Source organism: Triticum urartu, chromosome 4A (genome assembly GCF_056163025.1).
Source record: "Triticum urartu cultivar PI428250 chromosome 4A, HENAU_Tu73, whole genome shotgun sequence".
Classification (NCBI taxonomy): Eukaryota; Viridiplantae; Streptophyta; class Magnoliopsida; order Poales; family Poaceae; genus Triticum; species Triticum urartu.
The window spans coordinates 402,001,112-402,072,987 of NC_141876.1; the positions used below are offsets into that span (position 1 = coordinate 402,001,112).

Here is a 71,876-nt window from a genome sequence, read left to right on the forward strand (position 1 = left end):
CTCCTACTGGATTGATACCTTGGTTCTCAAAAACTGAGGGAAATACTTACGCTACTCTGCTGCATCATCCCTTCCTCTTCGGGGAAAACCAACGCAAGCTCAAGACGTAGCAGCCTTCCCCCTCACGTGGGTGTCCACTACGTGACCCGTGGTGAACTGCTTGCCCTTGTCGTCGTCGGCCGCTGGGAGCGCCATTGGAACCGCTGGATGTCCTCTCTCTATGTGTCCTCGTAGGTGTGCTTATTGTGTCGTGTGAGACAAGAGATGAAGTTAAATGGCCACATGAATAAAAGGGGGCCCGGCGGTGTGGATTCTTGGCGCGTCCGCATGGCAGTTTTTGCAGCGGGTAACTGCATCGTCGCGCCGCGCCCAGCGCAACCGCTTGCACACGAACGTGCGTGATCGTGCGTGATGTCTACTACACAACCTTATTCTTGTAGATGTTGTTGGGCCTCCAAGTGCAGAGGTTTGTAGGACAGTAGCAAATTTCCCTCAAGTGGATGACCTAAGGTTTATCAATCCGTAGGAGGTGTAGGATGAAGATGGTCTCTCTCAAGGAACCCTGCAACCAAATAACAAAGAGTCTCTTGTGCCCCCAACACACCCAACACAATGGTAAATTGTATAGGTGCACTAGTTCGGTGAAGAGATGGTGATACAAGTGCAATATGGATGGTAGATAATAGTTTTTGTAATCTGAAAATATAAAAACAGCAAGGTAACTAATGATAAAAGTGAGCGTAAACGGTATTGCAATGCTAGGAAATAAGGCCTAGGGTTCATACTTTCACTCGTGCAAGTTCTCTCAACAATAATAACATAATTGGATCACATAACTATCCCTCAACATGCAACAAAGAGTCACTCCAAAGTCACTAATAGCGGAGAACAAACGAAGAGATTGTGGTAGGGTACGAAACCACCTCAAAGTTATTCTTTCCAATCAATCCGTTGGGCTATTCCTATAAGTGTCACAAACAGCCCTAGAGTTCGTACTAGAATAACACCTTAAGACACAAATCAACCAAAACCCTAATGTCGCCTAGATACTCCAATGTCACCTCAAGTATCCGTGGGTATGATTATACGATATGCATCACACAATCTCAGATTCATCTATTCAACCAACACATAGAACCTCAAAGAGTGCCCCAAAGTTTCTACCGGAGAATCACGACGAAAACGTGTGCCAACCCCTATGCATAGGTTCATGGGCGGAACCCGCAAGTTGATCACCAAAACATACATCAAGTGAATCACGTGATATCCCATTGTCACCACAGATACGCACGGCAAGACATACATCAAGTGTTCTCAAATCTTTAAAGACTCAATCCAATAAGATAACTTCAAAGGGGAAACTCAATCCATTACAAGAGAGTAGAGGGGGGAGAAAACATCATAGGATCCAAATATAATAGCAAAGCTCACGATACATCAAGATCGTATCACCTCAAGAACACGAGAGAGAGAGAGAGAGAGAGAGAGAGAGAGAGATCAAACACATAGCTACTGGTACATACCCTCAGCCCTGAGGGAGAACTACTCCCTCCTCGTCATGGAGAGCACCGGGATGATGAACATAGCCACCAGAGAAGGATTCCCCCTCTGGGAGGGTGCCAGAACGGGTCTAGATTGGTTTTCGGTGGCTACGGAGGCTTCTGGCGGCGGAACTCCCGATCTATTCTGCTCCTCGATCGTTTTAGGGTATATGGAGATATATAGGAGGAAGAAGTACATCAGGGGAGCCACGAGGGGCCCACGAGGGTGGAGGGCGCGCCCAGGGGGGTGGGCGCACCCCCCTGCCTTGTGGCTTCCTCGTTGCTTTCTTGATGTGGACTCCAAGTCTCCCGGGTTGCTTTCCTTCCAAAAATAAGTTCCGTGAAGTTTCAGGTCAATTGGACTCCGTTTGATTTTCCTTTTCTGCGATACTCTAAAACAAGGTAAAAGCAGAAACTGGCTCTGGGCTCTGGGTTAATAGATTAGTCCCAAAATCATATAAAATAGCATATAAATGCATATAAAACATCCAAGGTTGATAATATAATAGCATGGAACAATCAAAAATTATAGATACGTTGGAGGCGTATCAGCATCCCCAAGCTTAATTCCTGCTCTTCCTCGAGTAGGTAAATGATAAAAACGGAATTTTTGATGTGGAATGCTACCTAACATATTCATCATGTATTTATCTTTATTGTAGCAAGAATATTCAGATCCATATGATTCAAGACAAAAGTTTAATATTGACATGAAAATAATAATACTTCAAGCATACTAAACTAAGCAATCATGTCTTCTCAAAATAACATGGGCAAAGAAAGTTCATCCCTACAAAATCATATAGTTTAGTCATGCTCCATTTTCGTCACACAAGAATGCTCTCATCATGCACAACCCCGATGACAAGCCAAGCAATTGTTTCATACTTTAGTAATCTCAAACCTATAAACTTTCACGCAATATATGAGCGCGAGCCATGGACATAGCACTATGGGTGGAATAGAATATAATGAGGGGGTTATGTGGAGAAGACAAAAAGGAGAAAGTCTCACATCGACGCGGCTAATCAATGGGCTAGGGAGATGCCCATCAATTGATGTCAATGCAAGGAGTAGGGATTGCCATGCAACGGATGCACTAGAGCTATAAATGTATGAAAGCTCAACAAAAGAACTAAGTGGGTGTGCATCCAACTTGCTTGCTCACGAAGACCTAGGGCACTTGAGGAGGCCCATTGTTGGAATATACAAGCCAAGTTCTATAATGAAAATTTCCCACTAGTATATGAAAGTGACAACACAAGAGACTGTCTATCATAAAGATCATGGTGCTACTTTGAAGCACAAGTGTGGAAAAAGGATAGTAGCATTGTCCCTTTTTTTGGCCTTTCCTTTTTTATTTGGCCTTTCTTTTTTATTTTTTTGGGCCTTCCCCTTTTTTATTTTTTTTGGGGACAATGATCTATGAATGATGATCATCACACTTCTATTTACTTACAACTCAAGAATTACAACTCGATACTTAGAACAAGATATGACTCTATATGAATGCCTCCGACGGTGTACCGGGATATGCAATGAACCAAGAGTGACATGTATGAAATAATTATGAATGGTGGGTTTGCCACAAATACTATGTCAACTACATGATCATGCTAAGCAATATGACAATGATGATGTGTGTCATAATAAACGGAATGGTGGAAAGTTGCATGGCAATATATCTTGGAATGGCTATGGAAATGCCATAATAGGTAGGTATGGTGGCTGTTTTGTGGAAGATATAAGGAGGTTTATGTGTGACAGAGTGTATCATATCACGGGGTTTGGATGCACCGGCGAAGTTTGCACCAACTCTCAATGTGAGAAAGGGCAATGCACGGTACCGAAGAGGCTAGCAATGATGGAAGGGTAAGAGTGCGTATAATCCATGGACTCAACATTAGTCATAAAGAACTCATATACTTATTGAAAAAATCTACAAGTCATCAAAAACCAAGCACTACGTGCATGCTCCTAGGGTGATAGATTGGTAGGAAAAGACCATCGCTCGTCCCCGACCGCCACTCATAAGGAAGACAATCAAATAACACCTCATGTTTCAAATTTGTTACACAACGTTTACCATACGTGAATGTACGGGACTTGCAAACTTCAACATAAGTTTTTCTCAAATTCACAACTACCCAACTAGCACAACTTTGATATCACTATCTCCATATCTCAAAACAATCATCAAGTATCAAACTTCTCTTAGTATTCGATGCACTTATATGAAAGTTTTTATTATATCCTTCTTGGATGCCCATCATATTAGGACTAGTTTCATAACCAAAGCAAATTACCATGCTGTTTAGGACTCACAAAATAATATAAGTGAAGCATGAGAGTTCATCTATTTCTATAAAATAAAACCACCACCGTGCTCTAAAAAGATATAAGTGAAGCACTAGAGCAAATGACAAACTACTCCAAAAGATATAAGTGAAGATCAATGAGTAGTCAAACAATTATGCAACTATATGAAGACTCTCTAACATTTAATAATTTCAGATCTTGGTATTTTATTCAAACAGCAAGCAAAAAATGAAATAAAATGACGCTCCAAGCAAAAAACATATCATGTGGCGAATAAAAATATAGCTCCAAGTAAAGTTACCGATGAACGAAGACGAAAGAGGGGATGCCTTCCGGGCAATCCCCAAGCTTAGGCTCTTGGTTGTCCTTGAATATTGCCTTGGGGTGCCTTGGGCATCCCCAAGCTTACGCTCATGCCACTCCTTATTCCATAGTCCATCGAATCTTTACCCAAAACTTGAAAACTTCACAACACAAAACTTAACAGAAAACTCGTAAGCTCCGTTAGCGAAAGAAAACAAAACACCACTTCAAAGTACTATAATGAACTCATTATTTATTTATATTGGTGTTAAACCTACTGTATTCCAACCTATCTATGGTTTATAAACTCTTTTACTAGCCATAGATTCATCAAAATAAGCAAACAACACACGAAAAACAGAACAGTCTGTAGTAATCTGTAACTAACGCAAACTTCTGGAACCCCAAAAATTCTAAAATAAATTGCTGAACGTGAGGAATTTATCTATTAATCATCTACAAAAGGAATTAACTAAATATCACTCTCCAAATAAAAATGGAAGCAATTCTCGTGAGTGCTAAAGTTTCTGTTTTTTACAGCATGATCAACAAGACTTTCCCCAAGTCTTCCCAAAGGTTCTACTTGACACAAACACTAATTAAAAGCATAAAACCACATCTAAACAGAGGCTATATGAATTATTTATTACTAAACAGGAGCAAAAAGCAAGGAACAAAAATAAAATTGGGTTGCCTCCCAACAAGTGCTATCATTTAACGCCCCTAGCTAGGCACGATGATTTCAATGATGCTCACATAAAGGATAAGAATTAGAACATAAAGAGAGCATCATGAAGAATAACACATTTAAGTCTAACCCACTTCCTATGCATAGGGATTTTGTGAGCAAACAACTTATGGGAACAATAATCAACTATCATAGGAAGGCAAAACAAACATAACTTTAAAACTTTAAGCACATAGAGAGGAAACTTGATATTATTGCAATTCATACAAGCATATATTCCTCCCTCATAATAATTTTCAGTAGCGTCATGAATGAATTCAACAATATAACCAGCACTTAAAGCATTCTTTTCATGATCTACAAGCATAGAATTTTTATTACTCTCCACATAAGCAAGATTCTTCTCATTCGGAATAGTGGGAGTATCATAAGAGACTCGAATACTATAAATTGTTTCCACATTAAAAGAGTAATGTTCAGAAAAAGGGTAATCATAATCATGACAAGTTTTATAAATATAATCACTACTTTTTATAGCATAAGTATCATCACAATAATCATCATAGGTAGGAGGCATGCTATCATCATTATAAATTTGCATATCAAAACTTGGGGGACTAAAAATATCGTCATTAAACATAGCTTCCCCAAGCTTGGGACAAAAATTAATTGCAGCAAATATATTCTCAAAAACATCATCTTCATCAAACATAGCATCCCCAAGCTTGGGCCTTTTCATATCATAAGCATAATCACTCTCATCATTAATAGTATGGATAGCACCAATAGTATAGCAATTATCATATTCTTCCAAGCAAGTGCCAACAAGATTTTCAAGATCATAAGAAGTAACATTATCTTCCACAATTATATTTTCATGAGGCATAATAGTAATATGAGCAGCATTATTTGGGAGAGATATCTTTTTACCTCTCTTCCTTTTTCTTTTCTTCTTCTTCACCACATCATGTGTGGGTTCAATCCTCTTTTTGGAGCTCCTTATTAATGAGATTGGTTGAATAGGAGGCTCCTCCTCGTTACCTGATTCATCATAAGAAATAATAGAAGGGTATTGGGAAGTCTCTTCCCTTTTGTTAGTATTCTATTCATCCTCTATTTATTTTATTTTCTTTATGTAATTGGCAATATAAGGATTTTCAATGCAATTCACCGCACAATACATATAAATTTCCTCTAGATCAAAGCCAAGCAGTTTATAACGGGCAAATTCTGGAAGATCCCCAGTTATATGTTTCATTTCTTCGCAACCCATAAGCAAGCTAAGTTCATTATAATGTGCAAGGGAAATCAACTCATCACAATTTTTGGACACGATTAGATCATGAAACAATTTGCATCGGATGGTTAAATGACCACGTTCATTGCAAAGCTCACAAGTATGGCCAAGAAAATTTAAATTTTCAGCACAATCATCTAGCCTTTCTTGCAAAAATTTAGTTTCTAAGTACTTATGCCTCTTGCAATATCTATCTTCCCTATTTGGTGTGTACTTACAAACCCAATGCACTCCACAAAAATTGACATGTTTATAGGAGACATTTTCATCATAACTAGTGCAATCATCATTAGTACCATGGATATTGAAGGAGTTCATACTAACAACATTGCAATCATGCTCGTCATTCAAAGATTTAGTGCCAAACATTTTAATGCATTCTTCTTCTAACACTTTGGCACAATTTTCCTTTCCGTCATACTCATGAAAGATATTAAAAAGATGAAGCGTATGAGGTAGACTCAATTCCATATTTTTTAATTTTCTTTTATAAACTAAACTAGTGCTAAAACAAGAAATTAAAAGGCTCGATTGCAAGATCTAAAGATATACCTTCAAGCACTCACCTCCCCGGCAACGACACCAGAAAAGATCCTGATGTCTACTACACAACCTTCTTCTTGTCGACGTTGTTGGGCCTCCAAGTGCAGAGGTTTGTAGGACAGTAGCAAATTTCCCTCAAGTGGATGACCTAAGGTTTATCAATCCGTAGGAGGCATAGGATGAAGATGGTCTCTCTCAAGCAACTCTGCAACCAAATAACAAAGAGTCTCTTGTGTCCCCAACACACCCAATACAATGATAAATTGTATAGGTGCACTAGTTCGGTGAAGAGATGGTGATACAAGTGCAATATGGATGGTAGATAATAGTTTTTGTAATCTGAAAATATAAAAACAGCAAGGTAACTAATGATAAAAGTGAGCGTAAACGGTATTGCAATGCTAGGAAATAAGGCCTAGGGTTCATACTTTCACTAGTGCAAGTTCTCTCAACAATAATAACATAATTGGATCACATAACTATCCCTCAACATGCAACAAAGAGTCACTCCAAAGTCACTAATAGTGGAGAACAAACGAAGAGATTATGGTAGGGTACGAAACCACCTCAAAGTTATTATTTCCAATCAATCCGTTGGGCTATTCCTATAAGTGTCACAAACAGCCCTAGAGTTCGTACTAGAATAACACCTTAAGACACAAATCAACCAAAACCCTAATGTCACCTAGATACTCCAATGTCACCTCAAGTATCCGTGGGTATGATTATACGATATGCATCACACAATCTCAGATTCATCTATTCAACCAACACATATAACCTCAAAGAGTGCCCCAAAGTTTCTACCGGAGAATCACGACGAAAACGTGTGCCAACCCCTATGCATAGGTTCATGGGCGGAACCCGCAAGTTGATCACCAAAACATACATCAAGTGAATCACGTGATATCCCATTGTCACCACAGATACGCAAGGCAAGACATACATGAAGTGTTCTCAAATCTTTAAAGACTCAATCCGATAAGATAACTTCAAAGGGGAAACTCAATCCATTACAAGAGAGTAGAGGAGGGAGAAAACATCATAGGATCCAAATATAATAGCAAAGCTCGCGATACATCAAGATCGTATCACCTCAAGAACACAAGAGAGAGAGAGAGATCAAACACATAGCTACTGGTACATACACTCAGCCCCGAGGGAGAACTACTCCATCCTCGTCATGGAGAGCACCGGGATGATGAAGATAGCCACTGGAGAAGGACTCCCCCTCCGTCAGGGTGCCAGAATGGGTCTAGATTGGTTTTCGGTGGCTACGGAGGCTTCTGGCGGCGGAACTCCCGATCTATTCTGCTCCTCGATCGTTTTAGGGTATATGGAGATATATATAGGAGGAAGAAGTACGTTAGGGGAGCCACGAGGGGCCCAAGAGGGTGGAGGGCGCGCCCAGGGGGTGGGCGCGCCCCCTGCCTCGTGGCTTCCTTGTTGCTTTCTTGACGTGGACTCCAAGTCTCCCGGGTTGCTTTTCTTCCAAAAATAAGTTCCATGAAGTTTCAGGTCAATTGGACTCTGTTTGATTTTCCTTTTCTGCGATGCTCTAAAACAAGGTAAAAACAGAAACTGGTACTGGGCTCTGGGTTAATAGGTTAGTCCCAAAAATCATATAAAATAGCATATAAATGCATATAAAACATCCAAGGTTGATAATATAATAGCATGGAACAATCAAAAATTCTAGATACGTTGGAGACGTATCAGTGCGCCGGCCCCAAACACTGGCAACGCGCGTGGAGGGACGAGGGAAGAGCACCCGGAGGGACGCGAGAGTAGAGCGTGCGCGGCAGGACGCGAGCAGAGCGCGCCGCGGCCGCCTGAACCGCAAGCAACCACACGCATAGAGCAGTTGAACAGGCAGGAAATGGTCGCCTACAAGCCGGCCGACAGTTGCGTCGCTACGTAGAGAGCGACCATGTGCTACCACCTCTGTCTAGTATATAGTCTCCTTTATATTCTGTGCCATATTTTGCACTCAAATTTAACCAACAAAATGTTAATGCATGTTTTAAAAATTATATAATTGGAAACTATGTTCAAATACAAATCCAACTATATAATCTTTGGCGACATGCATTCGTATTTTGTTAGTTAAATCATACTTATAAACCAGGACGGTGGTATAGTAGGTAATTAGATCGCAAACATTTTTTATTAACTGTATGTGTACGTGGCCTTTCGTCCTTCTCTCGCATGTATTGTCACCCCGCTGTCGCAGACGGCTTATAGCGCAAGCTTGCGCAGCGCGCGGGGGCGTTCTTTTGGCCAAACGATGGCGCCAATGAATCGTCGGTGAGCCCGTTCCCGCGCAACCTCGCAGGTTCCCGTGCAAGCTTCCCGCCCCGCTCGGTGAAATCCCCCAAAATCCAAATGCTTATCGGCCTGCTATAAAAACCCTCACGGCCGGCGAGTCCTGCGTCGCATTTTCCCCTCCCTCCTTGTAGCTTATCTTGTCTGCTTCTCCCACAATCGCCAATGGCACCGGTCCGTCATCGTCGCCCAGCCACTTCGCCGTCATCAGAGGACAGCTCCAGCTGGGAGGTTACACCGCAGCAACGGTGCAATCCCCGGCGTAGTGTAGTGCGCGTGGCGTCCCTGTTGGGTGTGCGCGGAACACCCACCACAGGCTCCGCCGCCGATGCCCGTCGGCAGCTGTTGCCGGCCGCCATTGCAGCCACACCACCGTCGAAAGCCAGAGCAATCGCACGCTCCGTCGCCGCGGCCCGAAGGCCGCGGTGGCCGTCGTGGCCGCCACCCCACTGCCGGCCACTGTGGCCATCACCTGCTCCGCCACCGCGGCCCGAAAGCGGGAGGCGGTGGTTGTCGGTGTCAAAACCGGCAGATCTCGAGTAGGGGGTCCCGAACTGTGCGTCTAAGGCGGATGGTAACAGGAGGCATGGGACACGATGTTTACCCAGGTTCAGGCCCTCTTGATGGAGGTAATACCCTACGTCCTGCTTGATTGATATTGATGATATGAGTATTACAAGAGTTGATCTACCACGAGATCGTAGAGGCTAAACCCTAGAAGCTAGCCTATGGTATGATTGTATGTTGTCCTACGGACTAAACCCTCTGGTTTATATAGACACCGGAGGGGGCTAGGGTTACACAGAGTCAGTTACAAGGGAGGAGATCTACATACCCATATTGCCAAGCTTACCTTCCACGCCAAGGAAAGTCCCATCCGGACACGGGACGAAGTCTTCAATCTTGTATCTTCATAGTCCAACAGTCCGGCCAAAGGATATAGTCTGGCTGTCCGGAGACCCCCTAATCCAGGACTCCCTCAGTAGCCCCTGAACCAGGCTTCAATGATGATGAGTCTGGCGCGCAGTTTTGTCTTCGGCATTGCAAGGCGGGTTCCTCCTCCGAATACTCCATGGAAGATTTTGAACACAAGGATAGTGTCCGGCTCTGCAAAACAAGTTCCACATACCACCGTAGAGAGAATAATATTTCCACAAATCTAATCTGCTGACATGTTTTGACAGCATGACATCACGTCATGGCCCGGCCATTATTCGAACCATTTTTCTCAACCAGCACTGCACATATCGCGAGGCGGTTTTCTTGACACGTCTTGTCAAAGGAGAGATCGTGCCCCCCTTATTACGGGATTCTCATCAATACGGACGTGGGTAACCCAACCGTGCATGTTGGTATGACTCCTCAATTTTAGGCAAGTCCCAAACGGCCACGAGGGGGACGCTTGATATTCACCCTCTTTATAAAGAGGCCAAGGCCTGTCCTTTTTTTTCCCTCTCATGCTCAATCGAATCCTTCCCCCGCCTCGAGTCCCAACACCCAAGGCTCAGGTCAGGCGCTTCGGGCCTTCAACCATGTTCGGATCGAACCTCCAAGGTCAGTGGATGCCTTTCTCTGTCACAGAGGAGGACATCAAGAAGCTGAGAGAGGCCAGGTATCTAACCGCCGAAATCTCGCACAGGCTGCCCGCCCGAGGGCAGGTCATCCCCACTCCCGAACCCAACGAGAGTGTGGTGTTCATCTCTCACTTCCTCTGAGGGCTAGGCCTCGCTCTGGATCCCTTTGTTAGGGGGCTCATGTTCTATTATGGGCTGGATTTCCATGATCTTGCCCCGGATTCCCTCCTTCACATCTTGTCGTTCATCATCGTGTGTGAGGCCTTCCTCCGCATTACCCCACACTTCGGCTTGTGGCTCAAGACCTTTAATATGAAGCCAAAGATGATCGAGGGGCGGCACGCAGAGTGCGGAGGTGCCGTAATAAGCGAAAGCGCTGGGGCTCCATGGCCAGAGGGTTCCTTCCCGGAGGTATCCAGCTTGTGGCAGCGGGAGTGGTTCTATATCACAGCTCCCTGGAGTTCCAAGTGGGTAGCCACCCCTGCCTTTCGCTCAGGCCCCCCACCGCAACTGACGTCATGGATCAACAAGGGGCTGAACTGGGGGCTAGTGAATGATGTGCCGATATTGCAGAGTTGCATCCGAGATCTCCTTGAGAGAGATGTCAGCCTGGTCAAGGTAATGCAAGTCATGCTAGTTCGTCGAGTCCAGCCTTGCAAACGTCGACCCCTCCATATGTGGGAATTCAACCCAGAAGGACCGCAAACTATTCAGCACTTCCTCGGCATGACGCTCGAAGAGATGTACAAATTGTTCTTCGGACCCCAAATAGAGTGTCTGGACACCACCGAGGATGCGGGTCTGAGTTGTAATCGCCCTGATACCCAAGTAAGTAATCCCATGGCCGAACACGCTGTCTTTCTATTTATCATAACATCATTATGAAAAGTCGCTCTTTGACCAGGAATGGATAACAAAGGCAAAGATGATCAGGTGTTCGGCCCCCCTTCCCAAAGGCTTGGCCAATCCAGTACTAGACAGAATGCTCGAGCTAGCGCCGTATCAGGCGCCCTCAAAGGAAGATAAAGGGGGGAACAAAGAGGCTGAAAGCGAGCCTCACTCACTATTTGTCCAAACTGGGGGAGTTAGCGCCTCCGCGAAGGAGGATAACCAGGGAGAAGAATCTGACATTCCCTCTCCCCAAGGAAGGAAGAGGGACACCTCTGAAGACCCAAAAACAAAGGTTTTCAAACGGGGGAAGAAATCTTCGCCAGAGGGTCCCGTCTTGGAGGGTACTCTTGCCGCACAGTGCCCGCAAGGGGATCAGCCCTCGACCGAGCTGTAAGTAAACAAAAAGTACTTATTAGTGAAAATATCCTACCTTACTTCTAAAGACAGTAACCGAAGCTTATATCTTGTAGTTCGGATCGTAGCCCTTCTCGATAGAGTTCGTCTTCAGGGAATCTTATTCCGGAGATGATGGAGAGCGAAACACCTCCCCCTGCCACCCCGCCTCATGAGGCGGGCGACCCTGAAGTGTCGTCGCGGAGGGTTTCTCCTGATCCGCCAAGGCCAGAGGGTAATCCTTTGGCCACCCGGAATCCTCGGTATTCGGCTCCTAAAGAGAGCAATAGAAAGAGTCTGGAACCGTACAGTGTGCGGTTGGACGCACTGAAGGATCTTCTGGACCAAGCGGCCATCTCAAAAGCGCATCATACGCTAATGGGTACGGTAATTGAAAGGATTTCATCCGCCGAAAGCGGGTTGCATGAAGCTTTTATGAGTCTGCTGAAAGGCTTTGAGGTACGTGAAATAGTGTATGTTTTTTACAGTACCGCGCACGTTGCCGTCAAAAACGGCAGCAAACGGAGGATCATATTCCCAGGTAATAACCAGACCGCCTTTATGTGCAGGTGGCTGAAGGTCCGGTGGCTAGCCGGACTGATGAGTTTGCCGAGCTAAAGCAGCTGCTTGATGCGGCAGATGCCGACATCGTGCTTGTCAACAAGCGGCTTGACGAGGCACGGGGTAAGTGATTTCTCCGGTGATAAACACATAGTAAGAGGAGCATGATGCCAGTATCTTTAATATGTTGTGACCGCAAATGGAGCTACCACCGTGGAGACCCTTCGAGCGGAACTTGCCCGAGCCAAGGAACAAGCAAGGAATAGCGATGCGGCCACTCTAAAGGCGGTTGAAGAGCTAAGGGCCGAACAGGCCGCGCATTGTCAGAGCAAGGAAAGAATAGCCAAGATGGCCGTTGAGTTGAAATATGCCGCTGACCGTTACTAGCTTCTTGAAAAAGAAAGCCGAGCGAAGGCGACGGACCTGGAGAAGGCCATGGTAGCAGCCAAGGAAGCCCGCTCCAAAATCAGAGCGACGAAGGAGGAACTGCATCAAGTTGCAGATATTGCGGCTGGGAAGCCTTTTTTGTTGCAGACTAAGTTCGGAGATCCGAAGTATGCTCCTCTTGATCAACTATGGAGTTCTGCAGACGCATACGTGGATTTGGCAGCAAGTGCTACTGATGCGGCCGAGTTCTTCAAGGATCAAAAAGATCGTGAAGTGGAGAAGCTGTTCTGGTCACAGTTCCATGCTCCAGTGCGTCAGCTGTTGTTGAATGAGCGAATGTCCGAGTGGGCCGAGCTCCATAGGTTGTCCGGACTTGCCATGAGGTCTGTTGTGGATCATCTGTGGCCAGAAGGGCCAAGGCCAAATAGTTACTTTAGTTTAGTGCAACAATTCCTTGGTGTTGTGCCACACATCGACGCTATAAAGAGGTCGGCGTGCATAGAGGGTGCGCGGATGGCACTTGCCCGTGTCAAGACATACTGGGAAGATATGGAGGCCACCTCTATTGCAACACAGGGTTCGGCCGTGGGCCGAGTAGCTGTCGAGCACTACTTTGAAGAGGTCCTTAAAGGCGCTCGTTCGATAGAGGCGCAATGCTCGAAGAATATTATGTTCTAGTGACATGTATTCCCATTGTAAAAACAATGTTTTATTGAATTATAAAGGTTGTGTTTATACTTTTGCCTGAAAGTATTATGATGCCTCCTGTGCGGCCGTTTATGTATATATGTATATAACCTGAAAGATTGCAGTCGTCGGCTTCAGCCCCCACGAACATAATGTGGGGGTGTTCGCAAAAAAACGTGTATTCACACTTGATCCAACGTCTTGGTCCATGAAGGAGGTGGTAGCATAGCGAACGAGGCAATCGGACTATATTGCTTTAACACTTTCACTTAGCCATAGGAGTTTGACGGTGGGACTACTATATAGCCCCTGGTACTTCTGCGCTCGTCCGAATACGGGGCGCGTACGTACATGACCGGGAAACGGCCCTTCGTTAATGTGGAGGAATCCCGAAGATTCCACTAAGTCATCGAGTGGTTGACCAGTCTCGCGCTTTATCATGACAGTCAGTTTTCGGCTTTCTCTACTGAGGTGCTCATCCGGATAAACCAAGGCACAATCGCAGTAGTTCTCCCAGTGCTACCTTAGCCGATATAGCGGAACGTAAGGTACCAAAACATGGGAGCCGGGCAAACCCAACATTTGACCAAATACATGATTCGGAGCTGATGCATATAAGGCCAAACTCACGACGCTGAACACTCCCTGAGGTATTCAGTCTTTATAACATATGTCGGGCTGAACAATGCCCTTAATAATAAACCCCAAGTGTCCAGGTACGTGCAATATCCTGACGTGGCCACATGCCAAGAACGTCAGTATCCTTCTCGGTTGTATTGAGTATCCGGAGGATGTGAACAACAAGAGACAGTAAAAAAGGTTTACGCAGGGTCTTAATCTGAAAAGAAACCTTTGAGCGAGTCCTACTACACGTCAACACCCGTGTCTACGTTGTGCCGTGTCCTGGACGGGTGTAGCACGATTGTCATCTGTAAAAGAGAAGAACTTAGGTGAAAGTTGTCGTGCCAGAAAATTGGTTATTATCAGTAAACCATTAAAATTCAAGATAAGTCAAGTTGAACCGAACTAGCCCTGATTACACGCGGGAAGCCCCTGGTACCATCTATGAGGGTTTAACCATCAAACCAATCACATGTGTATGTAGTGATGCGCTGGAATTGTCTAACCGTGTCCGTGGTCTTGACGACCTGTCATTTATTCTGGTTGGTGAGGCCGTCTAGTGCTCGGCTGTTAAAGCCGCCGCACATTCTTCTGCGTGTAGAGAACACTCAATATTTCCACTAACTGTGATGGTGCCACGTGGACCGGGCATCTTAAGCTTGAGAGAAGCGTATGCGGTATTGCATTAAAATGAGCGAAAGCCGCTCTTCCGAGTAGTGCTTGATAGCCACTTCAGAATGGAGCGATGTAGAAAGTTAACTTTTTGCTTCGGAAGTTGTTGGGAGAACCGAATACAACCTCTAGTAATAGAGAGCCCGTACAGCGGGCCTATGGGCCTGGTATTACTCCCTTGAAGGTAGTATTACTGTGGCTTATTTTTGTTGGGTCTATCCCCATTTTGTGGACTTTGTCCTGATATATCAGATTTAGACCACTGCCGCCGTCCATAAGGACTCGTGTGAGATGGTATCCATTTATTATTGGGTCTAACACCAAGGCAGCCAATCCTTCATGCCGGATGCTTGTCGCGTGATCCCCGCGATCAAAAGTGGTCGGGTGGGCCAACCAAGGGTTGAACCTAGGGGTGACGGGCTCTATGGCGCGTATGTCTTGGAGTGCATGTTTGCTTCTCCTCTTCGTCACGTGGATCATGTTTACTGTTTTAACCTCTGGTGGGAATTTTTCTGTCCTCCAGTGCTTTGCTGGCGAGGTTCATCCTCGTCTTCGCTTGGTGTCTTCCCCCCCCCCTTGTGTTCGCCGTTTAGCTTACCGGCCTGCTTGAAGACCCAGTATTCTCTGTGGGTCTGATTTGCAGGTTTATCGGGGGTGCCATGAATCTGACATAGTTTGTCAAGAATCATGTTTAGGCCAGACGGTCCATCTCTGCTGCCTTTGAAAGGCTTTTTCCGCTGACCTGGCCGAGAGCCCCTAAATCTGGCGTTGACCGTCGTATTATCTGGGCTGACTTCTTTATTTCGACGCTTGTTTTTACTGCGTCGTGGTTTTCCATTGCCACCCCTGACTTCAGATGTGCTTGGTTCGCTGGTGCTACTGCGGGCTAACCAGCTATCTTCGCCCGCGCAAAAGCGGGTCATGAGGCTTGTCAGGGCTGCCATTGTTCTCGGTTTTTCTTGGCCGAGGTGTCTGGCGAGCCATTCGTCTCGGACGTTGTGCTTGAAAGCTGCTAAGGCTTCGGCATCCGGACAGTCGACGATTTGGTTCTTCTTGGTGAGAAACTTGTTCCAAAGCTTTTGGACTGACTCTCCGGGCTGTTAAATTATATGACTTAAATCGTCTGCATCCGGAGGTCGGACATAGGTCCCTTGAAAATTAGCCTGAAAAGCGTCCTCGAGCTCATCCCAACTTCCAATTGAATTTTTGGGGAGGCTTTTCAGCCAGTGCCGAACTGGTCCTTTAAGCTTGAGGGGAAAGTACTTGATGGCATGGAGATCATCTCCACGAGCCATGTGGATATGGAGTATAAAGTCCTCAATCCAGACCCCCAGGGTCTGTGGTCCCATCGTACGCCTCTATGTTCACTGGTTTGAATCCTTCTGGGAATTCGTGATCCAGCACCTCATCAGTGAAACATAGGGGGTGTGCGGCAATCCTGTATTTGGATGTATCATGGCGTTCGGACGGTTGTAGTATTCAATTTTGATTTTGTGCCAGAGCACGCTTCCTAGATCCATAGATGGATCTGGTCATACTGGATTTTTGGCGCAAGTCCTCACGTAGATCGTGTGTTGACTTATGTGCGACCTTGTTAGCCGCTCTATCGCGGTCACAAGGTGGTTGATCCCGCCAGTTGGCCATTTTATTTTTCAGCTGTATGGGCTCTAAGGCCTCATCGTTGAATTCGGGTAACAGCTTACGCTTTGGATAGCTCTTTGTGTGGTAACCTACACCATACTTTTCTTCGTTGTCGAGCACTTTGTTCCACCTGCTGTTGAGCGTATTCTATTCGGCCTTAAGCCTTTGCTTCTGCTTCTTCAGACTCCTCGCTGTGGCAATAAGCCTTCTACGGAGGTTCTCGTGCTCCAAGTTCGTTTCTGGGATGATGTGTGCATCTTCATCCGGACTGTTTTCCTCCCCAGAGGGGTTTTGATGAGGTTTATTCTCGGCATCATCGTGTTCGGACGTCGGATCCGTACTGTGTTCGCCATTTGCAGCTTCATCGTGCTCTGCCGCCAGGGCAATGTGGTCGTCGTTTCCTCTAGAGTCGATTGGAGTGTTATTTTCTCTTGCGCTGTTATCGCTGTTTTTGCCGAGGCGCGATTTGGAGCGGCGCCTACGCTGACGCTTTGTTTGCTTCTTGGAGGGGTCATCCTCCGCTGTCTCCTCTCGTTCCTCATCATTGTTTTCTTTGGGTGTATCCACCATGTATATGTCATGTGATGAAGTGGCAGTCCAGCGCCCTGTGGGCGGTGGTTCCTGTTCGTCTCCCGCATCATCGTCCATACCATCGATGTCTTCGGAGTCGAAATCTAGCATGTCGGTTAAATCATTGACAGTGGCTACTCAGTGGGTCGTGGGTGGGCAGCGAATTTCTTCGTCGTCTGCATCCCATTCTAGCCGGACATAGTTCGGCCAAGGTTCTCCTGACAAGGAGAGAGACTTTAATGAATTTAGCACATCGCCGAATGGCGAGTGCTGAAAGATATCTGCGGAGGTGAACTCAATGATCGGCGCCCAATCGGATTCGATAGGCATGGATGCACGCGGCTCGGAGTCCATGGTCGGAGACGAATCCAGCGGTTCGGCAACACAACTCTCGTAAGGGGTGAAGTCAGTATCCGGCTCCATCGCCACTGAGAGTGCGGCCTCCATGGCGGGGTCCATCCCTCCGTCGTCGGATGGCGCAATTTGCTCCGGATTGAAGGCCGGAGTAGTTGCAGATGCGATCTCCTGAACACAGTCCGACGACAGAGTTACGTCATGCTCGTCGTGATTGTGCAGCGCACCTGACATGGGCTCGAATCCGTCGAAGATCAAGTCTCCGCGGATGTCGGCAGTGTAGTTTAAGTTTTCGAACCTGACCTAAGGGCCAGGGGCGTAGCTCTCGATCTGCTCCAGATGGCCAAGCGAATTAGCCCGCAGTGCGAAGCCGCCGAATACGAAGATCTGTCCGGGGAGGAAAACCTCACCCTGGACCACATCGTTACCGATGATCGAAGGGGGCATCGAGCCTTATGGTAACGGCACAGTGGAACTGTCAATGAAAGCACCAATGTCGGTGTCAAAACCGGCAGATCTCGGGTAGGGGGTCCCGAACTGTGCGTCTAAGGCGGATGGTAACAGGAGGCAGGGGACACGATGTTTACCCAGGTTCGGGCCCTCTTGATGGAGGTAATACCCTACATCCTGCTTGATTGATATTGATGATATGAGTATTACAAGAGTTGATATACCACGAGATCGTAGAGGCTAAACCCTAGAAGCTAGCCTATGATATGATTGTATGTTGTCCTACGGACTAAAGCCTCCGGTTTATATAGACATCGGAGGGGGCTAGGGTTACACAGAGTCGGTTACAGGGAGGAGATCTACATATCCGTATTGCCAAGCTTGCCTTCCACGCCAAGGAAAGTCCCATTCGGACACGGGACAAAGTCTTCAATCTTGTATCTTCATAGTCCAACAGTCCGGCCAAAGGATATAGTCCGGCTGTCCGGGGACCCCCTAATCCAGGACTCCCTCAATGGTCGTGGCCGCCACCCCGTCGTCGGCCGCCGTGGCCGCCAGCCCACCGTCGACCACTGGGGTCATCACCCGCTCTGCCACCACCGCTCGAAGGCGGGAGGCAGAGGTGGATGCTCGCACGTGCTTCAGCGACCTTGCGCGCTACACCGAGTTCCTGCAGGAGGAGGGGGAGCGCCTCTTCGAGCACGCAAAGAGCCTTACTGCTGTCGTGGCCATAGCACACGCCGCCTTAGAGGCGAGGAATTAGGAGATCTATGAGGAGAACCACCGCTTTAAGAGGGGTCGTCTGGAGCGGCAGATGGCGTTCGAGGTGAGCATCGCCGAAGCCGCAACAGCGGCAGACACCATATTGCGGTTGCCCAGCTCGTCGGTAGGCTCCTCCTCCTCCGCCTCTTACTGAGCGTGCTCGACAGAGGAGAAGCAGCCGAAAGTAGTACAAAGCCCCTCCGAAGTAGTAGTATTAGTATTTAGGGGTTATTTTGTTTAGTTCATCTGACTATAGAGGTGGTGGAACTGTACAACGTACTTAAAATTAGCTAGTATATACAGTTAAACTAGCTATTTCAGTACATGGTTGGCAACAATTGGGGAAAAGTTTGGTTGGTTCAGCTGTCGAGTTGAACTGTTTGTATAAATTAAGAAACAACTGATTAATCTATGAATGAAATCTATACTTAATTAATAAATCTTAGTTACAAAAATTAGATACTGCTAGTGATTTTTAGCTCCATATTTTGACAAATCGCAGTGTTACAAGTATTGACAAATCTTACCAAATTGTTTGTACGTGGTTGCACACAGGTCATTCAAAACAACCGTTTGCGTTGAAGGGATGCACAAATCCCGCGTTGCTCTCACTTTGCATACGGGCGTTCTATCTAAAACGTTTGCGATCAAGAGCAGCAGAAATCCTGCTCGGCACATTTTCACTTGGCTTCCTGAGGAAGCTGTCGATTTGCATACGGGTGTTCTAACTAAAATATTTGCGATGATTGTTTTATATTAAAAAAAGCAAATTCAACTGCGGTTTGGGCACCATTAATGGAGAGGATGCAAGCAAGGCGGGCGGCCATGGAAGTCAAAGGGCTCGCTTCCTGTGCAGCGTACAGCTCGCACGCTTCCCGGTGAGCCTGCGCATTCGAGGACAACTTGCACGCCTCTCGGTCAGCCTGCGCACCGGACAACGCTCGCACGCCTCCCGTTCAGTCAAGGTCAATCAGCTGTCTGCACGTCACCTTCTACATCCATTAAAACCAAGACACGTGGCGCCACATTAATGGTTAACAGAACGCACACGGTTTGAATTATACAAACGTTTGAGATATTAAAGTGGCAGCTATTTTTCAAAATGCCTTTGTTGGCTATCATTATTCGAGTGTGCCTTCTCTCAAAATGGACACAAAAAATACCATAGCATGTCAGGTGCTATTCCATGATAGCATGCCAAGTTTCATGAATTTCAGACGAGTTTTGGATTTACTAGAATTTAAAAACTAGGCATCATAATGTTTTGCTGGCAATCAACGGTGCCCTGGTGTTTGAAATTCATTCCCATTTCTTGCATGGGACCTAAGCATGCACCGAAGGACACGGATTTGATTTTTCAACCAATTTATATGCACCGGGGCATGTGCATGTAGTTAAAATTTTAATTATGCACATAAATGCATTGAAAACTCAGTTAATGCATAAAAATGTCCAAACGAACCCCAAAAAATCATTAAAATTCACATAACACTCCTGTTGTTCTATGTTGACACGAGAAAAAAATTGAAAGCAATAAGAGAGAATGGATATCGTTTCGTCCCCAAAGGTGGGACGTTCCCTATCGAAATCCATCATGCTTGTTGTGAGAAGCTCCGGTTTGTGAGAAGCATATACCCAAACCTACCCCAAATGGGACAATTTTTTACCATGGCATGTTGATGCCACTCCATGGTAGCATGCAAAGTTTCACGAATTTCAGACGGGTTTTGGATTTACTAGAATTTAAAAACCAGGCATCTCAATGTTTTGCCGGCAATCAACGGTGCCCTGATGTTTGAAATTCATTCTCATTTCTTGCATGGGACCTAAGTATGCACCCCCAAGGACACAGATTTGATTTTTCAATCAATTTATATGCACTGGAGCATGTGCATGTAGTTCAAATTTGAATTATGCACACAAATGCATTGAAAACTCAGTTAATGCATAAAAATGTCCAAACGAACCCCGAAAAATCACAAAAATTCACACAACACTCCAGTTGTTCTATGTTGACATGAGAAAAAAATTTGAAATCAATAAGAGGCAATGGATATCGTTTCGTGCCCAAAGGTGGGACGTTCCCTACCGAAAAGCATCATACTTGTTGTGAGAAGCTCCGGTTTATGAGAAGCATATACCCAAACCTGCCCCAAATGGGACAAATTTTTTACCACGACATGTTGATGCCGCTCCACGATAGCATGCCAAGTTTCATGAATTTCAGACGGGTTTTGGATTTACTAGAATTTAAAGACCAAGCATCTCAATGTTTTGCCGGCAATCAACGGTGCCCTAGTGTTTGAAATTCATTCGCATTTCTTGCATGGGACCTAAGCATGCAACCAAGGACACAGATTTGATTTTTCAACCAATTTATATGCGCTAGAGCATGTGCATGTAGTTCAAATTTGAATTATGCACATAAATTCATTGAAAACTTAGTTAATGCATAAAAATGTCCAAACGAACCCCAAAAAATCACAAAAATTCACAAAATACTCATGTTGTTCTATGTTGACACGAGAAAAAAAATTGAAATCAATAAGAGGCAATGGATATCGCTCCGTCCCAAAAGGTGGGACGTTCCCTACCGAAAACCTTCATGCTTGTTGTGAGAAGCTCCGGTTTGTGAGAAGCATATACCCAAACCTGCCCCAAATGGGAAAAAAAATTTACCACGGCATGTTGATGCCGCTCCATGATAGCCTGCCATGTTTCATGAATTTCAAACGGGTTTTGGATTTACTAGAATTTAAAAACCAGGCATCTCAATGTTTTGCCGGCAATCAATGGTGCCCTGGTGTTTGAAATTCATTCCCATTTCTTACATGGGACCTAAGCATGCAACCAAGGACACATATTTGATTTTTCAACCAATTTATATGCGCTGGAGCATGTGCATGTAGTTCAAATTTGAATTATGCACATAAATGCATTGAAACTCAGTTAATGCATAAAATGTCCAAACGAACCCCGAAGAATCACAAAAATTCACACAACACTCCTATTGTTCTATGTTGACATGAGAAAAAATTTGAAAGCAATAAAAAGCAATGGATATTGTTTCGTCCCCAAAGGTGGGACGTTTCCTATCGAGAACCATCATGCTTGTTGTGAGAAGCTCTAGTTTGTGAGAAGCATATACCCAAACCTGCCCCAAATGGGACAATTTTTTTACCACGGCATGTTGATGCCGCTCCATGATAGCATGCCAAGTTTCATGAATTTTAGACGAGTTTTGGATTTACTAGAATTTAAAACCAGGCATCTCAATGTTTTGCCGGCAATCAACGGTGCCCTGGTGTTTGAAATTCATTCCCATTTCTTGCATGGGACCTAAGCATGCACCCAAGGACACAGATTTGATTTTTCAACCAATTTATATGCACTGGAGCATGTGCATGTAGTTTAATTTTTAATTGTGCACCTGAAATTGCTAGAAAACCAATTTAATGTATAAAATGTTCAAACGAACCCTGAATAATTCCAATTCTTTTACGACACACATATAGTTGTATGTTCACTTCAGATAAAAGGTCTAGCAATTCAAACACCGTCCATTGTCGTTGTGACCCCATTATGTAATTCAAATCAAGATGAAAAATGAAGTAGATCGCACACAGTTTATTATCAGCAACCGTGTGAGATGCAGCACAAAATATCCTAGAGCACCGTCAGTGTATAGTACTCCTATGGCTTACGCGAGAAGGTGTGTCGGCTACAGTCCACAGCCGGCGTCTCAAGCACACTAGCTCGCTCCCCAAATATCATTTCACTGTTCAATCGTCACCGGTGAAAGATGGGCACATGGACCCGCGTCATGAGGGCAACTTCGGTGGCCCACTCCGGCGAGAGCGTGGCCGCAGCTGCCATCCTCGTGCTAACAATGTGCATGAGCGTGGCCGCAATTTGCGACCGAGCGGCAAAGGCAGCCCAAACGGCCGATGTTGCTTCTCAGGTGGCGGCATCAACATCTGCCTCGGGGTTAGCAACTGGCGAGAGCGGCACAACAGTTGTCCGTGCCGCGGCGGCGGCCTTAGCCCTGATGGAGGCCGCCCACGACCATGTCGAGGCCGCCCACGCCCAGCTCCTGGCGATCATCACACAAATCGAACAAAGCTTCTCCGACAATGGTCGGCAACCCACAACTAAAGAGCTGGCAATCGCCGAGAGCGTTCGAGCAACCATCCATTCCTCCACCGCATACCTTGCGACGATGGAGCCCATCCAAGCCCAGATCGCATCCGCCCACGTCCAGCTCGTGGCGGCCTTTTCCAAAGAGATGGCTGACGCAGATGGAGAGATGCTTGCCGAGTATGGTGCGATGGATGCCATGGAGCCCCTTTCCCAGGAGACCGTCGGGCGCGAGCTGGACATGGAGGTGGCGGCGGAGATCGACGAGCATCAGCCATAGTAGTACTCTTTGTTTTGTTTAATTAAGAGCACTGGTCTTTAATTTGTTTGAGTAATGTTTAGGTAAGCTAGCTCTGTTTAATTGCTGAACTTGCTCGATTAAGAAGTGTAGGTGTGTTGTAGTCTCCTTTGTGTACCCAAATTATGCAATGACGTGGATGACCACTATAACCATGGAAATTCGAACCAAAAATTTTGACGTTCAAACTCATCACACATGGGTGAAGCTATCTGAATCGTTTGTGATGTCCACATATCGTACACATTTCTAAATAAGGGACCGTGTCTGATGACACTTTGTGCACCAGTTTTTTGGCTGAAGCGATTCCAAATTTTCGGCTTCTGCAGAAATATCTATCTCCCCGCCCCTCCCCCTTACCAAAAGCCACATTTCCCCTGTTTCCGCCTTCCTTTCCAAGTTGAAACCTTCACTCCTTGCTTGCAGCGCCGCCTTCTCGTTGGCGACCCTCCTTCATGCTGCTCGGCCTCGTCTATCCAGTCAGGTAATCCACACCCGACCTCCATCCTCCTCCTCCTCCTTCCACATCCCACATGCCTTGACCGTCGGCGCGAGCGTGACACCTTCCACCCAAATCACCGACCCCTCCATCAAATAAGCACAACCCTAAGCCATGGTGTACGCAGTATAGCCAGGATCTCAAGGAGCATTTGGCAACGGAGAAGCAAATCGCAGCCGCACACGCGGATGAGGTCGCGATGGCTGCCATTCGTGCCGACCCCCAGATCTTGGAGGACCACCTTGCCATTTGCTAGCTACGCTGGTTAAGCATGCTCAGTTTACCCATTGCGTGTGCTGCTCCTGCTTTTCCTTCACAAATTCTAGTGAATTGTGCTATCTAATTTTACCATGCAATCTGTTGCTCTAGTGTATATGTTCTATATGTCGTGCAGTGTGGTGCTCACTTATTAACTGTTTTGTTAATTAGTTGCCGTCTTCAGTTAATTGTTTGGTTCAATTCTGCAAATGTGATGTTCAATTCTTCAGGCTGCAATTTTGTATTGTCTTCCATGTGAGAAATAAATTGAATTTATCTTTACAACATACATGAGAAACGAATACAATTGCTATATTTCCAAGTTGTCAAGCATGCTTGGTTTGGTTATACATTGTGCAATGTGGTGCTCAGTTAACGTTTGGTTCATTTGTGTTGTGATGTTTAGTTAACTGTTTGGTTCAATTCTGCAATGCGTGTTCAATAGTTGTGGGTGCATTCTGTAATTATATACCATGTGAGGAATAAATTGAATTTGGTTGTAGTAAATACATGAGAAACAAATACAATTTCTACAATTGGCTGTAGTTAACTGTTTCGTTAACTATCTGATCTTCTATTAGGAGTATGTTATATTGTGCAATGTGGTGCTCAGTTAATGTTTGGTTCATTTGTTGTGGTGTTTAGTTAACTGCTTGGTTCAATTCTGCAATGTGATGTCCAATTGTCGTGGGTAGAATTTTGTATTGTTGTGCATGTGAGGAATAAATCGAATTTGACTGCACTTAATACATGAGAAATATATACAAGTGCTATATTTCCTAGTTATTAATCATGCTTGGTTTGGGTAAATGGATTTTCCATGTGGCTTTAATTAATCTGATGAATCTGCAATGTGCTTATTTTGCACCAACATATTTTACTGATAGCATGCAAACCCTTACTTAACCTGATGACTAACTACCTTATATGTGTTGCAGGGAAACAATGGGAAGCACTGAGGTTTACAATCGAGGTTAGCACGTGCATTGTCCGTTCTCTAATAGCACATTATTAACAATTTGGTCTTGCACATGTAGATCCTGCTGTCAGAGGTTTTGACCCACTGTTCGACCCTTTTTGCATATGGGGAAATGAGTTGTCCATGAATATCAATCAAATCAAGAAACTCATAAAGATTGTTAGGAGAAAGAAATTAGCGACAAAAACAACAAGATCTTTGTCTGCACAATGAAGAAGACATCAGCTCACTACAAGATGGTACTAACTATTATACCTTGCCTTTTTTATTCCTTTGCCCCATTTCCAATATAGAGAAGATATTTATGCACATCCTTGTTTTCAGGCCTTTCCAAACAGTTCACTCATGATTACCTTTCAAACCACCTCTATGGTCAGGAGGCAAGGAAGGTATTCATACAACACCCACGGTTCAATATTGAAGTGTTACTGAAGAGGACGAAGGACAGACGGTCAATCATCCACAGGCACTGGCCTAAAGTTGCAAAGACCTTCAACATGAATGAAGGCTCAATATTCGCCTTCCGCTTCAGCAGTTTTCTAGATGAGATGCATCTGTCTATATACCGTCTATGATGCTAATTTTGAAAGGTTATACATGTTGCATGTGGAACTTGCTGCTGGTGCAGTTGTGTAATGGGGTAGCTGAGTGCTGAAGCTATATCATGTTGTACTCTGATATATTTAAATTATGAAATTCTACTTCCTAAATATGGAAATGAAATATATTGTGTGCTTAATATGAAATGTCAATTAGATTAATAAATGGATTATGAATAATCGGATAATTAGCCTGCTAATGGCGAATTAGCCTGGTAGTTGGGTTTTGCTATTCCAAACGGTTGTTGAAAAAATACCGTGGGCGATGACCTCAGGCAACGCACACAGTTTTTAGGAATAAATCGTGTCGGATCAATGAACAATCACACACGACTTTCTCTTAAAAACTGTTTGCGTTAGGCCACCTTGCGCAAACATTTACCACATAAAAACTGTGTGTGATGGACAACCTTTGCCACACAGTTTCTTCTACGGACCGTGTGTGATACATTCAATAACGCAAACGATTTAACGGGAATTTTTTTTGTGATGTACCTGTGAATGAAAACGTTTTCCTTGGAGCGACTGTGTGGGATGTACATACGAACGAAAACATTTGGCGGGGACTAACTGTGTGGGATGTACTTGCGACCGGAAACAATGTCGCCGTATAATTGTATTTTTTTAGCTCTACGGTACGTATTTTCATATTTGAGCGCTCGCCGATCGCACACGATCTTATTTTGCCGAGCGTGCGTGCCAGGAGGGCATATCCCCGACGGTTTCTGGGTCGTGTGGGAAGGACCCTCCTATCGCCCACACTCACTTGGCAACAGTTTCAAATGCCGTCGCGGAAAGGGATTAAAAACCGTTTGTTTAGGACCGACGCGCACCAGTGTGGAGAGCATTATTGTCAGACTTGTGCATTGGGTGCAGTTAATATTAAGTGTGTTTCATGAATGGATCCATGACTGGGCATAATGTGCTAGGGATAACTTTCTTTAGCGCTGATATTTTGGAAGACATGGTTGCTTGTTGGTATGCTTGAATATTTATATTTTCATGTCAAAGCATAGACTATTGGTTTGAATCACTCAAGTCCAAATATCCATGCCACAAAGAAAAGATTATATGATGAATATGATAAGTAGCATTTCACATCAAAAAATTCTTTTTTTATCATTTACCTACTCGAGGATGAGCAGGAATTAAGCATGCGGATGCTTGATACGTCTCCAACATATCAATTTTTTATTCTTCCATGCTATTATAGTATCAATCTTGGATGCTTTATATGCATTTACAAGCAATTATATACCATTTTTCGGGACTGACCTATTAAGTTAGTGCCTAGTGCCAGTTGTCGTTTTTGCCGGTTTTTGGTTTTTAGAATATTAGTACTAAACAAAGTCCAAATTCCATGAAACTTTTTAGAGATTTTTTTCTGGACATAAGAGAACCTGGAAGCTTCTAGAGAGGACCAACGGATGGAGCAGTGTCCCATGAGGCACCAGGGCGTGCCCAGGGGGCGCACCCTGGTGGCTCGTGGGGCCTACGTGGCTCCGTTTAACCTAACTCTGCCTCTATAAATTCTCTAAACTCGGGAAACCAGAGACCCGTCCAAAATACTTTTTCCGCCACCGCAAGTTCCTGTTCTCACGAGATCCCATCTGGAGGCCTTTTCCGGCACTCTGCGGGAGGGGGGGTCAATCATGAAGGGGCTCTACATCAACCTTGTTGCCCTTCCGATAATGTGTGAGTAGTTTACCATAGACCTATGAGTCCATAGTTACCTACGGGTCCATAGTTAGTAGCTAGATGTCTCTCTCTAAGATCTTAAATACAATGTTCTCCTCGATGTTCTTGGAGTTCTATTCGATGTAATCACTTTTTGTGGTGTGTTTGCTCGAATGCGATGAATTGTGAGTTTATGATCAGATTCTCCATGAATATTATTTGAGTTTCCTCTGAACTCTTTTATGCATGATTATTATAGCTCTGTATTTCTCTCAGATCGATATATTTGGTTTGCTCAACTATATTGATTTTTCTTGCAATGGGAGAGGTGATTTGTGATAGGTTTGATCTTGCAGTGCTCAATCCCAGTGATAGAAGGGGACATGACACGTATTTGTATCATTGCCATTAAGGATAAAAAGATGGGGTCTATTCATGCGTGAGTTTCCTTTGTCTACATGATGTCATCTTGCTTAAGGCGTTACTCCGTTCTTTATGAACTTAATACTCTAGATGCATGCTGGATAGTGGTCGATATGTGGAGTAATAGTAGTAGATGCAGAATCATTTTGGTCTACTTGTCTCGGACATGATGCCTATATACATGATCACTGCCTTGAATATCGTCATGATTATTTGCTTTTCTATTAATTGGCCAACAGTAATTTGTTTACCCACTGCATGCTAGTTTCTAGTGAAAACTATGGCCACAGGGTCTACTTTTATCATATGTTAAAATCCTAAAAATATCTTGCTTCAATTTTACTTTATTTATTTTATTTTGTATTTTTGTTCGATCTATCTATCAATTACTACACAATTTAATCTTGCAAGTAACCACCGAGGGGTTGACAACCCCTTGTTCGTGTTGGGGGCAAGGATTTGTTATTTTGTGTATAGGTGCTGCTAACGAGGTGTTGCATGGTTCTCCTACTAGCTTGATAACATTGGTTCTTAACTAAGGGAAATACTTATCTCTACTGTACTGCATGATCCCCTCCTCTTCGGGGAAATCCCAACGCAACTCACAAATAGCAGAGGCCAGGCTATAAGACCTCCTAGGAGCCCCCCAAAGAGGGGGCCGGCTCATTCCACACACACGCACACGCAAGGAGAAGAGGGAAAGCTAGCTCCTTCTTCCTCCTCCACCCAAACAGCTCAAGGAGCACCATTGTAATCCTCTTGTGATCCTCATAGTAGATCCGGTAGGACCAAGGGTGTTACCACCCACGGAGGTCCCCGAACCTGGCTACATCTCATGTCGCGCGCTGCTTATCCCCAATCTTGCCTACGGAACCCACTGTCGTCCTTCAGCCCCAACCACGTTCGATAAGCTTGCCCATGGCATCTGCCGTGAGCACACCATGAGACTACGCCTCTCCCTCATTGCATATGATAAGTATCTACCGTGTTATATTCAATTGCCTATGGACAATCTTTCTCTTCGTGTTACAAAAAGCTCTCTACTAAACAACTAACTTTTATTGCCTTGCAAATTACTCCTATTTTTATTCTATCTAAGTACTTCTAGTTTTATTCTTGCAAACTTATCCTCTTACACCTACGAAGTAGTTTTATTCTTGTTCTAGGTAAAGCGAATGTTAAGTGTGCGTAGAGTTGCATTGGTGGTCGATAGAACTTGAAGAGAATATTAATTCTACCTTTAGCTCCTCATTGGGTTCGACACTCTAATTTATTCAAAAGGGATACAAACGACCCCCCATACTTGTGGGTTATCAGGTACCGGCTTATCAACCATCTAGTATTTGGTGGAGCTTCTCTTCAGCGGGTACCCCATCTTCAACATGTAACTTACTCCCACACACAGACACACATGCACACCTACATACTTAATAGGCTATGTCCCGTGCTGGCAATTGAAAGTGTTAGTGTGCATGTGTTCTCTATCATCATCATGCAGGATCATAAGGACCTCACTTTTTCTGGAAAGTGATTTTCAACCAAGACACTTGTTCAAAAAATATACCAACAACTTCAAATTCCTGGCAGAATCAACATTATCTTAAATCAACAAAATGGTATTATGAGCAAATTGTATAATGGCCACCCCTTTATATATAAGGTGAGGTATCAAACCTACAAACTTCCGAATGTCTTGAGCCATCTTCACCATTTTCTAAAGACAATTTGCACTGATATTAAAGAGGAAAGGAGACAAGGGGTCACCTACTCACCTTGCCTCACCCCTTTTAAGCTGCCAAAATTCTTACCAACAATATCATTAACTTAACACCGAGAGTCCCCCTTTAAGCATAGTATGGAACCACCACATCCAACTATCATTAAACCCTCTTTCTCTCACGCTATAAAAAAGTAAATTCCAGTTTACCTTGTCATAGACTTTTCAAAATCCAGCGTCAAAACAACCCCTTGTTGCTTTTTCCTCCTTGGCTCATGTAATATTTCATGTCAAAACATGACTCCATCCATAATATTTCTCCCTCTAATGAAGGAACTCTGGGTTATAGAGATAAGTTTACCCGTAAAAAGGTTTAACTCTATCAACCATAGCTTTTGGGTATTTTTTATAAACAGAGGCAAAATGACAAATTGGTCTGTATCTCTAAACAATATATGCATCTGCTCCATTTGGAATAAGAGTTATAATAGCAAAATTTATTCTGCTCAGGTCTACCTTTCCAACACGAAATTAATGGAAGCACACCATAATATCATCTTTGATAAAGTGCCAATATGCTTGATAGAATTCAATAGGAAACCCATCACACCTTGTTGCTCTATCCTTTTTCATACCATCAATCACTTTTTTTAATTTCTTCCCCACTAAAAGGTTTGTTGAGTTCCATATTATCTTCCTCTCACAGTTTCTCATGTTTAGTCCACACATCACTTCTTAATCTACAACTAAAACCTTCAGTAGGTCAAGAAAGCTCATTGTAATAGTTGGAAGCATGATCAACAAGACCGGTGGTCCCTTGAATCACAAATTATCCATTATTTAGAAAATAAATGTGCTTTTATCCTGCTACCATTAACAATTACTCCGTCTGTTCCTAAATATTTGTCTTTCTAGAGATTTCAACAAATGACTACATATGGAGCAAAATGAGTGAATCTACACTCTAAAATATGTCTATATACATTCGTATGTGGTAGTCCATTTGATATCTCTAAAAAGACAAGTATTTAGGAACGGAGGGAGTATATGGAAGTAACAAGTATTATTGTCTCCCTCAAGGAACCAATCCTCTCAAGATCTCTTGTGTCAGTAGCCTTCTTCTTCCTCGAGAGACTTACAAATAGAGCTCTGGCCGAAATTTTTCATGGCTGGCAAGGGGCTAAATTTCTTCCAAGATTTCCATGTCTTTAGCTCATCAGTTAGATATTTATTATTTTCAGGATCTGATCTCTTAAATTCCTCTCCCATCCTTTCTGATATTCCCCTTTTTATTTTCTCGCCCACGCTGCCCGCTCGCTCACCCACGCTGCCCGCTTTCTCACCAACTATTCATAGAGTACGTGGACGCAGCGAGCCTGCCAAGCACCCCGCTCGTCCTTTATATGTTCGATTTGCTCATACTCTTGAGTTTTTTTGCATGACATCCAGACTGTCCTCAGCAACAATAGATTCATTCCATATATTTTCCCACTAAGTTCTTTTTTTTGCGGGAGTTTTTCCCACAAAGTTCATGAAACCCTTTCACAAAATCCAACTAGGTTCAAATCTAAAGGGATAAAGTATTGTTGCTAATCTCATTATCTCCCACTAGTAAGTATGCACGTGCAACGCACGTCTTAATTGTCATCTAATAATTATTAAAATAGTTTATCATCTACTCCCTCCGTCCCATAATATAAGATCGTTTTTGAAGCTAACATAGCTTGAAAAACGTTCTTATATTATGGGACAGAGGGAGTACTATACATGTATTATTACTGATAATAATTTTTTTGGGATGGAAACACAGCTAAATGACGAACAAATAAAGGGCATGCAAATAAGTTCAAGATCAATAAATTTATGTAACATATGATGCTAGTACCTAGTAATTAGTTATAAGCTATTTTTGTAGCCATATCATCTTGATTCTACCCTCTGCCCCATCATAAAAATTGACATCACACATGGCTGCAACAATTTCAACATGATGAGAGTCAAATACGTTGCCTCTCCTGTCTCACACATGCCCTTGTTTCATCATATCATAGAAGAAAAACAGTTTCGTTATCAGTAAGATTGAAAAGAGTCAAGCCATATAGCAAATGGACAAGCTGATTTCTTCATCATGAAATTTTATGATTTGAAATAGTTACTAAATATGTAATGTTTAGTCCAGCAGCCAAATGTGCTTATACCCCTCAGTTGTATACATTTTTGCTTCACTCATGGTTCAGTGCCATGATGTCATAAAACATATATTAGAAAAATTCGAATACATATATGTAGTAATGCAGCGTGTGCGAAGATGGATTCATGCATAATTAACAGATACCCAAAGCAATTATGAAAAAACATGAAAGGACGGATTAACCATTGTTACATCCCAAATTAGTGAGAATATTTGTAAATTGTAGAAGAAAAAGGTACAACTATCAAAATAAAACAAAACTTGAATCTTGGTTCATTAAAAAGTAACTTACCCTACAGTCTAATCACAGAACAACACATAAGTAAACAACTTGTTGTTTTCTAAAGAGGATGAATTTCATTGGCAGCATGTCTGAACTATCATAAGAAAATTAGTCTGAACTCCTAAAATTTGTTACTCAAGAAATCATCTGCAGGCCCTTGAAATTTTGCTATGCATTTTTTGGAAGAGAAGAGCACTATACCATATCCGCAGTACTGTGCAATAGTTTGTTTCTTGAGCCTAAACAAAAGCAAAACTTCCTCTAGACACTTGCCTGATGTAAGAGGGGAAGAAACTTTCATAATTTCAAAATCGAGGACAATTCACACTTGCCTTTTTTTGCAAACAAAGGGATTGTCTATGTAGGCGGATTGGTGGAGACATCTTTGAAGAAAAACTCACCTCTATTTTTTTTACACAAAATGAAACTGACCGTGCACCTTAAATATGTGCAAGCTAGTTGTGTATTTCATCGATTGTTCAAGGAGAAGGCATCGAGGAAGGAACCTCCCTGATGATAATACAACCTAGTCAGTCAGAAGATAATTCTTTTTTTATTTGGACAAGCCGCACTCACTTACAATTTCTCTGGTGAGTCACTGTCAACACGGAGTATGTGTATACAGTATTAACGAAAGAAAAACAATCTGGTCACTTCCCCACCGCCCCCTCGCATCTCCTTGCTGTTCCCCATTCTCCCGTGGTCGCCCCTGCTCCTCCTCCCCTTAATGTCAAATCCGGCCGCGGAACTGGCCGTCGGAGGCGTGGGAATCGCACACCCCTGCTCTTCCCTGCTCCTTCATCGAATCCGGTCGCCGAAGTGACCGAGACGGTGCTCGAGCTCGACATGCTCGCCCGGACGCCGAGGCTCCTCCCTCCTCCTGATTTAGTAAACATCGCCGCCGCCGCCATGAGCCTCTCCACCCTCTCCCGCGCTCGTCCCAGTTCCAGGTTACTCTATCTCTCCGACCCCACCGCCTGCTCCTCCCCGTTAATTTGGTTCGTCAACAGGTGCATCACCTCACTCCGTGCAATGTTCGGACCCCTAGGGTTATCTGCTCGGGGGCCATGGCGTGTTCCGCGCGGTGCTGCCTTCGCCGCCGCCGCCGCCCGGTGGTGAGGGCGCTGGCTTGTGTCTCGTGGGTCGCTGCCTGACTTCCAGTCTGGGGAGACGGGCTTCATTGGCCAATAAATAGGGACGGGAAGGTCCGAGACTGGAGGTCCCTGCTCGCAAACTCGCAATCCCGGCAGCTATTCTACTACCAATCGAAAAAGAGTAAGCTTTCTTCCTAGTTTTGGGTTTCCTTTAATCCGCTTATTAGTTGGTGGCTGTGTTGACGATGCGATCCTTAATGGTTCAGTTTCATGAAGGAGAAGAAGAAGGCGCCGAAAGGGAATGGGAGCAACAAGTCTGAATGGACGGGTATGTTTTGATTGTGAGTTGCATTGCACTCTATTTTTATAGTTTGGGAAATCCTTGGGGTTGCCTATGGAACGTTTCCTTGATGTGATGGTTGGGCATATTTGTTTACTAAATCAAAGTTCCAGTTTACCTTCATCGGCAACTCTAAATATTTCTTACACGTCTTACCACAAGCATATATACTTCAAAAACATTTATTCTAAACCGGTTCATGATAGATCAACAAAACCTCATTGACGCTCTCACCTAATAGGATATCTACATGAAAGAAGAATATCGCATAACTGCATAGTTCCAACAAGAAGACATTCAAATGCACCATTTTACACTCTGGAATCAGGAAGTGCAACTTCTTTAGTGTTTAGAATGGATCAGGTTACATGTTTTGTTTTCAGTTTTAAATAAATAGTAAGCTTGCAAGTGCAACGCATGTATTATCATGTGAAAACAATTAGCATTCATCATACAAAGATAATATATCAATAAAATGATGAAAATACATTGATGTACCAACATAAGAGAGGCAATAGAGATGTTTAAAAATGTTGTAACACACCAAAAAAAATTACTCGGACTAAAACCCTAGTGAACATATTGCCAAACCTTTGTATTCAAGTTTTTCCTATCAAATAGGTAATGCCGAGAACCAATTTTTTTGTAATTACACACATGGGAAATTCGCAAAGAAGCACATCATTCATCGTAATCAACTCCATATTATTAGGGAAAATCTAAAAGGCTTGAAACATAAACCAATGCATCTATCCACAAAATAAGCTCTGCTTCATGACACCGACCAATGATTACAAAGAATTGTTATGATCACACTAATAGGGCATCTTGCAATATAACAGAAAATCATTCAAGTCTATCATGTATATTTAGGAAAAAAGCAAATATTGCAGTAACTTTTTGTGATGAAGTAATACAAAAGAGGTTCTGGAACATACTCCTTGGCTTCTTCTAAGGCTCAGTAGAAGCATGCTTGCTTGCATTCATTGCAATCAACCTTCCACTCAAATCCTTTTAACCAGAAAGGAGCTTGCTGCCCCAAACGAGCAGTAACAAACACTTTTCTGTTGGGAAATGTTTCACCCTGAAATATAATCTTAAGGAATCACTTTCATAGCAGAATTTTGTGTTCTAGTTTGATGAGGGATGCATTAGTTAAAATTTCAAAACAAGCTATTTCAGTTACACCAGTGTTCCATATTTTACTGTACTACTATTTTTTGCTATGTACTTTATTATAACGGTTTCCTTCACATACTTCCAGTTTGCAACTTCGGTTATACTAATGTTACAAACACAAACAAATAAAAATGCTTGGTTGTACTTGAATTTTGTGTTGTTGTCCCTCCTTTTTCATTTATCTAAACTGCAATGGACTCCATTATAAACACTGAAGCAGTGTACAAAGCTATCACTGAAGCACTATATAAAGCTATCACATTGCTATTCCATTTTTGCTGAAGTGTTTTTTCAACCACAACTTAGTTCTGTACTTCTTGTTAAAAATATCCACCCGGTGATTTTTTTATATCTTCATAATAATACCTATCCTCTAATTGCTGGTGCGCTGTAGTGAGATTCAAATTTGGAGCAATACATCTTGCCCAGTTTCACCTGTGGAAACCCTCTTTTAAGGTCAAGATCCCTACAAAGATCAAAATGATAGAAGGTCCGGTGTGCTGGCGCTAATGCAGAGCGTGGCGCAGATGGGCTGGGTCCTCGGCCCATCGTCCTCATTGCCTGCGCCTACATCACCTACTACATCGTTGTCCTCATCTCCGACTACTACCGCTCGCCGGAACCCATCCATGGCAAACGAAACTATACACATGTACATGGACGCCGTTCGCTCCTGCCTCGGTAACAAATAATCCTGAATTAACTTCTCCTGGCATGTATGGATGGACATTGGCAGCATGCATGCATGTCTGTTGTTAGGCAGAATAAATGGGTCTCACACTCTTGATCATGTCCATGCAGGGCCTAGAGATGTAGCTGTGTGTGGCAATGCACAGTACACAGTTGTCTATGCATCACAGTTGGCACGGGCATCATGTAAGCACAGACAGTTTTACTATTTAAGCCTCTTTTGCTTCTGAATATCTGTAAATATTTTGTTCATAAAAGTCATGGACTGAAAGAAGTTCCTTGCCTTGAGAGTGTAGGTCTGTGGTGCCCAGCAACTGCCGCCATTAAAAGGGCCACGACGCAAACTGCAGCAGGATGGGGCGATGTACCTGGTGATGTTCCGCCTTGCCGAGGTCGTCCTCTCATAGTTCCCGGGCCTGGAGATCGGCCACCTTTGTCTCCATCATCGCCGTTATCATGTCCTTCACCTACTCCTTCATCGCGTTCTTCCTGAGTGTGCGGCCTGCGCGCAAGGATAGGCCAGTGGCGGTGTACAGCCACTTGCATCGGTCGGCGGCCAAACGAAGGAGCGGTGGGTGGTGACCTGTGCATAAGGAGAGGCCGGCCAGCGGCGGCGGGGGCGGAGGCCAACACAGATCAATGGTGACAAGGGAAAAAGAGGCAAGGCAAGCGTCGGCGGTGGCGGAGGAGGAGGGTCAGGCGGCGACCCTCGAGGGAGTAGGAGCATCCGGCGGGCAGAGGCAGGTGGCATGCGTCGCGGGGTAGTTGTTTTGAGGCGATCTGATTGCGATCAGTTTTCTGTTTTCATGGCTTGCATGATCGCTTGCAGAGGTGGGACGGCAGAGTTTTCTTCCGCCGAGGAAAATTGCTAAGCGCAGTTTTGCCTGAGGGTTAGTCTAATCTTAATGGTTAGATCTAATTAAGTAATCTGATCGTGAGGTTGTAATTGGTCCATGATATTTTGTGTAGCTTAGGCTAGGTGCACTTAGCAATGAATATGTTTGCTTGTTTAATAGTAGTATAGATAACGTCCATTACACCAACATAAACATCCATGTACATATACGATGTAGTAGTATACGCACAAACCACACGCATCTTTCGGCTGCTCCTTCAATACGATGCTATCACAAACGCAAACGGTGGGTTTTGGGTGTCCTTGTGGCTCTGACCATAAAATCACGATCAAATCGATGTGCAGATAATTTTTCCACCAATTGACCTGCAATTACTGGGGTTTTAGAGTTTGGTGTTTGAATTTGTTGAAACATAATTTACCTACAAGTTCAAGGTTCTGTACTATGAACTACTCATTCCTTTTCAGTTTACAGAGCTTAATTCAAAAATCTCACCAACCAAGGTAGATGATGAGTGGTGGAATACTTTTTATAGTTTGCAAAAACACACAATTAATGCTTTTGTTTTTCTCAAAAAATTATGTTTACCAATGTATTAATTGCAATACATGCATGCATAAAGTATATGTATTGATCAATTTTCTTTTAATACTTGCATGTAATGATTTAATATATTTTGGAATCTGAACATGTGACGGGGAACAACCAAATTGAGTCTTATAAAATGAAAAAACTAAAATTTTAAGATAAGATCTATAAACCGGAAAAGAGAGAGTATGAATCTAATTGCTGCTTAAGGCTAGCCATAGTGGGCGTAACTTAGGTACTACCTCTCTCTCAGTTTACAGGGCGTGCGCGTGTCCCTAGGTCGTCAATTTGACCAACCTAATACACGTCATATATTACAAAAAATATATCAATATAAACTTCAGATGTTCTATTTTCAAACCGTATAATTTTTGTGTTATATAGTTTATATTAAGGTGATAAAATTGACAATCTAGGTATACGCATAGGACTTGTAAACTGAAACGGAGGTAGTAGTAACATAGCACATCCTAAGAAAAAATTGCTTATGTGGCATGGAGTTAATAATGAGAAAAAAGATGCTTGTGGTAATATAATATGTTACTGTAACATAACACACCCCGAGGTAAAATGAGTCTATATCTCAATTAAGGAAGACTTGCATGTTATCATCCATATGTTACTACCTACTATAAAGATACTAACATAGACTAGTAACATATGCATGCACTAGTCCAAGCTACTCACCACTATGCCAACCTAAGTTTAGTCATTCTACACAGAATAATGCTAATTACTCAACATTCTCCTTGCCGGATATTCTCCATCGCATGTGCTTTAAATTTGAATGATGCAATCCCCAATACTGTATTATTGTTACTATTCATTTCAATATTTCGTCGGAATTGTCAATCAGATTTCTTAAACAAAAAAGAAATCAGCGCGCGCAAAAGCGGAGTACGTTTCCTACCTATAATTCCCCGGAAGGGCGTTATGGTAAATTCTCCCGACGCGTCCCACCGACCGACGGCCTCCTTTTGAAACCGCAAGCGCACTCCACGGGTACACAAAACACCAGGCCAGTGGCGGGACAGTAAATAAGTGCAATACCCAGTGTCAGTTCCTCAACTGGCCCTCAGTCATTTAAACCCCGCATTCCGCAGTTGTGCCTTTTCCTGGCGTCCATTCCCCCACTCGCTGCTGCAACTGCAACTGCCCCCAGCGAAAAAAGGAGTGACTCACGGAACAAAAATTCTCCATCACTTCCGAGCCCTCGATCCAGTCGGCGCGGCGCCGGATCGAATGCGGGAGGCGGAGGCCGCCGCCGCTTGATCTGGTGAGGCATTCGTCTCCCTGCCTTAGTTTTCTCGGGTGTTTTTGCTGCGGTCTCCTCGGACCTGGGTGGGGGTGGCTTGCTTGAGCTCGAAGCTTGAGGCAGTGGGTCGGTGAGCGGGCGTTGTCTACTCCAGAATCTGGATCCGCCTTCTTCCGTTCTGTTTTTTGGCGAGCCATAGGAGCCAGGAATCAGTGGAGTTGGCCTGCCTGGATCTCTAGGGCTTTGGATTTTTGTCTGCGAGGGATTTTGGGGTTTTGGATCCGGGAGCCCCCGCGGGCTCCAAACTTTCGATCGCTTAGAAACCCTCCATTTCGGATTCAATGCGTCCAGTGCTTAGTTTGGTAGCTCTGATGATGAAGGATCTGCACTGATGGTACTAGAATTTTGTCTTTTGGGTTTGAATTGTATCTGCTTTTCTGCTTCTCTGATCTATGAATCTGATTGCGTTAACTAAGGAAATTGAGGCATACTACACTCGTACCACATGCTATTTTACCGCTATAGAAGCCTATAAGTTTGTCTGTGCTGTGGGAACATAATCGAGCGGAATGAATGACTTAGGTGTGGAGTTGGTTCGGTGATACATGCACAATCAGTTTGCTCTATGCTTGGTTGGTACCCTCATGCTGAAAAGTAACCTGCATATTTGGGCATGGAACATTTAATCACTTATTATTATAGATGTTGACATATTAGCGTTTCTGACCTTGGCAGTAGCATTATCTCTCTTCTTTGTTATCTGTTTCCTTTTGCAAGGTTGGTGACGTTTCTGCTGATATTCCCGTTGTCAGGTATTTGAAGTGGACAAGGAGCAGATACGATCTATAGAGGGTTGCTGTGCTTGTCGTTGTGGGCAAAATGGAGGGGAGAGTTGCTGGCGACGTGGAGCTTGATTCTGCAGTGTTCCAAGTGTCATTGACCAAGAACAGGTGAAGCACTCTGTTCACCGTGATTGAGCTTATGAAGTGTGCTTCAGATTTTCGTCGCTGCATTTGGCTGAAAACTGTTTCATGGATATGCCATATTGAGTCTTTTATGATTCACAATCTCTGATATAAATTCTGACCCGCCCAGTATTGTGAAACCTTTCCTTCATCAGGTATGAGGCAATTGCTTGTAATGGAGAGAGTGCCGAATCAGTAGCATCTGGTCCTTTCGACCAACTAGTCCTGCACTTGGAAGATGCCAAAAATTTCCAATCACGTTCATCAAGTGGCTCTTTTAAGCTGTTATTGGCTGGGGATGCAAAAGGCTCTACCTGGTTCACAAAATCCACCTTAGAGAGGTCTTTCACCTTAACCTTTTTCTAGTTACTTGTGTTTTTTATAGTTGTAATCGTAACTAAATTGAACATCCCTACCAGATTTCTACATATCATAAATTCGCCTGATGCATCCAAAACGGCGAATGGGATTTTACAGGAAATGTCTCAGCTGGAGGAAACTAGAAAGTTTCATGATTATCTACAGTCCAAGGTATCATAATTTTGTCCCAAAAGAAGTAAAACAAATTTTCTGTGCTAAGTTTGCTTGCACATTTAAGTTCAGTTCTTATCTAGAAAAACAGCAGACGCCGTAAATAACAAAATCCATTTTTTATGCAGGAACAACAAAATCTTATGGGTGGTGCTTTGACAGGTACATTCAAAGAAAGTCTTGCTTCTTCCATTGTTCTTTGTACTCGAAAGCCATCACAACCTTTCAGCATGTATGGCTGTATGCAATATGGCTTTTGTCTCCTTTTTATGAAGCCTATCTAATCAAATTTTGGATTCACTTTACCATTTTAGTGCTATGAGTGATGGACTTAATAACAGTTTAGTTCTACTCTTAGAGCCTGTTACTCATTCCCTGGTTGAAATCACATTTTTTGTCAAGCATAACACTCAAATGGTTGATGAATCACAGTACTTCATTGGTGACTTTAGTTGGTTCCTTGACTATTTAGTTGGTGACTTTGTTGGTGCATTGTGTTTTGATATCTTTAAGACTTTGTTGGTGCATTGAGGCCATTGACATATTTTCCTTGGTCCATCCATTTTGTTTGCTTGTGTCCATAGATAACGAATCCTACTATCGTACCCATGATTCTTTGCCTATCACTAGAAGAAATTAGCTGCCTGCTGCAAATTCTAGAAATTATCTATCTGTCAAAGACGTGAAAACATAATAAAAATTGCTGTCTTGCACTCACACGTGATTTATATAGGCAAATGCATTTTGGCAGACACTATTTGCTCTAATTGGATAAGTTCAACCCTTCTTTTGACTTAAAAAAATCGGAACCCGAGGCATTTGGTCTGACATAAAATGTTTTGATGCTCTAAAATATTATCTTTGGGTTTGTTGAAAATGTTCACACTTCACATTTCTGCATGCGCGTCAATGCAAATGAAAACACTCTATTAAAAAAATTGAGCACTAAAACCTATAGGTAACTGTTTTTAGTTTTGACTTAGTACAAGCAATTTCTATGGATGGCAAGGGATTTCTTTACAGAATGTCTTATTCTGGCTAATGTTGGTAGAGTGCTCAGTTTATGATGATATTCTAATTTGCAGGTGGTCTCTCCAGCACCGTTGGCAAACCACAGCAGGTAATTTCCATTTGTGCAAAACTTCTGATGGCTTTATGTTTTTGTGCATTTTTATGTTTTGTTTGCTCACATTTTAGTTCTCAAAATTACTTTCAGGGAAATATTGGCCCAAACTCCTCAGTGGCTACAAAGTAAAGCCTTTTCTTTTTCCTTTTTCTGTCACTATTTTTTCCCATCTATTAGTTGACATTTTCTATAACTAAATGTTGAAGGAACGAGTTACTTCGAGCACTGGATTTGAGGCTATCAGCACTGAAAGAAGAAATCTTGGTATTATTGAGTCGAGCAGTTGGCTCTAAGTTGTTGAATAAAGAAGTATCAGATTTGTCTGGTTTTGTTCAGCATTTTGGGACATCAGAGTTTAGGTATGCTGCAAAAATCACTACAAACTTATCCTCCCACACACACACACACGCACACAATCAGATCATTTCTACAAGGTCATTCCATTGTACTTTTTTTTGTGTGATACAAGAAGCTAATTGTCATCATTTCTCGTTTTGCTTTAGTTGGTTGGTGAGGTGCCTACTGTTGATCCGGGATTGCCAGCCCTCTGTGCTACCCCCACACCAAGCTTCTACTGCTGAGAGAAAGGATGATGCACTTGAGACTCGTGATATCAGTTCCCAAACCAATATCCAAAGGCCTATCACCAGTAATGTTTCCCCAGCAAAGCTTGCACAAGTTGAACGTAAAATGTCAATGGAAAGCGACGATTCCTCTGAGTCCACCGATGAAGATGAAGCTGTTGTTGAAAGAAGCCGCCCCCTTATGAGATCTGCTTCTCCTAGGAGGTCTGCTTCTCCAATGCGAAGGGTTCAAATTGGGAGATCAGGATCTCGTAGGTCAACGCCAATTGCCATCAAGAGCCTAAGTTACTTCCCTCCTAGCCAGAGAGTTGCTTTGGATAAAGATGATGAAAGCAGCTGCAATGGTGAAACAGACCAGCCGCCAAGGAGATCCGACAATAATGTAAGAAGAATGAGCGTGCAAGATGCGATTAGCCTTTTCGAGAAGAAGCAGAAGGGTGAGAATCTGGATTCTGAAAGTAAGAAAGCCGGCTTGGTCGCGACCAAATCTGTACTGCGTCGGTGGAGTTCAGGAATGGGTGACTCTTTGAACAGCAATACATCGGGAGAAAAGACCTCAGATTCTACCTCTCAAAGCAAATCTAACAATATGGCATCTGATGCAGAGAAGAATGAAGCTGAATTACAGGCTGAGACAGATGCAGCGCCAAACAGTGTAGTTGCACCTGAGGCAGGAAGTTACGATGCTGATGGCCATGGCATCACAGTGTCGGACATGGAAAATGTGGTCTCATCCCACACTAACATTTCTGCTGAACAAACACATTCTGGGCAGGAGTCAAACAGTGATAGGGCAATGGCCTCTGCTGAGTGGAATCGCCAGAAGGAAGCCGAACTTAATCAGATGTTAATGAAAATGATGGAGGTCATGCCTGGGAAGTTTGCAGGCGCCAATGTAACTGCTACCGGGCTCATTTCTGCAAGTGAGAAGAAAGGCGGACTTCAAAGAGAGAAGCGAGACACGAAGGTTCGAACAGAGAAAGGTGTAACGCGACCAGCAAAGGAGACGAGCACCAAGCTCTTGAAGGAATCCGTTGGGCAGAACAGAGCAGCAGTTACCCCCAAGACTAGCATCATAACAGAGAAGCGCAACTCACCTATTCCACAAAGGGCAAGGAGAAATTCATCACCTCCAGTCTTGCCAAAGGAAGTGATCTCAAAGACACCAGCAAAAAAAAGTTCCCCCAAACCATCACCTGCACCAGCTACCCGTAGTTCATGGTCAGGATCTTTGACTAAAGCAACTAGTAGTACTGCACAGAAAACTAAAAACTCTCCTGGAGCAGTTTCAACATCGACACCAACTAGCCGGAGAAGGACCGCGACAGCATCCTTGGCACCTCAGCCGATTTCAAAGGTGGAGAAACCCCTTCCAGCAGTGAAGAACAAGAAGGAACCTGTGACTGCGACAAAGCCAGCCATTAAGGGGCAGGAAGATAAGAAGACAAGGACAGCAACAAAGCCGAGCAGAGTGGCAAAAAGTTCACCTGCATCAGAAGAAAAATCAAGTGCAATGACAAAGTCAGGCATGTATAACAAGGTCCCAAAGAAAAGCAGTGTTGTACCAGTAGAACCCAAACCCGTGAAGAAAGCCACTGGGATTAGTCAAGGTGTTGGTTCTGGTGCTGTTAAGAGTAAAGTGCCGCAGCTTGGTGATTCTTCAAAGGGCAGTGGAATTGTTACCCGTGCGGAAGATAAGGAGCAATCTCCTGTGACAACCGAGCCAACTACCAAGGTACCAGAGGCTGATCTTGCTCAACCAGCACATGATGTTGATGAAAATTTAGAAATTTCGATCGATAATGACTTACATGTTGAAAAAACAGAAAACCCGGGCTCGAGTTTAAGCGCAGCCGAAATGGGCCCCAGTGACCAGGTTGAGCCCTCTGTCGTTGAGGTCAAACCTCTTGACGAGGACATGGACATCTCATCAGCTGCCTGGGTTGAAGTGGATCATCAAGAAGTTACTGATGTGGGTGAAAGCGTGACAGGCGAGGATGTCACCTCGCCAGCAATTGAACCATTGCCGTCATCAAGCCCAAGAATCCGTCATTCGTTGTCACAAATGTTGCAAGCAGATAGCAACGAACCAGAAATAATCGAGTGGGGAAATGCTGAAAACCCACCCGCAATAGTTTTTCATAAAGATTCTCCAAAAGGATTCAAGAGACTTCTTAAATTTGCTCGGAAAAACAAAGGAGACAACAACACTAATGGTTTGGCCAGCCCATCTGTGGTTTCTGATGGAGAGGATGAACAAGAAGAATCCGGTGCTGGTGACGGTGTAAATTCCAGCAGGAGAACTTTTGATGGTTCCAAGACTAATAGCATCTTATCAGGTACTTCTACAGCCATAATTCAGCGGGAGCTTCTCATCCTACATGCTGTAGTTTTCAAGCAGAAAGCATCTCATACTTTAGTGCTTGAGGCTCTCAGTATTTTACATCTAAAGTTCCTTCCAAGATGGTCATACACAGCGCGCCGCAACGTAACATCGACAATATGATAGCGCAAAGTGAATCTACATAAACATAACCGTTATGTGTTTCTATGAAATACACGTAGTTATTCATTTTCCTATGAATAAAATTGCAGATCTACCTTGTCGAATCTAAACCTCTTGTTTTTCAGCTCAATCAACGGCCAGCAGCTTCAATGCCACAGGCTCGGATAGGCTACGGGACAGGCCTGGAGCTGCACCGTCAACTAAAGGCTAGTTCCTTTTACCCAAACAAAATTATGGTCACTTGTATCTACTCCCTCCGTTCGGAATTACTTGTCGTAGAAATGGATGTATCTAGATGTATGTTAGTTCTAGATACATCCATATCCGAGACAAGTAATTCGGAACAGAGGGAGTACTAGAGTTGAGTAGACGTGAAAGCACCACTAATACATTTGTTTGTGCCTCTTTGTACTTGCAGCAGCATCAAGGTCATTCTTCTCCCTCTCAAACTTCCGGAGCAGCAAAACCAACGAGTCAAAGCTTCGATAGATAGCATGCGTTGTTATACGTTAGATGTAAAAATGGATTGAGGTGACTGATTGTTGAGAACGGAGCCAGGTTGTTTGTGTCCGGTTCTGCTTTCCTGCTCTTCGATATTAGCTTCTCCTTAGCGGTCCGCATATCATTACTTTGCTCATGTCTTGCTGTACATCTTTTAAGTATTTTTCTGAGTTGTTTTAGATGACCGGTATGTTATCTTGACTGGTACTACTATTTTTCTTTTTTGCGGGTGATCTTGACTGATGACTGCTGCAAAAGAAAAAAAACAGATTTAACTGCATCCAGCTAGTTGGTTATATCAGGCAGCTTGACTAGAACTGATTGATGATCTACTGTTGGTGTCGCGAACCTCTGGGATTTTTAAAGCTAAAACTCTGAAGGCGACTTCTTGTTCCAAGTTCTCATTTAGCTACGTATTTGGCGTAAAAAAATAATTCTCACTGAATTTGGAGCGTGCCAAGCAATCATCCTGAAAACGCTGCATGATTACAAAGGTCAGAAGCGCTCTCCCAACAAACCTAAACCCAGGAAAAAGAGGCACAAAATAGATACTCCTACTACATACGGGTACGGTATCACCACACACGGACGGATTCAGATACAGAAGTGGACATCAATTCAAAGAAAGAAAGAAAATGGTGGTACATGGGTGGACATTTATTTACTAGGTAGACATAAGCATGGCTGCGCCAATCACAGAAAGGGAAGGGGAACGGCAGATGACGGATTCAGAAGGGAACCGGCGAGACTTGGATGAGAGTTGGCTCATAGTGACGAGGGGCCTCGAAACCATGGAGGTTGATGAGTGTCGCCGCGACGTTAGCGAGCCCGGCATCCGGAAGGTCCTCCCGGAATGTAGCCCCTGGCGCAAGCCCTGGACCTCCGATGGCGATGGGGACCTGCAGCCGGGTTCAGTAAGACGATGAGAACGGGACACTCAGTCGTGCTCGTGCATATAGATATACATAGCACCGGGCGTCTGATGATGAAATGTGCACTCACTGGATTCAGTGTGTGTGAGGTAAGGGGCTGCACATTCCCGTCTTTGTCGCGAATCGGTTTCCCGGATTTGTCTCTTTTCACCATGTCCTCGGCATTGCCATGGTCAGCGGTGACCACGAAGATGCCACCTACTTGTTCAATGGCGTCAAGAATAATCTTGACGGCTTCATCAGCGGCCTTGCACCCAGCGATGGTGGCTTCAAGGTCACCTGTGTGCCCAACCATGTCTGCATTCGGGATGTTTACCCGTACCTACAAAACCACCACATCACTCTGTTTTACTACTCACCGTAGTTGCCAATTAACAGTTACGAATGAGTATCTCATTTGTCTACTTGCACATGCATATGCATATGCATGGATTTATGCTTGAGGAGGATCTCATTGTGCCAAGTACCTGATCAAATTTGCCACTGAGGATGGCATCCCGTGCCTTCTCTGCAACTTCCACGGCCTTCATTCTTGGCTGTACATTAAAGGGTATACCAGTGTCACTGGGAATTTCTTCGTACCTTTCCAGGTTTGGGTTGAAGTAGCCCGACCGATTCCCGTTCCAGAAAAAGGTGACATGACCAAATTTCACTGTCTCGCTACAGGTCAAAACCACAAGACATGCTCAAGTACCAGAATGTTCAGAGATAGAAGCTCTTTATACAGCACAAAAGTATGTACCTGCAAGCGTAGGTGCGTACGCCATTGTGCGCCAGGTACTCGCCGGACGTCCTCTCTATCTCCGGGGGAGCAACAAGGTAATGACTTGGGAGCTTTAGTTCGCCGTCATACTGAAGCATACCGGCGTAGCGAATCCTCGGGAATCTGACACGGTCGAATTTGTCCAAGTCCTCGTACTCTAGCGCCTTTGCGAGCATCACCATTCGATCAGCTCTGAAGTTAAATGTCACAACAGCGTCTCCATCCACTATGGGCCCAACAGGTTTTCCGCTTTCATCGACGACGACGAACGGGGGTAAATACTGGTCGTTGGCCTTGGGATCATCATCCCTCAGCTTCTTCACGGCTTCAAGGGCACTTGGAAACTTGTGTGGGGCTTCACCAAGAACCTGGGCATCCCAGCCACGCTTCACAACTTGCCAATCATTCTGCATAACAACAAGAAATACAAAGTTATAACTGCAGTATCTCGCAAAAAAGAAGTTATAATTGCAGTATTGCTGCTGCAGGGTACATCCCTGAAGAAACACACAATTTTTTGAAGTAGGATAGGATAGGAGAGATCACCTCATAGCGGTCCATTGTAACATACATCCTGCCTCCACCAGATGCAATCCTTGCATCAACACCCTTCTCCTGTAGCTTAGCCAGATCATTCTCAAGCGTTTCCACGAATGTGACACTGCTTCCATCCAATACGTCGCGACCGTCGGTAAGGATATGAACCCGTATCCTCTTCGCTCCATGTTCACTAGCCCCCTTCAGAAGCAGCTGCCACAGCCAAATCATTCACATCAGCCTGGAACTACACTGCAGAATGAACTCTGCTTAGAAGAAAAATGGTGTAACCTGCAGCTGATCGATCCTTGAATGCACGCCCCCATCGCTCAGCAAACCAATGAGGTGCAAAGTACCGGTGTCAAAAGACTGCTGGATGTACTTAAAACCCTCCCCCTCATATATCTTCCCAGAGTCAAGCGCCAAATCCACCAGTTTTGCACTGCACGTTGTGCACAAATGATCACTAACTTTTGCTTAATAAGTAGCTTCACCAAGGTAGTTGTACTGAAATTAACTTGGTCGCTTTGGTCATACATGACTGTTGTCCTTATGCTAGCACTAACCCGCACACACCATCGCAAAGCACGCAGACCCGCACACTCCCTCGCCTACTTAACACCATCACATTTTGTCCCGCCCGAGTAACCGGAACAAGTACGGTTACAATGTCAATCGCAAGGATTAAACCAAGGTGTATATGAACGACCACTAGGTCACATGCCTCCATTTGTTCATACATTATACCAGCATAGAAAGCCAACATACAAGTTCAATATCTAAAATGACTAAAGTCGGCAACAAACCTACACACACAACGCATAGTGTATTCAAATTTCTTTACAAAGTGTTTATTATAATTATTACTAGCATAGTAAGTATCCCTTTTACATAGTTTATTATCACTATTACTACTATAGTGTCACTGGCTTTGATAACAATTAGGAAGATCCCAAAAACAAAGTAGTAGAAAAAGAACACAAAATTGAAATGTCAGGCTGGTAGGACTAGGGTTCCTACCGGCTCTACTGCGAAGGTTGTAGGGGCAAGGAGGGAGTGGACGCGGCGAGGAACGGGCGCGCCGGCGGCAGGGCGCCGTCGCGGCTAGGGTTGAGGGCGGCGGCGGCTTGGCTGCGGCGGCTAGGGTTTCCGGCTCCTCTAGAAGCCGGGCAACAAAAGATAATAATAGTCTTTATTGCTTGCCTCAAAACGATGCCTTACATGAGTATTTATAACTTTAGCCTAAGATAACTTTCCTAAGATAACTTGCCTAAGATAACTGTTGGAAATATGCCCTAGAGGCAATAATAAATTAGTTATTATTATATTTCCTTGTTCATGATAATCGTTTATTATCCATGCTATAATTGTATTGACAGGAAACTCAGATACATGTGTGGATACATAGACAACACCATGTCCCTAGTAAGCCTCTAGCTGACTAGCTCGTTGATCAATAGATGGTTATGGTTTCCTGACCATGGACATTGGATGTCGTTGATAACGGGATCACATCATTAGGAGAATGATGTGATGGACAAGACCCAATCCTAAGCATAGCACAAGATCGTGTAGTTCGTATGCTAAAGCTTTTCTAATGTCAAGTATCATTTCCTTAAACCATGAGATTGTGCAACTCCCGGATACCGTAGGAGTGCTTTGGGTGTGCCAAACGTCACAACGTAACTGGGTGGCTATAAAGGTACACTACGGGTATCTCCGAAAGTGTCTGTTGGGTTGGCACGAATCGAGACTGGGATTTGTCACTCCGTGTAAACGGAGAGGTATCTCTGGGCCCACTCGGTAGGACATCATCATATGCGCAATGTGACCAAGGAGTTGATCACGGGATGATGTGTTACGGAACGAGTAAAAGAGACTTGTCGGTAACGAGATTGAACAAGGTATCGGGATACCGACGATCGAATCTCGGGCAAGTAGCATACCGATAGACAAAGGGAATTGTATACGGGATTGATTAAGTCCTTGACATCGTGGTTCATCCGATGAGATCATCGTGGAACATGTGGGAGCCAACATGGGTATCCAGATCCCGCTGTTGGTTATTGACCGGAGAGTCGTCTCGGTCATGTCTGCATGTCTCCCGAACCCGTAGGGTCTACGCACTTAAGGTTCGGTGACGCTAGGGTTATAGAGATATTAGTATGCGGTAACCCGAAAGTTGTTCGGAGTCCCGGATGAGATCCCGGACGTCACGAGGAGTTCCGGAATGGTCCGGAGGTAAAGAATTATATATAGGAAGTGCTATTTCGGCCATCGGGACAAGTTTCGGGGTCACCGGTATTGTACCGGGACCATCGGAAGGGTCCCGGGGGTCCACCGGGTGGGGCCACCTGCCCCGGGGGGCCACATGGGCTGTAGGGGTTGTGCCTTGGCCTATATGGGCCAAGGGCACCAGCCCCAAGAGGCCCATGCGCCAAGAGAAGAGAAAAAGGGGAGAGTCCTAAAGGGGGAAGGCACCTCCGAGGTGCCTTGGGGAGGATGGACTCCTCCCCACCCTTGGTCGCACCCTTCCTTGGAGGAAGGGGCAAGGGCTGCGCCTCCCCCTCTCTCTTGGCCCTATATATAGTGGGGAAAAGGAGGAGCAAACCAATCTAAGGCCTGGCGCCTCCCTCTCCCTCCCGTGACACATCTTCCTCCTCCCGCAGTGCTTAGCGAAGCCCTGTTGGAATCCCGCTACTTCCACCACGCCGTCGTGCTGCTGGATCTCCATCAACCTCTCCCTCCTCCTTGCTGGATCAAGGCATGGGAGACGTCTCCGTTCCGTACGTGTGTTGAACGCGGAGGTGCTGTCCGTTCGGCGCTAGGATCATCGGTGATTTGAATCACGACGAGTACGACTCCATCAACCCCGTTCTCTTGAACGCTTCCGCGCGCGATCTACAAGGGTATGTAGATCCACTCCTCCCTCGTTGCTAGATGACTCCATAGATTGATCTTGGTGACACGTAGGAAAATTTTGAATTTATGCTACGTTCCCCAACAATAACTTGTGGGCCAAGCCCCTAATACTAATGCTCGGTGGGCCTCTTCCTAGAATAGACCAAGCCGGTCATAACATCTCTCCCCGCCTGCGCAAACAGCTCGTCCTCGAGCTGAAAGTCTGGATAGTGTTGACGGAAATCTTCACGCTGCTCCCAAGTAGCCTCCTCCTCCGGAAGGCCCGCCCACTGAATTAGGACGAACCAGACGCCACGACGGAGCTGGGCCTGCAACACCTTTGCTGGCTCTGGAAGAATGCGACCATCGGCGGTTGGAGGAAGCGCCGGAGGAGCCGCCGGTGGCTCTCCATGAAAAGGCTTGAGCAGCCCCACATGGAACACGTCGTGGATGCGGGCGCGGGCTGGAAGCTGAAGACGATAGGCCACCTTCCCAATGCGCTCCACGACAGGGAAGGGCCCGGCGTAGCGAGGGCCAAGCTTGCGCTTCGCGCGCGGGTCCAGTGACTGCGTAGAGCGGTGGAGAAGACGCAGCCACACCCAGTCACCCACTGCGAACTCCGCCTCGCGATGATGATCGTCGTAGTAGTGCTTGGCCGTCTGCTTGGCCTGAAGGAGACGCTGACGGACCTCAGCCAGCATCTCATCACGGGTGCGGATAAGGTCACCCGCAATCGCCGTCCGAGCCGTCTCCGGGTTGACCGGAAGTATAGGCGGGGGTGGTCGACCATAGACCACCTCAAATGGCGTCGCGCGCAGGGCGGAGTGATAAGAAGTGTTGTAGCAGTACTCCGCCCAAGAGAGCCAGTCCACCCAAGCGCGAGGCTGATCACCTGTCACACAACGCAAATACATGGCAATGACCTTGTTAACCACCTCAGACTGACCGTCCGTCTGAGGATGGAACGCCGTACTCAGGCGGAGCTGGACACCCGCCATCCTGAAGAGGTCGCGCCAGACATGGCCCGTGAAGACTGGGTCCCGATCACTGACGATCGACGTCGGGAACCCGTGTAGACGGACTATGCCGTCGAAGAAGGCCCGGGCCACGGATGCCGCCGTGTATGGATGGCCCAGCGCGATGAAGTGGGCGTACTTAGAGAAGCGATCGACCACCGTGAGGATGACTGACTTGCCCCCCACCTTGGGAAGGCCCTCGATGAAGTCCAAGGAGATATCCGCCCAAACATGAGACGGCACCTCCAAGGGCTCAAGGAGCCCCGCCGGCCTCAGGGTCTCTGTCTTGTTGCGCTGGCAAGTCTGACAAGACCGAACCCAGTCGCGGACCAGCGCACAATCGCCAGGAATGTAGAAGTCGGCGCGAAGATGATGGAGGGTTTTCTGCACACCCTCATGGCCCGCCGAGTGGGCGAGCTGCAACACCTGGTGACGGAGATCATCATGCGCCGGAACAAAGATCCGGCGCCCATGGAGGAGCAGTCCGTCAGAGAAGCGCCATGGCTCCTCCAAGTCGCCGGCCGCGAGCTGCTGCTGAAGAAGTGCGGCGTCATTTGCCGTCGCAGTGGCGCGTCGAATGTCGGTGAAGAGACCGAACGATGGCCCGGAGCGGATGCACAAGGCCGTCCCAGCGGACGCGTCGGCGGATGGCGCGAGGTCGGAATCGCGATGGGACAGCGCGTCGGCCACGGTGTTAAGACGACCCGGCCGATACTCGACAGAGAAGTCGAAGCCGAAGAGCTTGCTGATCCACTGGTGCTGCGGGACGGTCGACAGCCGTTGATCCAGCAAGAACTTCAGGCTGTAGTGGTCCGTGCGAATGTGGAAGGTCCGCCCCCACAAGTATGGCCGCCAATGACGTACGGCCTGGACGAGGCCAATGAGCTCCCGCTCGTAGGCTGCCAACTTAAGATGGCGCGGAGCGAAAGGCCGGCTGAAGAAAGCGAGGGGCCCATCGCCCTGATGAAGTACGGCGCCGAACCCGGCGCCCGAGGCGTCACAGTCCACCACGAACGGCCGGGCGAAGTCGGGCATCTGGAGGACGGGGCCTGTCGTGAGGGCCCCCTTGAGGGCCTCGAACGCCGTCGTCGCCTCGTCGTCCCAGGCGAAGGCGTCGCGGCGAAGCAACCGCGTGAGGGGCGCCGCGATGAGTCCGAACTCCCGGATAAATTTCCGGTAGTAGCCGGCGAGTCCGAGGAACCCGCGGAGAGCCCGCGGCGAGTGAGGCGTCGGCCAGGCGGAGACGGCCGCCACCTTATCGGCGTCCATAGCCACCCCGTCGGCCGAGATGACATGGCCGAGGTAGGCGACGGTAGGCGTCCCGAACGAGCACTTCGAGCGCTTAAGGTGGAGGTGGTGCGCCCGAAGCTCGTTGAGGACGATGGCGACGTGCTGGAGATGTTCGTCCCAGGTGGCGCTGTAGATAAGGATGTCATCAAAGAAAACAAGCACAAACCGCCGTAAGTAGGGTCGAAGGACGTCGTTCATCAGGGCCTGGAACGTCGCCGGGGCGTTGGCGAGGCCGAAAGGCATCACCAAGAACTCGAAGTGGCCATGGTGGGTGCGAAACGCCGTCTTGGCGATGTCGTCCGGATGCATGCGCACCTGATGATAGCCCGACCGGAGATCGAGCTTGGTGAAGAAGCGTGCCCCATGGAGCTCATCCAAGAGCTCGTCGACCACCGGTATAGGGAACTTGTCCTTGAGCGTGAGTGCGTTGAGGGCGCGGTAGTCGATGCAGAAGCGCCATGTGCCGTCTGACTTACGGACGAGAAGCACCGGCGCCGTGAAGGGCGACGTGGAGATCCGGATGATGCCTGCGGCGAGCATCAGGGCACACTGGCGCTCCAACTCATCCTTCTGCAGCTGGGGGTAGCGGTAGGGTCGCACCGCCACCGGAGTGGAGCCTGGTACGAGGTGAATATGATGGTCGTACACCCGAGCAGGCGGAAGACCCCGCGGATCGTTGAAGAGGTCGCTGTGCTGCTGCAGAAGAGAATCCAGCAGGGGGTGCTCGGCCTCCGAGGACGCGGCAGCCAGCTGGAGGTGTGGCACGACAGGCGCGGCGCCCCCAATGCCCTCCCACCGGATGCGGCGGCCCTGCCGCCAGAATGTCATCGTGAGCGCGTCGAAATCCCACAGGATGGGGCCGAGGGTCCGGAAAAAGTCCACCCCGAGGATGAAGTCGAAGCAGCCCAGATCGATCCCAGCACAGGTGATGGAGAAGTGTTCGCCGCCGATGGAGATGGGAACGTCGCGGGCTAGCCCATGACACCGGAGGCAATCGCCGTTCGCCACTGTGATCCTAGGGATACCAAATTGGTAGGACTAGGGTTCCTACCGGCTCTACTGCGAAGGTTGCAGGGGCAAGGAGGGAGTGGACGCGGCGAGGAACGGGCGCGACGGCGGCAGGGCGCCGTCGCGGCTAGGGTTGAGGGCGGTGGCGGCTTGGCTGCGGCGGCTAGGGTCGGCTCCTCTAGAAGCCGGGCAACAAAAGATAATAATAGTCTTTATTGCTTGCCTCAAAATGATGCCTTACATGAGTATTTATAACTTTAGCCTAAGATAACTTTCCTAAGATAACTTGCCTAAGATAACTTGTGGGCCAAGCCCCTAATACTAATGCCCGGTGGGCCTCTTCCTAGAATAGACCAAGCCGGTTATAACACAGGCCCACTCGAATCCTACACGAATGAATGTGTACCAAAAAATGATCGATTGTATTGTAAGAAAATAAAGGATTCTTTCCAAGATGTTTGAGCAAACATAAAAGTTTCTTTGAAATGTTACGCAAGGAAATCACTGAGAAAATGCTTGATAGGATTCAATACTACTACAAATCAAACAACCCACGTAGGGAAATTCCTACAAATCTCATGTGTATTCTCCCGAGGCGAGTACTCCCCGACTCTCTTTGGAAATAAGTAGCACCCGACTCCTCTTTGGCAATAAATAACTCGCAAATAGAAATTTCAATAAACAATCCTAAGGAGTGAAATTCCTTAAAACACCTATGAAAAACCTTTGAATCAAAGAGGTCCTAAGGAGTAAGATAGCCACCTTTAAGAGATAAATAAACAAGTGTCCTTATATGGCTTCCACAAATTTTTCATAACACACTGCAAATCTTATTATTCTAGTACTCACTCTGTCCGAAATTAACTGTAGCGTATCTACACACCGAAACACATGTAGATACACTCATAACACTCATTTCAGAGACAGTTAATTCCGGACGGAGGTTGTACTAGCAATAATACTACACCTACGAAAGATGTTACGTAACCTTCCTCCTAATCCTCTCCCCCCCCCCCCCCCCCCCCCCCCAAAAAAAAATTCAACAAGGGTGGGGCCGGCCTCCCCTCTTACCTCCAATCAAAAATTGCCAACTGGCCAATCCCCCATAAACCGGGTTAGGATCGTCTGCAGTACTGTATGATGCAGTACTATCATTGCCGTGTGGACCCGGCCCATATGTCATCCGCACTACAGCACCGTATAGTACTGTAGAGGATCTCAACCCCCGTAAACCATACTTAGGGCCTCTTTGATTTGCAGGATTATAAAAACATGGGAATAGGAAAAACATAGGATTGGAATGTCATGCTCATCTCAATCCTATAGGGTTTTAGATTGTTTGAGTATCATAGGAAAAACAAAGGATTCTTTCAAAGAGGTTTGAGTGGATGCTAGAAATCCTATGAGAAGTAGTACAAAAAATTCCTTTGGAAAAAATTCCTATAGGATTCAATCCTATGAATCAAACAATCAACATAGGAAAAATTCCTACGGATACCAATCCTTTAAAATTCCTATGCAAATCCTTTGAATCAAAGGAGCCCTTAATTGGCCGTGGATGTAGCATTGGGAGCATTACCCCCGGGCATATATCTGGCCGGCTCCAAGCGCATTGTGGCCGACCTCGCTGTTCCCCATGTCATCATCCGTAGGCAGCCCCACGGCCGTGCCGTGAGCTTTGATCAGCCTCCACCTCTCCGGAGCACCCTGCCATGCCATGCAACCACACAAGCAAAGGATCTCCATCCGCATGTAGGAACCGAACCGGAACCGATGAAGCAGCGTGAGAGAAGAGAAGAGAGACGCAGGTACCTTCTTGAGGGCGTCGAGGGTGGGGGTGTCGGCGACGTGGATGCAGTTGAAGGGGTCGGGCGGCGCCTCGCCCCATCCGTCCAGCACCACCACGCCCACCACCTTCCGTTTCCCCAGCCTCCCGTGTTCAGCCAGCCCCCACGGCCTCTCCTCCTCCGCCCCCGGCCTGCGCGCCATCTTGCCTCGGGCCTGTGTGATCAACACTCGCGTCCTGAAGCAGCGCGCCGAAACAGGGCAAGTGCTTTGCTGGGTTCTGGCCTTCTGAGAGAAGCGGTGGAGAGATTGCCGAGTTTTTGTTTGTAGGAATCGGCCATGCTTGTTTTCTCTCGAAGGGTCTGGGCGCCACGAGGCAGCTGGGAGAGGCACAAGTGTATAGACCTGAGGAGCTGGTCCGCTCATGAACCTACCTGACAGTACGATGCTGACACATGGCCCCGGTCAAATTCAAAAAAGAAGAAGAAGAAGAAGAAGAAGAAAAGATTTCCATGCCAGTTAATTATAGATTTTTTTTAAAACTATGATATATTATATAGCATTTTCGAGAACTATAGCAGTAATGCAAAAAAACCAAAACTAGTAGCCCGTCGGGCAGGTGTGGGCCGAAGTGGCACTTTTCGGTCGCAGCTTGGCCGAAATGGGCTTTTCGGCCCGCGGTTGACCGAAGATATGCCTAGCTGGGCCGAAAACCGAGTGTCGGTGGAAGTATGGCCGAAAATAGTAGCTTCGGCCTGGGGCCGACCGAAGTGGGCCTTTTCGGCCAGGCAGCGGCCGAAGTACTTTTCAGCCACGCATCGACCGAAAAGTGCCGGATAAGGCACCGCGCGGCGTCTCCTTCCTCTCGCCTGTTCGCCTCTGTTCTTCTTTCTCTCTCTCGTTTCTTTGTACCTCACCACCCCTAGCTGATCTCCTCCGTTTGTCACCCATTTTCACATCTAAGCCACTGAATCGGTAGATCGTAGCAATCTCAAACGGCCTATGGTGTTTTTTTTTGCTATGGGATAGTTTTCTGTGCGTTTGGGGAGGAGTAGACATGGTGGGGAGGAGGAGCCATGGTGGGGAGGAGGAGATGCGGTTGGGCAGGAGGTGTTGATGAGGAGGAGCAGCAGCTGTGGAGGAGGAGGTGCGGCTTGGGGGTGACTGGAGTTGAAGCTCCGGTCGTCGAGGGGGCGGCGGTGGTGCTGTCGTTGTTCAGTGGTGCAAGCACCTCCGCTAAGGTATAATCATCTCCTCACAAATTTTCTCTGAGTTGCATAGTTTAGTTAGCGTAGATAAATTATATTGCGAATTGTAGTGTTAATTTGTATGTGGTGCATTTTAGCGGAGTAATAATTGTGTTAGTGTAGCAGAATAATAATGATTGTGTTAGTTTAGCGGATAATAAAAATTGTGTTAGTGTTAATTTGTATGTGGTGGCATTTTAGCGGATTTTAGTTAGTGTAGCGGATAATATTAGTGTTCGTTGTGATTAATGAGAAGATGGCAATGTCTGACAGGTGAAAATGTCCGAATCAGTAAATCTGAATGTTTACTACGGCGCTGGTAATGTTTGATATAATGAGTTGGGGGTTGATCTTAGCGAGTTAAAAAATGGCGTCATGACACTAGCAGACCCGGACAGACTGGACATTAGACAATTGAAGTACTGGTTGACAACTAGTTTCGGGCTGGATCCTGAAGTATGTTTCGTCAGTATTCATGCATTGTGGACCAAATCTTGTAAAAATGTCAAGTGGGAGTTGATGCCGGTAGATAGGAGCCAGCATTGGTTGCCCTTGTTAAGACGGTGCCGAGACTGAAGAATCCACCCATATGCACTTGTGCAACCTGTGCCGAAGGAGGAGAATACCATACAACTCCACAGGGGGTATGAACCCGGCCAAGGCAGTGAAGTGGCTAACGAGATTGTTTTATCCGGATCACAGCCACAAGATGTGGATGCTAGCCAACATGAGAAAGAGTCAGACTACGTGCCACACAATGTTTGTGGTCCTGATACTAGGCAGAGTAGCCAGTCGATAATATTAGCTGGTTTTGGTATTGCTGATGGGGATGAGGAAGGGGATGAAATGTAGAGGGTGATGGAGGAAGAGGACGAGGATGGATTGGTGGAGGAACTGGATTCTGAAAATTCTGAGGATGAAGTGGAGGTACCGATTCCTTCTGCATGGGAGCAGGACATATCCACCGGCCTTACGGTCAACGATGGCCATGAGACTCCATGGCAGTATAATCTGAACCAAGTACAGATAGGGGCTATGTTTGATACAAAGAAAAAAATGAAGTATGCGGTGATAAAGTGGGCTATGTCTATGCAGAGGGTTTTCCGGACACACATATCAAGTCCAGCAAACTATACCGTGAAATGTGTTGTAACAGGTTGTCCTGGGAAGGTGCACGGGCACGTGCTGAAGTATGACATCCACTGGGTTGTCACCATTGTCGTCCCACATAATTGTGTGAGGAAGAACCTGCTGGTGAAGCATCCGAACCTGACTTCAAGTCTTATTGCGCAACTTATGTATACTGAGATAGTAGAGAAGAAAGATATGGAAGCAAAGCACATCCAGACAGCAGTGAAGGTCAGATGGAATTATGTCATTCCTTATGGGAAGGCTTGGAGGGCTAAGCAGAAGGCTATGGAGGAAAGGTTTGGGACGTTCTTCGACTCATATGATAATGTTGTCCGTCTCCTGGGCATACTAGAGGAGAGGAATCCCGGCACTTATGTGAACGTACAACACATGAGGTTGCTGAGTATACCAGATTTTAAGGTGTTGAAACGAGTGTTCTTCTCTTTTGCTATGTGCATCGAAACTTTCCGGCATTGTCCTCCTGTTATGTTTGTGGATGGTACATTCTTGACCGGTCAGTATAGAGGGCAAATCCTGACTGCTATTGGTGTGGACGGGAACAATCAAATCATCCCACTTGCCATGGCATTTGTGGAGGGTGAGAACTTTCTCAGCTGGGTATGGTTCTTCCGCCAAGTGAAAATTGCCATCGTGAAGGACCGACCAAACGTGTGTGTCATTCATGACAGACATGCTGGTATATTGAAGGCCGTGAAGACACTTCGTAATCCAACAGATGACGAACCAACACCTTGGAGGGACTTGCAGAGCCGGTGGTGCATGCGCCATCTTGGGGCTAATTTTTTCTCATAGTTCAAGAACAAGCGGTTGATGAACTTGTTCAAAAAATTATGCAACCAGAGCCAGCAGCGCAAATACGAATTTATTTGGTCAAAACTAGATGAGTTTACTAAGAAGCAGGTCCGTGCGAGGAAGAAAATGGAAGAAGATCAGGTTAAATTAGCAGCACTCATCGCGGAGCTAGAGGAGCCAGTAGGTCTTTGTGACTTGCCAGCAATTGACCCTCCTAATACTAAGAGAAATAAGGGAAGGGCAATAAAGAATTTTTCTGAGTGGATAGAGAAAGAGCCTCCAATGAATTGGTCTTTGCTGCATGACACACATGGAGCTAGGTATGGCCACATGACAACCAATCTTGCAGAGGTGTATAACTTTGTGCTGAGAGGGAATAGAGCATTGCCACTCACAGCAATTGTGGAGGCTGTATTCCATGGCACTTTGAGATATTTTAGAGAAAGGCACGAGTTAGCAAAGAAGCATATTGAAGATAATCAGAACACACCTTATTGTAGCCGTGTCATGGAATACATGGCAAAGAAGATAGAGAAAGCAAAGAAGCACACTGTCAGACTCATAGGGAATCAAGAAAGGAGGTATGAGGTTCAGCTTCCTACCGATGGTTTTGGTTCTGAAAATGAGATGAAGACACACGAGGTAAAAATTGGAACGGAATTTTATCCAACGTGTGAGTGTACATGCAACAAACCGAAGTTGTTGCACCTACCTTGCTCTCATGTGTTGGCTGCCTGTGGCCAGATTGAGTTGGTTGCTATATCCTTCGTGTCCCCATACTATTTAAAAGAGGCAGTGCTCAACACCTGGACAGGCCAGATGACAGGGTTTAGAGTCGTCGGCAATTTCAACAAGGTAAACGACGGTGAGAGAGTATACATCCCGCATCCAGACCTTCGGCGAACAAGTAGGGGCAGACGAAAGGCCCGTCGCATCCGGAACGATATGGACCAGTCTGAAGCTGGTGGAGCAACCAGACAATGTTTGTTATGCGCGGCTTATGGGCATATGATGAAATATTGTCCCAACCTGAACAAAGATGGTGCTTTCGCATCGACGAGTGCTTCCACATCGACGGCTGCGACAACAAGAGAAAGAGGCAGACGTGGTCGTGGCAGTCGAGGCCGAAGGGGCGGACGAGGAAGAAATAACTCACAAGCTATATAATGTGTCGTAGTGGGTTTTAATATGTAATATGTCAGGACTATGTTTTAATTTGTAATATGTCAGGACTATGTTTTAATTTGTAATATGTCAGGACTATGTTTTAATTTGTAATATGTCAGGACTATGTTTTAATTTGTAATATGTCAGGACTATGTTTTAATATGTAATATGTTAGGACTATGTTTTAATTCGTAATATGTCAGGACTATGTTATAATTTGTAATATGTCGTACTATGTTTTATTTGCATCTGAGATTTGTTGTTTGAATTGCAGATATGTCTTCGTATCCGTTGCTTAATGGTAACATCGATAGAAAGCACCGGAGCGCCCTTACGGAAGCGGGCAACAACTTAGACGTGTTGGTCACTCGTACCCCAAAGACTAACTGGCTGATACACGATTCATGGGTTGATAGGTATGTGTGCATATAATGGAGTCTATATAATGACTTACTATATTTGACATACTTTTCATAACCTCTAACAATCTCTTTATTTTGTAGGTTAAGTTGGGCTGGACTTCTACCCTCGGCACGATTGGTTGAGGGTACATTGGATGAGTGGATTGATAGTCCGGACTTAGATGAGGCAGGTGAACCATTGCAGTTACACAAGAGGCAAGTGAAACGTTTCTCTTATGACAAGTCACTCCTTACCTGCTTAGTAGATAGATGGAGACCAGAGACACATACGTTTCACTTTCCCTGGGGAGAGATGGCGCCTACTTTACAGGATGTGTCTTACTTGTTGGGATTACCTCTGGCCGGTGCTGCCATAGGTCCCTTAGAGGCAGAATCTGTTGGAAATATGCCCTAGAGGCAATAATAAATTAGTTATTATTATATTTCCTTGTTCATGATAATCGTTTATTATCCATGCTAGAATTGTATTGATAGGAAACTCAGATACATGTGTGGATACATAGACAACACCATGTCCCTAGTAAGCCTCTAGTTGACTAGCTCATTGATCAATAGATGGTTACGGTTTCCTGACCATGGATATTGGATGTCGTTGATAACGGGATCACATCATTAGGAGAATGATGTGATGGACAAGACCCAATCCTAAGCCTAGCACAAGATCATGTAGTTCGTATGCTAAAGCTTTTCTAATGTCAAGTATCATTTCCTTAGACCATGAGATTGTGCAACTCCCGGATACCGTAGGAATGCTTTGGGTGTACCAAACGTCACAACGTAACTGGGTGACTATAAAGGTACACTACAGGTATCTCCGAAAGTGTCTGTTGGGTTGGCACGAATCGAGACTGGGATTTGTCACTCCGTGTAAACGGAGAGGTATCTCTGGGCCCACTCGGTAGGACATCATCATAATGTGCACAATGTGATCAAGGAGTTGATCACGGGATGATGTGTTACGGAACGAGTAAAAGAGACTTGCCGGTAACGAGATTGAACAAGGTATCGGGATACCGACGATCGAATCTCGGGCAAGTATCGTACCGATAGACAAAGGGAATTGTATACGGGATTGATTAAGTCCTTGACATCGTGGTTCATCCGATGAGATCATCGTGGAACATGTGGGAGCCAACATGGGTATCCAGATCCCGCTGTTGGTTATTGACCGGAGAATGTCTCGGTCATGTCTGCATGTCTCCCGAACCCGTAGGGTCTACACACTTAAGGTTCGATGACGCTAGGGTTATAAAGGAAGCTTGTATGTGGTTACCGAATGTTGTTCGGAGTCCCGGATGAGATCCCGGACGTCACGAGGAGTTCCGGAATGGTCCGGAGGTAAAGATTTATATATAGGAAGTCCTATTTCGGCCATCGGGATAAGTTTCGGGGTCATCGGTATTGTACCGGGACCACCGGAAGGGTCCCGGGGGCCCACCGGGTGGGGCCACCTATCCCGGAGGGTCCCATGGGCTGAAGTGGGAAGGGATCCAGCCCAAAGTGGGCTGGGGCGCCACTTCCCTTATGGCCCATGCGCCTAGGGTGAAGGGGGAACCCTAAGGAAGAGTCCCAAGGAGGGAAGGCACCTCCTAGGTGCCTTGGGGGGGAGGGAAACCTCCCCTGGCCGCCGCCCCCTAGGAGATTGGATCTCCTAGGGCTGGCGCACCCCCCCTTGGGCTCCCTATATATAGTGAGGGTAGGAGGGCCTCTTGAGACACCCCTTATGCCTTTGGTGCAGCCCCTCCCTCTCTCCCAAGTTCTTCTCCTCTCCCGTGGTGCTTGGCGAAGCCCTATAGGATTGCCACGCTCCTCCACCACCACCACGCCGTTGTGCTGCTGCTGGATGGAGTCTTCCTCAACCTCTCCCTCTCTCCTTGCTGGATCAAGGCATGGGAGACGTCACCGGGCTGACGTGTGTTGAACGCGGAGGTGCCGTGCGTTCGGCACTTGATCATCGGTGATTTGGATCACGACGAGTACGACTCCATCAACCCCGTTCACCTGAACGCTTCCGCTTAGCGATCTACAAGGGTATGTAGATGCACTCTCCTTCCCCTCGTTGCTGGTTTCTCCATAGATAGATCTTGGTGACACGTAGGAAAATTTTGAATTTATGCTACGTTCCCCAACAGTGGCATCATGAGCTAGGTCTATGCGTAGTTTCTATGCACGAGTAGAACACAAAGTAGTTGTGGGCATTGATTTTGTTCAATATGCTTGCCGTTACTAGTCTTATCTTGATTCGGCGGCATCGTGGGATGAAGCGGCCCGGACCAACCTTACACGTACTCTTACGTGAGACCGGTTCCACCGACTGACATGCACTAGTTGCATTAGGTGGCTGGCGGGTGTCTGTCTCTCCCACTTTAGTCGGATCGGATTCGATGAAAAGGGTCCTTATGAAGGGTAAATAGCAATTGGCATATCACGTTGTGGTCTTTGCGTAGGTAAGAAACGTTCTTGCTAGAAACCCATAGCAGCCACGTAAAACATGCAAACAACAATTAGAGGACGTCTAACTTGTTTTTGCAGGGTATGCTATGTGATGTGATGTGGCCAAAAGGATGTGATGAATGATATATGTGATGTATGAGATTGATCATGTTCTTGTAATAGGAATCACGACTTGCATGTCAATGAGTATGACAACCGGCAGGAGCCATAGGAGTTGTCTTAATTTATTTATGACCTGCGTGTCAACATAAACGTCATGTAATTACTTTACTTTATTGCTAACCGTTAGCTGTAGTAGTAGAAGTAATAGATGACGTGACAACTTCATGGAGACACGATGATGGAGATCATGATGATGGAGATCATGGTGTCATGCCGGTGACGATGATGATCATGGAGCCCCAAGATGGAGATCAAAGGAGCTATATGATATTGGCCATATCATGTCACTATTATTTGATTGCATGTGATGTTTATCATGTTTATACATCTTATTTGCTTAGAACGACGGTAGTAAATAAGATGATCTCTCATTAAAATTTCAAGAAAGTGTTCCCCCTAACTATGCACCGTTGCGACAGTTCGTAGTTTCGAAGCACCACGTGATGATCGGGTGTATAGATTCTTACGTTCGAATACAACGGGTGTTGACGAGCCTAGCATGTACAGACATGGCCTCGGAACACATGCAAACACTTAGGTTGACTTGACGAGCCTAGCATGTACAGACATGGCCTCGGAACACAGAAGACCGAAAGGTCGAGCATGAGTCGTGTGGTAGATACGATCAACATGAAGATGTTCACCGACGTTGGCTAGTCCGTCTCACGTGATGATCGGACACGGCCTAGTTGACTCGGATCATGTAATCACTTAGATGACTAGAGGGATGTCTATCTGAGTGAGAGTTCATAAGATGAACTTAATTATCCTGAACATAGTCAAAAGATCTTTGCAAATTATGTCGTAGCTCGCGCTTCAGTTCTACTGTTTAGATATGTTCCTAGAGAAAATTTAGTTGAAAGTTGATAGTAGCAATTATGCGGACTAGGTCCGTAAACCGAGGATTGTCCTCATTGCTTCATAGAAGGCTTATGTCCTTAATGCACCGCTCAGTGTGCTGAACCTCGAACGTTGTCTATGGATGTTGCGAACATCTGACATACACATTTTGATAACTACGTGATAGTTCAGTTAAACGGTTTAGAGTTGAGGCACCGAAGACGGTTTTTGAAATGTTGCGAAACATATGAGATGTTTCGAGGGCTGAAATTGGGATTTCAGGCTCGTGCCCACGTCAAGAGGTACAAGACCTCCGACGATTTTCTTAGCCTGCAAACTAAGGGAGAAAAGCTCAATTGTTGAGCTTGTGCTCAGATTGTCTGAGTACAACAATCATTTGAATCGAGTGGGAGTTGATCTTCCAGATGAGATAGTGATGTTTCTCCGAAGTCATTACCACCAAGCTGCTAGAGCTTTGTGTTGAACTATAATATATCAGGGATATATATGATGATCCTTGAGATATTCGCGATGTTTGACACCGCGAAAGTAGAAATCAAGAAGGAGCATCAATTGTTGATGGTTGGTGAAACCACTAGTTTCAAGAATTGCAAGGGAACAAAGGGATACTTCATGAAACGGCAATTCAACTGCTGCTCTAGTGAAGAAACCCAAGGTTGAACCCAAACCCGAGACTGAGTGCTTCTGTAATAAGGGGAACGGCCACTGGAGCAGAATTACCCTAGATACTTGGTAGATGAGAAGGCTGGCAAGGTTGATAGAAGTATATTGGATATACATTGTGTTGATGTGTACTTTACTAGTACTCCTAGTAGCACCAGGGTATTAGATACCGGTTCGGTTGCTAAGGGTTAGTAACTCGAAATAAAAGCTACGGAATAAACGGAGACTAGCTAAAGGTGAGCTGACGATATGTGTTAGAAGTATTTCCAATGTTGATATGATCAAGCATCGTATGCTCCCTCTACCATCGAGATTGGTATTAAAACCTAAATAATTGTTATTTGGTGTTTGCGTTGAGCATAGACATGACTGGATTATGTCTATCGCAATACGGTTATTCATTTAAGGAGAATAATGGTTACTCTGTTTATTTGAATAATACCTTCAATGGTCTTGCACCTAAAATGAATGGTTCATTAAATCTCGATCATAGTGATACACATGTTCATGCCAAAAGATATGAGATAGTAATGATAGTACCACCTACTTGTGGCACTGCCACTTAAGTCATATCGGTATAAAACGCATGAAGAAGCTCCATGTTGATGGATCTTTGGACTCACTCATTTTTGAAAAGTTTGAGACATGCAAACCATGTCTATTGGTGTATATGCATAAAGAAACTCCATGCAAATGGACCATTTGGACTCACTTGATTTTTCACTTGAGACATGCAAATCATACCACATGGGCAAGATGACTGAAAGCCTCGGTTTCAGTAAAATGGAACTAGAAAGCAACTTGTTGGAAGTAATACATTTTGATGTGTGCAGTCCAATGAGTGCTGAGGCATGTAGTGGATATCGTTATGTTCTTACTTCACAGATGATTTGAGTAGATGTTGAGTATATTTACTTGATGAATCACGAGTCTGAATTATTGAAAGGTTCAAGTAATTTCAGGGTGAAGTTGAAAGATCGTCGTGACAAGAGGATAAAAGATCTATGATATGATCATAGAGATGAATATCTGAATTACGAGTTTGGCACAGAATTAAGACATTGTGGAAATTGTTTCACAACTAATACAGCCTGGAACACCATAGTGTGATGGTGTGTCCGAACATCATAACTGCACCCTATTGGATATGATGCATACCATGATGTTTCTTATCGAATTACCACGATAGTTTATGGGTTAGGCATTAGAGACAACCACATTCACTTTAAATAGGGCACCACGTAATTCCGATGAGATGACACCGTATGAACTATGGTTTAGAGAAACCTAAGCTGTCATTTCTTAAAAGTTTGGGGCTGCGACGCTTATGTGAAAAAGTTTCAGGCTGATAAGCTCGAACCCAAAGCGGATAAATGCATCTTCATAGGACACCCAAAACAGTTGGGTATACCTCCTGTCTCAGATCCGAAAGCAATAAGGGATTGTTTCTAGAATCGGGTCCTTTCTCGAGAAAAATTTTCTCTCGAAAGAATTGAGTGGGAGGATGGTGGAGACTTGATGTGGTTATTGAACCGTCACTTCAACTAGTGTATAGCAGGGCACAAAGAGTTGTTCCTGTGGCACCTACACCAATTGAAGTGGAAGCTTATGATAGTGATCATGAAACTTCAGATCAAGTCACTCCCAAACCTCGTGGGATGACAAGGATGCGTACTACTTCAGAGTGGTACGTAATCCTGTCTTAGAAGTCATGTTGCTAGACAACAATGAACCTACGAGCTATGAAGAAGCGATGGTGGGCCTGGATTCCGATAAATGGCTCAAGGCCATAAAATCCGAGAGAGGATCCATGTATGAAAACAAAGTGTAGACTTTGGAAGAACTACTTGATGGTCGTAAGGCTGTTGAGTACAGATGGATTTTAAAAGGAAGACAGACAATGATGGTAAGTGTCACCATTGAGAAGGCTCGACTTGTCGTTAAGGTGTTTCCCGACAAGTTCAAGGAGTTGACTACGGTGAGATTTTCTCACTCGTAGCGATGCTGAGAGTCTGTTGGAATTATATTAGCGATTACTGCATTATTTATGAAATCTTGTAGATAGGATGTCGAAACATTGTTTCCTCGACGATTTCCTTGAGGAAAGGTTGTATGTGATACAACCGGAAGGTTTTGTCAATCCTGAAAGATGCTAATAAGTATGCAAAGCTCCAGCTATCCTTCTGAGGACTGGAGTAAGCATCTCGGAGTTGGAATGTATGCTTTGATGAGATGATCAAAGATTTGGGTGTATACAAAGTTTATGAGAAACTTGTATTTCCAAAGAAGTGAGTGGGAGCACTATAGAATTTCTGATGAATATATGTTGTTGACATATTTTTTTGATCAGAAATGACGTAGAATTTCTGGAAATCATATAGGGTTATTTGGAAAGTGTTTTTCAATGGAAAGCCTGGATTAAGCTACTTGAGAATTGAGCATCAAGATCTATAAGGATAGATCAAAACGCTTAATGGAACTTTCAAATGAGCACATACCTTGACATGATCTTGAAGGTGTTCAAGATGGACGAGTCAAAGAAGGAGTTCTTGCCTGAGTTGTAAGGTACGAAGTTAAGACTTAAAGCTCGACCACGGCAGAATAGAGAGAAAGGACGAAGGTCGTCCCCTATGCTTAAGACGTAGGCTCTACAGTATGCTATGCTGTGTACCGCACCTGAAGTGTGCCTTGCCATGAGTCAGTCAAGGGGTACAAGAGTGATCCATGAATGGATCACAGGACAGCGGTCAAAGTTATCCTTAGTAACTAGTGGACTAAGGAATTTTCTCGATTATGGAGGTGGTAAAAGAGTTCGTCGTAAAGGGTTACGTCGATGCAAGCTTAACACCTATCCGGATAGCTCTGAGTAGTGATACCGGATACGTATAATGGAGCAACAATTTAGAATAGCTCCAAGTAGAACAGTTATTTGGAATAACTCCAAATAGAGCGTGATAGCTGCATCTAGGAGATGACATAGAGATTTGTAAAGCGCACACGAATCTGAAAGGTTCAGACCCGTTGACTAAAACCTCTCTCACAAGCAACATGATCAAACCCAGAACTCATTGAGTGTTAATCACATAGTGATGTGAACTAGATTATTGACTCTAGTAAACTCTTTGGGTGTTAGTCACATGGGGATGTGACCTTGAGTGTTAATCACATGGCGATGTGAACTAGATTATTGACTCTAGTGCAAGTGGGAGACTGTCGGAAATATGCCCTAGAGGCAATAATAAATTAGTTATTATTATATTTCCTTGTTCATGATAATCGTTTATTATCCATGCTAGAATTGTATTGATAGGAAACTCAGATACATGTGTGGATACATAGACAACACCATGTCCCTAGTAAGCCTCTAGTTGACTAGCTCGTTGATCAATAGATGGTTACGGTTTCCTGACCATGGATATTGGATGTCGTTGATAACGGGATCACATCATTAGGAGAATGATGTGATGGACAAGACCCAATCCTAAGCCTAGCACAAGATCATGTAGTTCGTATGCTAAAGCTTTTCTAATGTCAAGTATCATTTCCTTAGACCATAAGATTGTGCAACTCCCGGATACCGTAGGAATGCTTTGGGTGTACCAAACGTCACAACGTAACTGGGTGACTATAAAGGTACACTACAGGTATCTCCGAAAGTGTCTGTTGGGTTGGCACAAATTGAGACTGGGATTTGTCACTCCGTGTAAACGGAGAGGTATCTCTGGGCCCACTCGGTAGGACATCATCATAATGTGCACAATGTGATCAAGGAGTTGATCACGAGATGATGTGTTACGGAACGAGTAAAAGAGACTTGCCGGTAACGAGATTGAACAAGGTATCGGGATACCGACGATCGAATCTCGGGCAAGTATCGTACCGCTAGACAAAGGGAATTGTATACGGGATTGATTAAGTCCTTGACATCGTGGTTCATCCGATGAGATCATTGTGGAACATGTGGGAGCCAACATGGGTATCCAGATCCCGCTGTTGGTTATTGACCGGAGAACGTCTCGGTCATGTCTGCATGTCTCCCGAACCCGTAGGGTCTACACACTTAAGGTTCGATGATGCTAGGGTTATAAAGGAAGCTTGTATGTGGTTACCGAATGTTGTTCGGAGTCCCGGATGAGATCCCAGACGTCACGAGGAGTTCCGGAATGGTCCGGAGGTAAAGATTTATATATAGGAAGTCCTATTTCGGCCATCGGGACAAGTTTCGGGGTCATCGCTATTGTATCGGGACCACCGGAAGGGTCCCGGGGGCCCACCGGGTGGGGCCACCTATCCCGGAGGGTCCCATGGGCTGAAGTGGGAAGGGATCCAGCCCAAAGTGGGCTGGGGCGCCACTTCCCTTATGGCCCATGCGCCTAGGGTGAAGGGGGAACCCTAAGGAAGAGTCCCAAGGAGGGAAGGCACCTCCTAGGTGCCTTGGGGGGGAGGGAAACCTCCCCTGGCCGCCGCCCCCTAGGAGATTGGATCTCCTAGGGCTGGCGCACCCCCCCTTGGGCTCCCTATATATAGTGAGGGTAGGAGGGCCTCTTGAGACACCCCTTATGCCTTTGGTGCAGCCCCTCCCTCTCTCCCAAGTTCTTCTCCTCTCCCGTGGTGCTTGGCGAAGCCCTGCATGATTGCCACGCTCCTCCACCACCACCACGCCGTTGTGCTGCTGCTGGATGGAGTCTTCCTCAACCTCTCCTTCTCTCCTTGCTGGATCAAGGCATGGGAGACGTCACCGGGCTGTACGTGTGTTGAACGCGGAGGTGCCGTGCGTTCGGCACTTGATCATCGGTGATTTGGATCACGACGAGTACGACTCCATCAACCCCGTTCACCTGAACACTTCCGCTTAGCGATCTACAAGGGTATGTAGATGCACTCTCCTTCCCCTCGTTGCTGGTTTCTCCATAGATAGATCTTGGTGACACGTAGGAAAATTTTGAATTTATGCTACGTTCCCGAACAGAATCTGGGTGGCAAGCAGCGATGCAGACCCATTTTTTGGCTGCGGTCCCGACTGCTAGGGCCATAGACAATGATCCTCATGGACCTCTTTTTAGATGGTTGAGCCAGTTTCAGGTAACCATCACGGCCACTTAAACAAATGTTGTTTTTTAGTTGTCCGATGTTCATACAATTATTACGTTTCTATGTAGATTGTCTCGTTAGGATATCCCGACGTTCAGTTGTCGGAGGCACAGATTGACCGGCCCCTAGAGGCATATATTCTTTGGCTGTTCGGCAATATGATGTTTACGGAGAACCACGTGACCACTGTCGATGCACGACTCATCGGTATTGCACGAGAGATAGCTGACGCACGTTGCCCTGCGAATATTCTACAGAGGAGTTTTGGTTCTGCTGTGTTAGCGGCTACGTATAGAGGCCTGTGCAAAGCTTGCTTGTTGAAGTCTAGAAAATCTAGTCTTGTTGGATGTCCATTATTGTTGCAGCTCTGGTCATACGAGAGATTCCCTATTGGACGACCCTATGTCTACGTTGATAAACCTTTTGGTTTGGAGGACTTAGCTGGGACTTATGTGCCTGCTATCGGCGACTTACCTACTATGGGATCTGTTTGGACACGGCGAGAGGTACTTTTATATTAAGTAACAATTAATTCAATTATTTCTTGCCATTCAATAGTATTACTAATGCTTATTTGTTGTCATGCACAGAGACAGTTTGCGCATACTCAGGTTAGGGGATGCTACCCGTCCTTCATGGCGCAGTTTGATAGTTTGCACGAGGATCAAGTTATTTGGGAGCCATACTCGCCTCAGGCTATATCATCGAGGTACCCAGTTGAGATTTCTGGATTGTGCACTAGAGATCGGCACTTTTGGATGACCAAGGCCAAGTTGGTGTTCGACGTGACGGTTGAGGAGATGTCTCTTCATAGGGTGATGAGACAGTTCGGTCTATATCAAGAGCCCGAGATTCTAGATATTCCACACTTGCCAGAACACGTGCACAAGTAAGTACTAATACTATTTTAGTTGTCAGCTCTGCATTCATAATATACCTAATCATGTATTGCGCATGTCAATCTCAGGGATAGTCGCCTAGGAAGAAACAAGTACATGGCTTATTGGCTTAAGAGCATTACCCCTTATGTTGACGAATGGACTACCGCTACGACAAATATCTGGGGTGAGGTTCAGCCCTTTAACTGGGAAATGTTCAGGTTGTATCTGCAGCGTTACCGGCATACAATGAGGATCTACTTGGTTCCATCAGCTGCTCCTGATCAGATCGAAGCCCCTCTCACCAGCGATATGTACCCAACTGCCTCTATTGTGGGAACCAGACACCACGCGGTAAATGCCTTGGTTCTCATATGTTAAGTCTTTTGTTAATCTAGACATATTCGCTTGGTTGTCTATTCGTGGTGTCTATCATACAACGAGGATATAATTGGTTAACTCTTTGTGTACAGGGTGACTTGACAGTACAGGCGCGAGAGGAGGTTTCCGCTTTAATGCGGCGCTTTCAGAGGGGAGAAACTATACCACCGCGAGAGGGCGTCTCATGGTTGAGGCGTCTTGATGACAAGCTACGCGGGATTTACGCAGCTGTTATGTGTAGACGGACTTCGGATGTTGCACTTCCTCCTCCAGCACATCGTCTGCCACGTCCCTCTGTACAGCATTCAGAACCACGACCCTCTGTGCACCGTTCAGAACCACGACCCTCTGTGCACCGTGTAGAACCTCATCCTTCACAGCCAGGGAGCTCTTCCTGGCATGAGCCACCTCCTACACATCCAGGGAGCTCTTCCTGGCATGAGCCACCTCCTTCACAGCTGAAAGGATCGATATGGTTGACTAGAGGGGGGGGTGAATAGGCAACTACCAATTTTTAGCTTTTCTTTACCAAATTAAACTTTGCATCAAAGTAGGTTGTCTAGATGTGCAACTAGGTGAGCAGCCTATATGATGCAATACAACAAGCATACAAGCAAGCAAGGGTAGAAACAATAAAGAGCTTGCACAAGTAAAGGTAAGAGATAACCAAGAGTGGATCCGGTGGAGACGAGGATGTGTTACCGAAGTTCCTTCCTTTGAGGGGAAGTACATCTCCGTTGGAGCGGTGTGGAGGCACAATACTCCCCAAGAAGCCACTAGGGCCACCGTATTCTCCTCACGCCCTCACACAATGCGAGATGCCATGATTCCACTATTGGTGCCCTTGAAGGCGGCGACCGAACCTTTACAAACAAGGTTGGGGCAATCTCCACAACTTAATCAGAGGCTCCCAACAAGACCACGAAGCTTCACCACAATGGAATATGGCTCCAAGGTGACCTCAACCGTCTAGGGTGCTCAAACACCCAAGAGTAACAAGATCCACTAGGGATGAGTGGGGGAATTGAAAATCCCTTGGTGGAAGTGTAGATCGGGGCCTTCTCAACCACTCCCGAGCAAATCAAAAAATTTGATTGGCTAGAGAGATAGATCGGGCAGAAATGAAGCTTGGAGTATTTAATGGAGCTTGAGCAATAAATGGAGCTTGGGGGAGGAACAGGTAGGTGAGAAGGAGGAAGAGGACTCCCTTTTATAGTGGGGGCAACAATCCCATTGCCCCCCACCAACCAGCCCTGCACAGGGCGGTACTACCGCTGAGAGGGGGCGGTACTACCGGCAGGCGATGGTACTGCCGCGCCAACCAGCAATACTGCCGCACTGAGGAGACTTAGTAGGGAACGGACCCAAATGCGGTACTACCGCGGTGGTAGGGAGGTACTACCGCTCCTGGAACGGTACTAGCGCCACTACAACCGTGACTAGTGCCGCAAAACCCGACATGAGAAAAAGACCTCTCGAATCGAGGCGGTAGGAGCCAAACTACACAGCGGTACTACCGCTGGGGCGCGCGCGAGAGAGAGAAGGGATCTCTCAAATAAGCTGAGGACCAGCGGAGGTGCCAGGCCCCCAGCGGTACTACTGCTGTGGAGCCACGGCGGTACTACCGCTGCGAAGCGGTACTGCCGCTTGTGGCTTCTCAGCGGTACTACCGCTGGGTGCGCGGTACTGCCGCTTAGACCTAGACAGAACAAGGAAGAGAGGAGAGATCTCTTCAATGGACAGGAAAAGCTCAAAGGGTGAGAAGCTGATGTGTACGTGATGATTCCACCCAAGCAAAACCCCAGCAGACCCCCTCTTGATAGTACGGTGCCCTCTACGCAACTAGTCCACCTAGAAAGAAACGAAAGAGCTACACCGTCTTGAAATACACTCCGAGGGGAAGAAAGCGTCTCGTGCCAGGGGAGAATCTGAGAATAATTCAACGCACAAGATTAGTCTGCAAACATGTTGTCATCAATCACCAAAACTACCTTGAGAGAGATATGCCGTAACAATCTCCCCCTTTTTGGTGGATTGATGACAACAAGGGATTTGCACAAGGAAAAGAATTAAAACGAATAAAACTAAGAACTACAAAATATAGACGGGCTCCCCCAAAATGTGTGCACCAAGATAAGGCACGACACACGCATTCGGATCAACACTCCCCCTATATTTTATAGTCCAACAACACTAAGCACAAGATATATGAGAGAAGAGAATAAACAGGACAAGCATGCATCTCAATATAAACTACAGTACTCTGAAGTGACATAAGTAATAAGGTAGCGATAGGGAGCATATGTCTTACACCATATGACTAGGACTTAGGTCTCACACCAAACCAAACCAAAGAAGGAACACACAAGAAAACACAAGACGACTCAAAGCATGACACAAGAAGCAAATCCCTACACTCTCTCCCCCTTTGGCAGCGAGACACCAAAAAGGGCATAGAGTGACACTACGACTCCAGGTGATGGGAGGGGAAGGTCTCGAACATCACATCTCTGCATCT

At 45.6% G+C, this 71,876-nt stretch overlaps 2 protein-coding genes and 1 long non-coding RNA gene across 8 annotated transcripts; 2 read left to right on the forward strand and 1 right to left on the reverse strand.

The window, feature by feature from the left end:
* Window positions 1-32,280: 32,280 nt before the first annotated feature.
* LOC125551752 (uncharacterized) lies at window positions 32,281-35,956 on the forward strand. 3 transcript variants are annotated; one of them, XR_007303086.2, is made up of 5 exons: window positions 32,281-32,915; window positions 33,001-33,062; window positions 34,648-34,934; window positions 35,055-35,129; window positions 35,240-35,956. It is a non-coding gene; the product is annotated as an uncharacterized LOC125551752 (long non-coding RNA). The 3 variants fall into 3 exon arrangements; XR_015601264.1 differs by having other exon boundaries at window positions 33,011-33,062; XR_007303087.2 differs by having other exon boundaries at window positions 32,284-32,915; window positions 34,710-34,934.
* A 1,495-nt stretch (window positions 35,957-37,451) lies between these two features.
* Window positions 37,452-44,186, forward strand: LOC125551750 (uncharacterized). Of its 3 annotated transcripts, none has more exons than XM_048715062.2 (11): window positions 37,452-37,664; window positions 38,456-38,593; window positions 38,764-38,949; window positions 39,028-39,139; window positions 39,268-39,301; window positions 40,225-40,259; window positions 40,356-40,390; window positions 40,472-40,624; window positions 40,769-43,188; window positions 43,481-43,561; window positions 43,774-44,186. In XM_048715062.2, the coding sequence occupies exons 2-11, from the start codon at window positions 38,523-38,525 to the stop codon at window positions 43,842-43,844; spliced, it is 3,198 nt and encodes a 1,065-aa protein (XP_048571019.2). In that variant the 5' UTR covers window positions 37,452-37,664; window positions 38,456-38,522; the 3' UTR covers window positions 43,845-44,186. The 3 variants fall into 3 exon arrangements, with proteins under 3 accessions (XP_048571019.2, XP_048571020.2, XP_048571015.2); XM_048715063.2 differs by having other exon boundaries at window positions 43,777-44,186; XM_048715058.2 differs by lacking the exons at window positions 43,481-43,561; window positions 43,774-44,186 and having other exon boundaries at window positions 40,769-42,584; window positions 42,676-42,972.
* A 204-nt stretch (window positions 44,187-44,390) lies between these two features.
* LOC125551751 (2,3-bisphosphoglycerate-independent phosphoglycerate mutase-like) lies at window positions 44,391-54,560 on the reverse strand. Of its 2 annotated transcripts, XM_048715066.2 has the most exons (8): window positions 54,116-54,560; window positions 53,883-54,010; window positions 46,380-46,530; window positions 46,098-46,301; window positions 45,531-45,958; window positions 45,256-45,448; window positions 44,859-45,110; window positions 44,391-44,755 (listed from the first exon to the last, which is right to left on the reverse strand). In XM_048715066.2, exons 1-8 carry the CDS (start codon window positions 54,512-54,514, stop codon window positions 44,585-44,587), a joined length of 1,926 nt encoding a protein of 641 aa, XP_048571023.2. In that variant the 5' UTR covers window positions 54,515-54,560; the 3' UTR covers window positions 44,391-44,584. The 2 variants fall into 2 exon arrangements, with proteins under 2 accessions (XP_048571023.2, XP_087374603.1); XM_087518477.1 differs by having other exon boundaries at window positions 53,883-54,560.
* Between the last annotated feature and the right edge of the window lie 17,316 nt (window positions 54,561-71,876).

Excerpts from the sequence above, each read along its gene's own strand:
- LOC125551750 (XM_048715062.2), top strand. The coding sequence starts at position 38,523 with ATGGAGGGGAGAGTTGCTGGCGACGTGGAGCTTGATTCTGCAGTGTTC. Across the intron at positions 38,950-39,027 it reads ACAAAATCCACCTTAGAGAG|ATTTCTACATATCATAAATT; the intron begins GTCTTTCACCTT and ends CATCCCTACCAG. Across the intron at positions 40,391-40,471 it reads AACTCCTCAGTGGCTACAAA|GAACGAGTTACTTCGAGCAC; the intron begins GTAAAGCCTTTT and ends TAAATGTTGAAG.
- LOC125551751 (XM_087518477.1), bottom strand. The coding sequence starts at position 54,514 with ATGAGCGGACCAGCTCCTCAGGTCTATACACTTGTGCCTCTCCCAGCT. Across the intron at positions 45,449-45,530 it reads GTACGCACCTACGCTTGCAG|CGAGACAGTGAAATTTGGTC; the intron begins GTACATACTTTT and ends TTTGACCTGTAG. Across the intron at positions 45,111-45,255 it reads TCAGTGGCAAATTTGATCAG|GTACGGGTAAACATCCCGAA; the intron begins GTACTTGGCACA and ends GTGGTTTTGTAG.